Source organism: Metopolophium dirhodum, chromosome 9, assembly GCF_019925205.1.
Source record: "Metopolophium dirhodum isolate CAU chromosome 9, ASM1992520v1, whole genome shotgun sequence".
Taxonomy (NCBI): domain Eukaryota; kingdom Metazoa; phylum Arthropoda; class Insecta; order Hemiptera; family Aphididae; genus Metopolophium; species Metopolophium dirhodum.
Genome location: NC_083568.1, coordinates 5,315,127 through 5,387,215, shown reverse-complemented (window position 1 = coordinate 5,387,215; position 72,089 = coordinate 5,315,127). Strand labels below are relative to the sequence as shown.

Below are 72,089 nucleotides of genomic sequence, written 5' to 3'. Positions count from 1 at the left end.
CGATGCCGTGTGGGCGCGATAGCTTCCGGTACACAGCGTATAAGACTTGTTTTTCCGGTAAGGGTTTGACGTGTAACAAATCGAATAATATCTCGGTCCCTCGGCGACCACCCCCTAGAGATTCGCACTTTTCACGTGGACCGCTGACGACCGTTATTGACAATCGTCCGGACTAGAAATCTTCTCTCGAAACTTTCCACGCGCGACGACCGCGTATAGCCTCGGCCCGGATACAGCCCGAATTCCATGTATCTCGCCCCCATGACGATTTTCACGCACTAATTAATATAAAATATTATGATTATTTCGACTGTCGGCTGGTACGCGCACAACAGAATATTACTCGTCGTCACTCCATACCATCATAATATGGTATACGTGGTATACGTTTTCTTTACTTCTCCTCGTCCTCGTGACTATAAGATACTTAGTTTTCTTCGTCTCCGTCGTCGTGCTTAAATTCGATTTTGAACACCCTATATTGATATCTCATACGTGAACATGAAAAATCCATTAATGTATTCCGGTGTAAAATGTTTAGACACTATGTCATTCGCTCCGTGTTCTTATACAATTTGTTTTTTCGGTTACCTGCACATCACTGCGCCACACACAATTGTAGGTATATTTCAACAGAACAGTTTTTAAAATGTTGATATAATAATATTAAGGACAATTTTTAATATAAATGATTGCGATAAAATATATACAAAACAAACGCGTTGGTATATATGATTACAAGATCTGAAGTTCCAAATTTAACAACATAATGCAAAAACAATGATTTTTTTTAATATGAATTAGGTAAATAAAACTTTGTTCCAGCTTCTGTTTTTGGATAAATATAAAAATACTGAGTTCATATTTTTTTTATACAATATAATTTCAAACTTTTCCCTTGAAGCAGTGCGTCAAAAATAATTATTTTGTATTTTTTTTTTTTAAAAAATGTATTACCCATGAGATCAAATGTCAGTTAAAGAGATTGATAAACGCGAACAATCCGGTAAACTATATAGGTTAAATTAACTTATGAAGTTTTTAAATAAATTCTAACAGGAGTGAAATATTATTACTAACTTAAGTTCCTACTTCTTATATACTAAAAAAAACAAAAGCAAGCATGGAAATTCGTATATTTAAATTTATGTACATGTGATAATAATTTTAAAATCATTTTTCTCACCATCAAGTAGTTTAATACTATAATATACTGTTACTGTATTATTCATGCAAGAAAAATGTAATAAAAATAGTTCCTTCAATTGTTAAGAATTTATTTTATGGCATGCTTATATTTTAATTTTGTTAGCAAATTTAAATTTATAGAGTGATTTACTATAGGGATATTATGACTTCATAATATTATTATAAATATCGAGATTGAAAAATCAAAAAAGTGAAGCCTAAATTGCCTATCCAAAACGCCGTGTTACCATGGTTTAATTATTGAAACTTGGAATGAATTAAAATAATATTATATATTTTAGTTTTAGCTTAAAGTAACAGACAAGTACGGAACAATAATCGTAGAAAAAAATCATATAAAATTATGATATTTCGGGGACTGAGCTAAGTTGTGCAGTGTCCACGTGAATATAATTTTTTATATATACATTATTATATGAAATAATATTTTATGGCATTTAGTACCTATACGCGTAATTATAATCGTCGTGACTGAAAAACCAAAGCAAATTATGAGAATTCTGACCAACTGTCTTTCACGTTATGATTAGAATCGTTTGAAATTTTAATTTTAATCATAATTCAAAATTCTAGCGCAATGGACAATAATATAGTATACCACATTTTATTTCTCCGTCGATAATGTATTTTATTTTTTTTCCTTGAAGTAACCTATCTAGAAATGTTTAAGCTCTGACAATAATTTTCTAACGTCAAATATTAATAGGAATAATACTAATGTATCAATATAATCGTTTCTCCCGGTATACTGCAGCGTTTTATCGAACGAATCGCGATACACGCGTTTTAAATAACGCCACAATTGTAACAGTAATTGCTCTGTTCTGGAACACCTCAGGACACTTCTGGAACTCTACAGATCTATGGTGACAATACTGTCACAATCCGAAATCTCTTATTTGAAAAAAATAAACAAACACTCCGGAACGAAAAAATTTTCGCTAAGATCGCGTGGCCCCGAGATCCGCGCCGCGGAAACAACTGCAGTAAACGCACAAGACGACTTCGGCCTTATAACATATATATAATATATATATAGTGGTATTATAATATTATGTATGCTGTACAGCCGCCCTATCGCTCATTCGGCTTTGCACTAATCAAATCGTCTTTATCTCGCGGGCGTCCCTCGCACGTGGATATAGAAGAAGCAGTCGTCGACGCCATCCCTTCGCATTGTATTGTACATGACGTACGTACTTGTTATTCCGGTTTCTTGGCGTTTTTTTTCTTTTTATTACTATACTTTCGCCCTTTTTTCCCTCTCACCGACCGTTTGATGGATATAATTCGGTTTTGATACGAATTTGATAACGTAGTCGTACACCCGGTCCGCGTGTAAGTCGATTTCGCCCCCGCGGCCCTTTTTGGGGTCGAACCGTTCGAACTCCGCGGCGGTAACTGCAGCGGCACTGCAGCCCGGCTGGGGTGAATAATAATAACACGTTTAATTCTGGTGCCCGTAATTGCTTCGATTCGAAAACCGCCATAGAGAAGACCTCCCTTATCGCGTAGCTCAGAAACGATAAATTCCGGGTTTATCGTCCGCACGAAACCCTTGTACATTTGTGTCTGTTGCGTTAACACAATATACCTATGTATGTGTGTATATAGTATATATACACACATACATATACATATAAAGATGTACGGATAGATACAGACATATTATTATATAGTGTCTCCGCCGGAGTAATTTCGCCTGCGATATTTGAAAACCATAAACGACAAACGTATTTGTGGTGTGTGAAGTCCAATACAAACGTTTTTTTACGTTTTAGATTTTTGCTTCAAAATGCAACTGTATAATATATTTTAATAAACGCGCAGTATCGCTTCAATACTCGACTATTCTATAAAGTTTACCACCGAAAACAAAATTAATTAAGTCAAAATAAACTAATTAATAGTTTAATAACTTTTTCTCGAGGCAATAATAACTTATTATCCATACAGAGAAACACTCCTTAAATATTATTGATTTCAAAGTAAAATAATTTTATGAAATGTATTACAACAGTTCTCAATATTCTCTTTGAATATTGTATTCAACATTTGCAACCAATACTGTTTGTTTAAAAATCGTTCACAGAATAACTTCCCACTTGAAAACACGCGAGGCGCTTTTTGTAACAACTAGAGTTTACACTTCTCTAATTATTTTTTTTGCCAGACATGTAGAATGAGCCTGCGGGACCCTAGGGACTATTAACGACAGATTTATGGACTGTAAAATTTATTGGAAAGAAAATAGAGAAAGCGCATTAAATATCTACTGATACCAATATTTTAATGGCCGGAAATTTATTGAGAGTGAAAACAGACCTGGCCGGTACACAAAGTGCATAGAAAATACATTTATAATTTACCTGTTTCAAATGTTTTTATTAGGATTAGTACATTCACTTATATTATTATTTCGTCGGGCACCAAACACCCGGTTCTTAGATGTTAGATATACGCATAGCTCGTTTCCGCCAAAATCGAAAAAGGTTCGATTCCGTTTCAGTCAAACTGTACTTTTTGAAAAAAAAAACGTTTCGTCTCGATAATTTTGGGAACCGTGTAATGCACAAACATATCGTGTGTACACTACAGCAAAACAATATTATAATCATTATATAATATTGCATATCATAATTAACAAATAACAGTGCCTATAATGGTGTTAGTAAATAATGACTATGAAAAAATGCATATTATATCACACTAAATTAATTAACTCAATATTATTAATTATTTTAGTAATTAGAACGTGGTTATATGATTGCATTTCATACAAATATTATAAGTTATACAAGCAAACAATTTTTATTTCATTATTATTATTGTCAACTTACGGCTTCAACGCTTATAGGGTTATTATGTACAACATTATTATTACAGGTATTTTATGATAACATAATGGTAATATTTATTCAATGTTTGATTTGCTAATGTTCGCAATACTAAAGATTGTTAAATAAATGTGATAATTGTCCTGGCTTCGTCTTCGTTGAGGGCTTCTTTGCTTCTTTAATGCTGCGTGGGAGTTAAGTGTTATGCACTATAAGTACTTATGCGTGTCGATTCGTATCTTGGGCATTCATCGAAGATATTATGTTTAATTGTGATGCGAGTTGGTATATATACCTATGCAATTCATAGGTATATATAAGGTGCATATTGGTGAAAGATCTTTAGTAGTAAAAATTGTGTAAAAAAAAAAACCACGTTTAAATATTTTGAAGTGTAATGTAAAAAATCGATAAACTTGTCGGTCCACCAAAATCTGTAGTATACACAAATCAAATAAATATACAATTCAATTAAAGTTTTAAAAAATCACAAGAAGAAACTATGTTAACAAGGCGGTATACTTATTTAACTGATATTCTTAATTCCGTTTTCAGTTCCTTTCTAATCAATTTTGTATTATTTAACTTTTTAGGATATTATTATATGATTTTATTATTAGAACTATTCATTTCTATGCATTTAGCTGTACGTCTATATTGTATTTTTAAACAATATACAAATGGTTAGATTATGAATTCATGAATGTGCCTTATACACAATCTCGAAGAAATGCGAACAGAAATATTTGCAATAATATTAGGTATTTGTTGATAATTTTAATGTTGTTGCTGTATGCTTATATGTGAAACCCACATACTTTTTGGGAATTTAGAGTTTTCATCAATATAATTTTCAAAGATATAATCGACGTGCTGAAATATTTGTTGCGTAATCAGGAATGTCTGACACAAAATCAAATGAAAATATATTCATCGCTCCGCTCAGAATCTAAAAATCAGATACTCAAAAAGGGTCGAAAAATGTTTTTCTCAAAAGTGTGTAGCAACACATAATTACTACTGGAGCAATATAATGCATTACCCAAAAATTAAAATCCTAGTTTTCCAAGCCGAAAAAGGTATCACCCATGCAGGCGTCATAAAATTAAAATTTTTTTTTTGTTTATTATTATTTTTGACTAAGTTTTTAAACATTATATACACTTAAGGCTTTTTTTTAAACACTTTCGAGTTTAATTCGATACAAATTGCTTTTATTATACAAACATAAATCTGAAAATATAAATGCATATAGGTCAAACTTTATTCTGTATAACTTTTATTTCTTCGCGGAATTACCAGTTTTAATTATTAAATAAGTTTCGTCCGGTTCCGATAAACAAAATAAAACAATGTTATCACGCGAACCGGGATGCTGGCCGCAAATATTACCGCAAAAGGTTCGGACCATCATCAATATAAAGGCGCTTTGAGATTCTTTAGGTGACGCCTGAACTCGCCCCGCCTGGACGAGTGCCGCTAATGACTTCAGAGAATTCGTGATATTCCAATTCCTTTGGCTACCCGTTGTTTTTGGAAGCCAAAATTCAATTTTATCCTCTGCACACCGGAATGTCGGACCTTTCAAAAACAATGAACATACTTGTATAATCCTGTGCAAGAGTGAAAATGGTTGAGCGAAAATCTCGCAACAAATTTTTCTGTTCATCAGTTAAACAATACAAAAATATTGGCCACAAGACGCACGTGCAGGCCAAAGGGAACAATTTATGATTAAATTCAAAAACCGAGCACGAAAAAAAAAAAAGAAATATTACCTACTTAACAGTGGCACTAATTTGTAATCCGATAATTTAAAGTCCCGTGAAATCTAGGCGAAACGACAAGAACAACAACATTTTAAGCACATTATGTGCATAAGATATTATAGTAGGTAATCCTACATTTTTTATATCACATAGTTTATACTTAATACCTAAATATTTTTAATTCATTAACACGATTAATAAATTGCTTTTAACTTAAAAGAATAATATAAATTACACCAAATCAGATCCATTTGTTTCAGTTTCATGTTAAAAATCTCATACCATTACTTAAAAAGAATTGCTCTAAAATCAAAATTAAATTACTTCATTTCAAATTATTGAAAATAACTAATAAACATATACGAATGACAAACTAATTTTATGTAAACTTATGGTGTTATAGAATGGTTTATACTTTTTTATATTTTACTAATGATAACTAACTTCTATACGAATGAATATAATTTTCTTCAGGACATTTAAAAATGTTAAGGTAAAACAAAGTTTAGAGAGAATTAAATTTGGAAAATAAATATTATGACAATATTTATTTAACCCTTAAATTCCAAGAACATGTGCACCTATAACATATTTACAGAATTGTTTTCATTATTTAAATGCTCTAACGTAAATTAACAATATAACTAATACAATTCAACATAATATTAGGTACCTACATAACTATACTTGGTATGCATTCTATCCAGACGTACCTTTTAAGTAAATTGGAAAATAATTGGTAATATTATCAAGTAGGTTATATAATTTTGTCAGTCTATCAAAATATTCCATCGAATCATATTGTATTTAAAAAGAGCGTAAACATTCGTTTGTGAAATTTATTGTTATTAGGTACCTTAATATATATATATATATATAAAATATAAATATTAAAAAATCAATGCTACAATCGAGATATTCCTATACCACTACATAATATTATATTATAATATTATTCGGGTGTAAATGTGTAATGGGTGTATTATGCAGTTTAAGAAACTAAACTAATATAATAAATAAATTGTTAATAATAATACTTGTTTATAAACGTGTAATATATGATAAGAGTTATATAATAATGGCATAAAAAATTATTTATACTTTTTTATATTGTAGGTATATTTTTTATTTAATACAATTTAAACTGAAATATTAATAATGTATTTTGCATAGTAGGTAGTTAATACATTATTAAAACGTTCTATTATTCACGACACATACCTAATATTAAAATCTATTCATAAATTAACGATTTAAAACCACGAGGTTACAAAATGAATAAATTAATTTGATCTAGTTTAATGTCAAACTAAATTTAACACGTCTCATCAAAAGTGATGAGTGATGACCAAACTGACCTGATTTATTTATTTTAAGCGGACAGGTATTGCGAACCTCCCCAAATGCTGAGAAAATGATGAGAAGTGACGGGATGAAAAGGAAGGATGAAGTTACTGGCGAGGAGTGATAATTATACGAAACCGATTTTAAGTATTATTATTAGTATCGTATGGTATATATTATAGTATGAGCAAGCAAATTATAGCATATTTTAGGACTATTTTCATTCATATACCTAAATTTTAAATATATTTTTTTATAAGCTGTGAAATTAAATTGCATTGAAATAATTATCAAATCGGGACAAAACTGAGCGTTTAATTAAAGTCGGTACATTTTACTCTCCTAACTAGACATAAACATTAAGCAAAGCACCCACTAATATATGGGGACATCAAGTAATTATACTAGTGATGACCAATCATTCTACTTAATATTCCACAGAAGTAGTTTTACTGACCCAGTGAGGATCCTACTCCCTCGAGTATGGCTAAATTAATTATTAATATTTTAACCTGTTGATGTCGACAAAACAAATTTCGTTAAAATTGAAAGTTATTTTATTAAGTCAAAAAGGTTTATATTTAACTTGATTATATTTGGTATTAACACTTTCTCGAGGGGTTGTGATTTCGATAAGAAATTACATTTTAGTTTCCACTTTTTTCTTAGAAATTTAGAACAATGTAACAATGATCAATGGTTATTTTCCGATAGTTTAAATTTATTTCAACCGTTATATTATTTTAATCATTTATCCTTTAGCTGCCGTATTTGAAAACTATGCGACACTTAAATTCACAGTCAGTTGTTAAACAGTTATAATTTATAACTAAAAAAGTAGTGAGTAATATATACACACGATATAGAGGCACGTGATAACATGAAAAAATATTTTACATGTGAACTACTATAATATGATCAACAGCTTTGAGCTGTGTATGATATAATTCATTATGAAACAAGCTAAGCTCACAAACGTTGTGCAACGTAAGCACGTACTGCATAATTTACTCAATTGTGTGAATGCCTACATGAGATTTTTAGGATACTATTACGATAATTACCTAGGACTAATTTAAGACAATTTTTTTTTAGAAAATTAGATAAATTCATAGGTATATTTTCCATTAACAATGAAAACATAGGAATAACAATCTGTTTTAAATATATAGTAGAATTAAAACATAGACTGAAAGTAAATGATTATCCAATGTGGAAGAAAAGTTATTTCAGACAGAAGCTCACCGCAAATGATTATCCAATGAAAAAATAAAGTTATTTTCAAACAAAAGACTTAGTAGGATCGAGTTAATTTGCCGTCCTAAAAGATTTCAAATATACCGAGTTCAAAACCACTCGCCTCGCCCCAATATCTCTGGGTCCAAGCACATAAAAACGCTGGCTTCCAGAACAAATAATTACAAGGGAGAAGAATAGTTTTCTACCAGTCCCAGAAAACTTTTCACTTATCGCTAAAACTTCTTTTTTTTTTAAAGATCCTTCCACTTAATAAGTTCCCAACCAAGCAGTTATAATACTTGCATTCTGTTTCAACGTTGTTACAATATCCGTTTATTATTGCCGTAACAAATAACGAAAATACTGCAGTCGTGTCCTCCAAATTTCTTTATACTTCACTCATATTTATTATTATTTTTTATAGGTATATAACAATATTGTATTTGAGTATATTATACTGTCACTGAACAGTTTCGTTTAAATAAAATACGAGTTAATTATATTATAATATAATAATAATAACAATTAATTATATTATAACGTTATATTATAATAATATATTGAAAGCTTAGTTTTAATTAAACTTTACCCATCACTCATCCGGTATAATAATATTAAATACTGCAGGCTATTATTATTTATTACAATAGGGTAAATCAAAAGTACCAGTACCTGCAGAAAGTACTATTATAGGAGATCTGCGGAGATCGGTAAAAAATATTATACGTTGAGTATTAAAACGAGTATAGATAAACTTGGAGTACATTGATTAAATAAATACCTATATGTTTCTATCTTAATGATTAGTATTAGGTATTTCAGTAAATACTGAAGTTTGAATAGTTAAAACAAAATTAACAATCGAACACACAGTGTTAATATCGTATTTTACACAACTTTATAGCATCATGACTATAAAACAGATAACACGATACATAAAATTCACAATATTCCGAGGTTAAGCAGCGTGTATTAAAAGATTAGAGCACGTGAAATCCCTAAAGGATATTGCACATTTTTTAATTTGAAAAAAAAAGAATTACTAAAGGTATAGTGGTTGAAACATCTACGCAGTAGTTTATTAAGTTGATTATCAAAAAAAAAAAGTATAACAAATTCTCAAAACTGACTTATTACTCTCAAAAACATAAAAATAATATAGTTGTACCTACCTAGATAATAATATATTATAAACCTAATTGTTTGTTCATATCTAAAGACTATAAGGTAATCATTATGACCTATCCTAAACTCCATGAGGTACTGCAGCAGTGACTCCAAAAACCTTCAAAAACAACTCCTATAATGAATATTATGATATTATAATATATACATATATATTAACATTTAAATATATATAATATATATTATATACCTACTATACAACAGTTTCTTATAACTTTCTAGCCATCACTCACTGCAATATTCCACCAACATATTAAAAAATTGTTATATTTTATTATAAGATGACTGATGAGTAGATCGCACTAGAAGTATAATATTATTAATTATTAGGTACCTTCCAACCAATGGCATCTGTCTTAGAGAAAAAATTCAGATTTCGTAGGTATGAGACTATCGCTATAAAATATAATATATGCTAGAAAAAAAATCAAATACCTATTCAAATCTGCTGCACTGTACGTCAAAAGTAATTAATATATTAAATTGTTTTTAAATTATATATTTCAATAGAAAACGCGCGAGAATATAACTGCTGCAGCCTGCAGCAGTGGTAGGTACCTATAAACTGGTTGCAACAATCTGCGGTTGTACAATGATTTAGTGACTGCTACAAAATAATAACTCGTTTTTGTTTATGTATATAATATTATAATACATGGTAGTCTACATTTTATCACTTCCCATGTTTTTTTTTTCCGTACAAAACAAAAGATCATAACTGAAAGAATGCTGCACTTTACTTTATTTTTGTATTTTTATCTTTATACACCTACAATCTACATATTATAATGATGTAAGTTCAATATACATTAATGAATAACCATGCACAAAACATGGAATGAAATTTCACGCAATAAAATTGCGTCACCTAAAAACAAAAATCGTATTACCGAGCACCTAATTTAAAATAAACGAAAAAAAAATAATTTAGATTTTTTGGTTATAGACTATAGTTACAGTAAAAACTACTTATGAGGATCCTTGTATTCAATTTATCAAGCGTTTTATAAAAATGTAAAATTGTATACACTTTTAAGTAGTTTTAACGCAAAATATCTTGCAAATGTTTGTGATTTTGACGAATTTTGTCAACATTTGACATTTAAACATTAAATGCTTAGAAAAAAAACGTGCTTATAATATTATACCTTAAGGGGTATGCATACTGACCGTTTCTAAGGAGTTCAATATAAGCAATTTTCTATTTGTGTGCATGCGGTCGTGTAAATGTGTGCGTAGTAGGTGATCATTAGTGTGAGTGACTGTGTGTAAATAAATAGCGAAGCGCACCCGCACGTGCACGCACATGTCAGTAACACGGCATTTTACACGCTATATTACAAATGTGAATTTTAGTGAAACACTGAAACTTAGTTTCGTATTTCCAATAATATAGCTTACTGAGTGACATTACAGTATGAACACCTATTATACACATTGAAGAGAAGAAGTTTATCTAGGCTTGTATAGGAGTCGATTTTCGATATTTTATTTTCAAAGTCCAATATTCAACTCTAAAAACTTGTGATATTTTACTTTTTCAATTTGAATTATTGAGTTTAATAATTAAAATATTTAAAATTGACTTTTATACAGGCATAAATTAACTTCTCTTCTACAATATTGACAATAGGTGTATTTACTCTCAAACCGCTCAATAAACCATATTATTGGAAATACAAAAGTACATTTTCATGTTATTCATACCCCTTAAATGTAGTAAGTAAATTATTGCTATAATAACAACTTACAAGGGATCTTTTATTTATTTTCAAACTTTTTGATCTATAGTGAAAATTTAAAATCTTAAATGTCTACAAGTAAATAAAGCTCAAAAAGAGTCAAAATATTTTGAAAATTATACCATATAAAAAAAAGTGCTAACATTATCTTTTGGGGAAAATGTTAAGTATCTACGGTTATTTGTTTTTGAATTACATCAAAATATGAAACCTAAAGTACCAACTAGATTCACTTAGAAAAAATATTTATGTTGAAAATCGAAACATTTGTTCCATTGTATACAGCCGATTACAGACAACAGACACAAAACAAAAAAAAACACATCACTGTAAAATCAATACATTTATCGCTCCACTCAGAATCTAAAATTGGGCCCAGTTTATACTTCACATTTTTACTAGGTACCTATACCTGAAAAAAATAAACAGCTCTAATATAAATTAACATAATTTTAGCACACCCTTGACCCTAAATAGACATCACTTCATTTCTATAGATACACACACGCACCAATAGCGTCAAAACAATATAAACGTTTAATACTGTTATAATAGTTATTATATTGTATAAATCACGCCAATCACGGTTCATGCGAAATTGCATTTTCGCGTAGGTATATACCGCGGTCGAGAAGAACTGCAACACACTATAAGTATATAACATATTATCCGTATAATATATTGTACTTTATAGTATAATAACAACGTTTGTGTATTATACGTATATATACGGTCTGTGAGCGCATATTTGACGGTTTAAGTTATTATTATTATTTTTTTACAAACCAATCAGCACTACAATAATTTAAAATCATGTTCGGACCCACCGCATTAATAGCCTATACTATAGATTCTATAATATAGTGAGCGCATAATATCTATTGCATAACAAAATGTAGGTAGCATGGACACAGTACGCAATGCACTCGAAAGAATCGAAATGCCGTAAAGGAGCCGTATATAAGGTACGTGCACCATTAAAATCAATCTTTTCGTATGGGTTCTAAAAAAATATAAAGGTGAGTATAAATTGTTAAGATATGTATACACAAACGCGCATTTTCCGCGGACATTACCTACCTAAATATTACAAGTCAGTAGGTACCAGTAGTAATATCATACACTCAATATCATATATTATTATTAAACATGCACTGCACATTGTATAATATACCCACTGTGTAGAGGTTCAGTGGTATGCCTACCTGTTAATTATAATAAAAGATGTGTACACACCTATTTACCTGCCGTGCGGAAGATTGTAATTACGTATACCGTAAGCCGTAAATAATTTTAACCAACTGCGGTTAAAACTTAATTAAAACACATCAATCATTTTATTATGGTGGCTATACGTATATATTTATGAACAATGCCTACCTACCTATATACATATACGATATACCTGTACGTGACAATAAGCACCTACCTATGTCTTTATGTATTTTTTTTTTTAATAATAGTAATGCCTATTATAACAACTACCACTGCAGCGCGATTAGTGAAAAAATATAATTTAAACCGCCCTGCATTGACGAGCCTACGATAGTTAGAACTAACCGAGTTAGTTATAACTTATAACTAATATAACAAACGGCCGTTTTCCAGATTAGGACAACAATTAATGTCCAACAAAAAAAAAAAGGATCAAAATTAATAAATACAATATTTAATCGGTAAGTATATGTATTAATCATTAACGACCCGCGGGGAACTAGCTCTGCTCTTTGTAGTCTGTTTACTGTAAGTGTCGATTTGAGTAGGTCACTGTAATCCGAGTGTAATGGATGTGTTAAATTTGAATTCGGTGATAAATCATTTTGTGTACAAATAATATTATGCAATTTGTAAGAATATTTTATGTTTTATATTTTTCTATTAGAATTAATACGATACCTAAGTTGCATCGAATCGTGACATTAAAAAAAAAATAGATGAAAAATAAATATGTATTATTTATTGTACTTTAATAAACCAGTAAGATTCTCACGGAAATAAAAATAATATTCTATACTCTTGCGATTATATACAAGTAATATCATAGGCGTAAATTGGAGGGGGTTAGGAGGAACCATATTCCCGAATTGTATTTAAGTGCTCGAAATGGCAAATTTTCTGAACGGAAACGCATTTTTTTTCAAGTAGGAGTATAATGTATTAGTATATATTGTCATCCGTTTATACAATTTTAACCCTTTTTATACATACTTTAGTTGTACACTTGTACTGTTCTTATGGAACCCACTTCGTACTTTTTAGCCCTCTTTTAACATTTTCACCTTTAGTACTTACCTAGTTGTTTTTATCTAATGATATCGTAATGCGTACGTGACTGTGTGTGGGTGTGTGTGTGTGTCGTGTGAGTTGTTCGATGTTGTACAACGTTAAAGGTCTGTATAGTGTATGAACACTATTAAAGATAAAGGTATAATATAACCTTAACTGCACTTCTCCCAGCCAATGTGATTCTAACAACACCCTAAACAATAAAATCCGTTCTCCTGTTTCGGAAATCTGCTTTTTAAAGAAAAATTCAGCTTGAATTGACTATTTTTTTTTAAACGGTTGTTGTATACGCCGATCACATCCGACGCGTAGGTACCTAAACAATTAAACACACACAATTAAAATATAAATACAGAACATATTTTTATTGTTTTTTATTCTATCCAGTGCAACAATCGATCACTGCTAAAGAACCCCCATCCATGATATAATTAACAGTAGTTAATTATATCATGCCCCCATCATAAACTGTCCAGTCCTAGGTATCACTATCATATATTATTACTTAACTAGTTTTATTTTGCTACATCTAGGTAGTTTAATTTAATTAGAACCTACTGACTAACCTAAGACATCTTATTAAATGTTGTTACATATTGCATACCTACCAAAATGTTTTCTTAACCCAGTAATAAGTGTTAATATCAATAATTATATTTATGTTTATAAATTAAGCATGATACAATACACAATGTAACATAAAATATACCCTCGCGGTGCTTTAAAATTATTATTTCAGTTAGGAATGAAATTTAAACGATATGGATTTCATATATAAAAAGAAATCGAAGTTGATGTTGTTACGTGATCAACAAACATACTTATTGATGTTTATTGTTCTTCTCCTAAAGGAGTCGTCGTTGAGTATAAATTTAATAGTTTTCATTCAAAAATGCTGTTATTGTTGGATTGTTGGACCATCACATAGATGGTTGTAACTTTCGAGTGTGGAAATTCGACAATTTTTGTGTATAGGTGATGGACGATGGTGTAGGCATATACTAGCAATATTATAACCTAATTTATTTAAATCTTTCGTGTTCTGTTTGATCTATTATTTCGTCACAATCATGAAATCATATTAAAATTAATTACAACTCACTAGGTTAGAAAAAAAAGTTTACCTATGCAAATACACAAACATGATTGAAAATTTAATAACCAATATTTTTCAGTAGAAGTTCAATTTTGCAATATACTTGTAGGTATAGTAGGTATACAAATAATAATAATAAGTTGGAAAATATGGGACTAAGATGGAAAAGAAAGGCGTTAAATAACTTAAATTTACGCTATAGCCTATATATATTTACATCATTTTTATAAATGTGCAATCGTGAAAATTTGCTTATAAACCCACAATTTAACAATTAAACAATCGATGAATTAACAACAGTTTCATATTGAAAAAAAGAAAATATGTTGCAATAAAAAAATATACATATATAATATATACCAGATACCTAATGATAACAATATTAACAATGTTAATTAGGTTTTAAAATTACGATGGTATAAACATCAATAATGAAAACAACAAAAAACACAATGTATAGCAGTATATAATAAAAAATAACAATAATATGCAGTAATAACTAGGTTAGGTTACCTAATACTCAATAGAATTTATAGAAGTAACTATATATATAACTATAATTTCTCAATATTGATACGTACCAATACGGTATACGTTTTAATGATATAGGTAGGTAGGGACCTACCTATGGTCAAAATTGCGTTAGATAAAATATTCAGGTGAGCTAAATATAACTTATACATTTATAAAAATATATAATAATTTTTTAGACAGAAAGAAAATATAGCTGAACCAGGGATAAATGATAAAATATGTATATTGTACATTATTAAAGTATAGGCATAATACATATTAATATAAGATATACCTATGTTACACATTTTTTTTTCTCGACATGTTTAAGACAAAATTTACAATTTGCAAGCAATATTTGTTAATAGGTACCTACTTTAAATGGATATAATGAGATAGATATTGTTAAAATGTAAAAACAATTTGTTTAAAAAAAGAAAACTTAATTTCAGAAAATATTGCGTTTTTACGTTTACACACATTATACGCATAACTACAAGTGCACAACACTGTAGGTAGGTTCTTTACTGTCACGCACAGAGCCTATTTCGAATTTTGATTTACCTATTTGTTTTACGTATTTTAACGAGTTAAGAATGACGGTGAAATCAACGGTATATTTCTGTTTATTGGACACCTTTTTTTTCAATTTTGTTGTTTTAACAAAAGAAGTTAATCATGCTAAAAGCAATGGTGAAATCTGAATTTGGCAGTTGGACTTAGTTTTGAATTTTTAGCTATTTCAATATCCGAGCGAGCAGCAAGTGAGCAAGAACACAGCGTGCGTGTAGTGCCGTAGAAACCGAGGTGCGGGCGGTTTATTGCACCAGGCATTGGCGCTAATAGAATTATTATAGTTTAAAAGCATCATAGGAGTATCAAGTACAGACCTGAGCCCCCCCCCCCCCCCCAATTTCAAACACTATTTACGATTATAGCACTAGGGCCTCAGGCTCAAAGAGGCCTATACCTACTATAATCAGTAATAACAAAATATTTTTTAAAAATATCATGATACGGTGAGAATTTTACAAGATTTAGGTGCTATTTTATCTAGTATAAACTTGACGTAAGTAGTTGTTTTATATAAGTATCTACATTATGTTGTTTATACGGTGGAACATAATTATACAGGCGTATTTATTATAAAGGCACTCATTTGAAATAATGAAATGTCAAAATGTCAAATGTTATTAGTAGAATAATGATAATGCCGTTTGTTGTTATATGTGATGAGTGGCCTATAATAAGCCGGTTAACATTTTAAACTGGCAAACTGGCAGCTTGCTAAATGTCGATACTTGTTACAATTACACAATAAATTAACTGGTGAATATGTTTCAATTTTGTAATCTATCAAATCAAACATAATCAAGTATATAACTTTGTATTAAAATACAAATCTGGTATAAATTCTGACTTAACTAACCTTAGCTATAAAAATTAAAAGTTGATCATTTTATAAATTTTTAACAACAAAATAATTATTAATTTTTGTTAAAATATGAACTTTAAATGCTTCCCACATTTTGACCTCCCCAATGTACCAAATTCACTTTCCCATAGAACAAGATACTTAAGTTAAATCGAAGAATAATATAGACTACTTTTCGTGTACACACAAAAAAAAAATTAAAACACACATTTTAAAATCAATACATTCACACTTTGCTCAGAAACTAAAATAAAAAGTATAATACAGTCGATGTTCTCCTTTTATCATAGTGATAAATTATAAGCTTCTAAACTAGGATTATAAACTAATATCAGGTCTTGAGTTATTTCCAGCATGAAACATACCAATAATTTTAAATTTATGGACGTTACCTATATTACCATAAGTAATAATAAAATGTAGTGTATATTCCAATATTTGTTTAGCCTATAGGAATAAATTAGTATAAACTCAAAATAGTACAAACTGCTCAATTAGGTACCTATTTGGCCATAAATAACTATTAACACTTTACACTTAATAGTTAACAAATTATAATATTGTTATATATTATTACCTATATAGAATTGTAATTCTTGATAATATTTATATAAATTAGAGTTTTTATTTTTAATTTAATTGCGAACATTGTGCCATTTTAAATTAGAATTTATTAACATTCATTTAACATTAATAATTATTATCTACAGACAACTATACTACACTTAATATATGCCAAGGCTTTACTATCAAACAGCTGATAAATTACTGAAAAGAAAATAATGTCATTTAAATAATTTTCGTTACACAATTAGTTTTAACCCATTTGAACTTTTTATCTATTATTTTATAGATAATTTATCTGCTTCATTACTAACGTAATAATCATGTACAGCGGAATATGCCATTTTGTGTAGAGTAAAACATTCCTATTTAGTATACTTTATAAAATTAAATAATTTTTGATTTACTTCACACTTATATATGCCTTCTCTTATAAATGAATACATAAATATAAAACCCACATGAAACATAGTTTAAAATAAAAAACAAAATTATCTTTACAGCGTTTAATTATATAAAAAAATACTTAAAAAATAATTTTACATTAGTTATCACCAAAATAAATTGAATAAGAACAGTTTGTCAAATGTTAACTATTCATTATTTAAAAAAAAAAAAAAAAAACAAATATGAACTGAATAAACAATACTAATATCTACGATGGATTTCCAAATTCCTAATTTTGTATGAAGCATTTAAATATGCGACTAAAAAATAAATAATGAGCACTGAATTTTGAGAAAGGGTGCTCTATTTTTTAAATAAATAATCAGTAAAATATTTTTACAATTATATAGGTTTTTGAATTAAATTAAATAGCCCTATATATAAAAAAAATATTATATTTTTTATAATTTGATCAGATTATCAATGTTCACAAAGTATGGTAGGCACCTCCACGTCCCAAGTAGAAGAATCGGTATCCAACAAATCCGACTGCAACTATACCAAAAGCTAGGACCATGCCACCTGAAATTAATGAATAAAAACATATAATAAAAAGTTACTTTTATATTTATTTAAATATAAATTAATTTCTATCATACCTAAGAAACTTGGACCATCCCAACTTCTAGCCGGAGAAGGTGCTGGAGATGGTTCTGTAGTGGTTGGAGGAATAACAGTCGTAACATTTGGACTCAAAGTAGTTGTACTTGGTGAGAGTGTAGTTGTTGATGGTTTATTTGTAGTTGTTACATTTGGTGATGCAGTAGTAGTGGAGGTAGTTGTGGTAATTGGTAATGGAGTTGTGGTTGGTTTTGAAGTAGGCGTTACTGATGTAGTAGTACTGTTATTTGGTATAGCCGTTGTAGGTACTGTAGTAATTATTGTTGGTGGTTTCGTTGGTTCTAAAAAAAAAAAATACATAAAAATTATGATAAAATATAGTAACAAGTAAAATACTTTTTACAGAGGTTTTCATTATATCATTCTTAAAATATAAGTGACATGCTACTATAATATAGATATTTTTGTTCTGCAAAGAAGATTGAGGAATCATAGATATTTTAATTTTTGATTTGTGTTTCTATGGCAACTAACAGTGAGATACACAAAATTGGTTAGATTGTGTCCAGCCCAAAAATAAATCTATGTTAAAAAGATTTGCAAAGCAATAAATTCTAATAATTTGTTAAAAAATAAATAATTAAAATTTTGATTATATATTATTTTTCAGACTTATTATGAAAATTTAAGTCCAAAAAATGTGTTGTTGCGTAAAACTTCAAAAATGGAGAAATAGAAAATTTGTAGATAGACTGACCAATAATGATTAGAAATTTAACTAAATTGATGCTTAAAATAAATGTAACTTGTTTGTTATCACCACAATCGAGCTGTAAACAATATATCACCCAGCCACCAGGCCTGAAATTACGTCATTTACCTAATCTAAAGAGTAGATATTTCTCTATATTTCTATAATAGATATCTTTACTATTTTAATGAGTTATTTCCTATAATATTTTTTAACTGGTATTCAATTTATACAACAAAAATATACCATTAAGACAAATAAATAAAATGTGTGAAATACATTTAAGGATATTTGTAAAATTTGTCTTATTTTTTTTTTTTTGAGATTAGTTATATTATTAATCATGTTACTTTGTTAAAAATGTATAATTATTATTTACTTTTATTTGAAAGTTTTATAAAGGTATGTAAAAAATATCATAGTACAACGTTGGTTGACCCTGGAGTAAGGTTATCATTTTATATGATGCGGTGGCAGCACTGCAAATGAATTCAATCAGTCGCTTTTTATATTTAGATTACGGGTCTGGTATATAATATAATTTATATGTATATATTTTTAATTTTGTCTAATTACTATCACATTTAAAAATATCAATATTCCTCCATAGGCGTCATTTTAGGAGGGAAGAGGGGGGGGGGGATGCATTTTTACCCAACTTTTAAAAATGTCTTCCTTGGCCAGCAAAAAAATAAAATACATGTGCCTATATCAGATAGACCTACCAGTGTATCAAAATAGATATTAAAACAGTATCTTAAAAAAAAAATTTCGATTGTTTCATATTTTCAAAAACTTATTAAAGCAATTTTTCTAGAGCAAAGTTTTGTTTAAGATGTGTGAAAACTTTGATGTGTCCAGTGATATTTTTTTTCTCCTAACTGTCCTCAATTAATATTCTTTATAAGCCACTAATTATTTTCAATTTACCTAATAAGTCAAAAATTGTATTCAAATTTCTCTTCGCAAAATCCTAGATTATCCAAAAAAAAAAAAAACCAATCTTAATTTAGGTGAAATTATTTCCTTATTTTCCAGTAGCATTATTAATAATATCTTTAATTCTAACTTTACCTACTGGAAGTACAGCTTCAAATAAAAATTGTTCTCATGACTTAATCTTACATCACGTTAATTATGGAAGATGAACCCTTAAGTGACTAATTGGAGGGTAGATTAGAAAAATAAGAGGCTATAAATATAAACCCAAGCCATGCATTAGTTAAATTTTCAAAGTTGAAAAATCTAAGATATCCACTTGTATAAAATTGTTTTATGATACAAAGTAGGTAAATGTTTTTTTTCTTTTTATAACTTAATTAAATTGAATTTAACTTGTTAAATTTAAATAGGAAATGGAAAAATATATAAATATAAATTAAGTGGCCTGTATATATTGTGCTCAGAGTAAATTTCATATTTCGAGCACAGCGAAAAAAGTTTTATGAAAATTTTATTCATTTGATTATCAAGGTGTTTAAACCCATACATTTAATTAACAAGTGTACCCTACTAGGAGCCACAAAACAAATAGATACACAAATAAATACATTATTATTAAATGTACACATAATTAATTAGATAAAAATAGTAACAATGGTTATATTTTCATAGGTACTAATATAAGTGACAATATATTAAATAAATTGCACAAATATTCTACAGGCTACAGAGAGGTTATGTCCTCCCTCATTGGGTGCCTATGATTGTGACCCGATATTGATTTTACATGGCCTGCAAAAATGTTGGCACCAACTTTAAAAAAAACTGAAATTACGCCCCTGCATTCCTCATCACACTAAGAATCTAAAGTGATCAATTTCAAAAACAAAACTGAAATAGAATAAGACTCTATTGAAATAATAGATAAGATCAATTAGTCAATATTGTAAAATGTCAAAGCATGTATAACAAAGATCAAATTATTTTTTTCCAATTAAAATTGATAAACAATGTTACAAAGATTAAACAAAAATCTCGACAAAAATTGTCAAACAACTAGGCTATCTAAATCTAGTCAAGATAGGGCCTAAAAATTAACATAAAATAATAAAATATTATAAACAATTGTAATATTACAGATATAGGTTAATTTTAGTGCTTAAAAACAAGTACAATATAAATGTGATTTAACATGGACAAAACGGGCTGAATGTATTGGACCATTAATTGAAAAACAATAGTCAGTACAAATAATCAATTTATTTTATCAAAGGAAAATTGATTTAGATAATTATCATTATATTCAATATACACAGCCAAATATAAGACATACCTACAGTAAATATTTAATAATTACTTAATATGATACTTTAAATTTGACATTTTCTAGTTTGTTTTGATATTAAATGTCCTGTCTATTATATTCAAGGTAAATTACCAGTACACAATCGAGAAAAAAATACATATTTACAATAGGTACCCACAAACATCGAGATTTAAAAACACAAGGTAAAAATTAGACTGCAATAAAATGCCCCAACCCTGTATGAGACAATTAAATATAAAACAATAAGCAATAATGTAAGCTAAAAATCAAATGTAACAAATATTTACATTATTAACTATTTATTCACCAAAAAACATTACCTATTTTGTTAAAAGAATTAATGAAGAAACTTAAATGCAATTTTACTTGTGTAGATAATCAATGCTTATTTAAAATTAAATTGTTACATAATGTGTTTAAATACGATACTCCAGTCCAAATAAGAGTGCGTCAGGCGGTGACCTTTTTCCATACGGTGTCCACATAAAGGCATATATTATGGTGACTGATGGAAGGGGAAAAAGCGCGCATAACCGGTGCACTCCTATTTGGACCGGAGTATAGAAAACCATATTCATTTAACTCATTCAAGTTTAATAATAATATCAAAATCATATTTAACTACCCTACTAATTAAAACATAGTCAATACTCATAAATCATAATTTATTTTATTCCTAATAACCCTAGTCAATATTTAAACAAAATTATTAATACATTTATGGCTGTATCATTAGTTACTATATAGCTAGATATTTCATACTAACAAAATTAAATATTCTATAATTTGTAAGATAATTTACTTCAAACATGCAATAGATTGAAACTGTAAAGAAAGAACGAAGTCATAATATGATCAATTCATCAGTTTGTTTGTAAAAACAAGATAACATTTTTTTTAATTGACTTAACGTCAACACATCAAATGCGATAATAATTATTAATCCAATAAGTTGTTTAAAAGCAGAAAAATATAAAAGGCCATATATTCACTGTGATGCATTTATAATAAGAAATAATGGTAGCACAATGTAAAGTTATCAAAGACATGCTATTGTTAAATAACAATGAACCACCACATCTGTAATATAATTCAATCAGTCAGTTGTGATATATGAGAAATATTACATGTTGTTAAGGCAGTTTTGTTGTATCGGTTGTATTTCTATAAACAGAAATAACTCTTTAATCATCTAGTCGCAGTGACACAGGCAAAACCATTGTGGCCTAATTTCTCAACCTTGAACACAGTAAGCACTGAGCAGTGTTTAAAAACAGTGAACAAGAGAGAAAAACTGACGGGGGCGGATACCAATGTTAACGTAGAAAACAATCATTTGCGATAAATCAATAACTGACAATTAATAACCTAGCCTATAGATAGCAATGACAACTATGCGCTCACATTGCTCACAAGTCACAACACAAATTACGTGACGTCGGGAACGCAACTTGTAAACACCGCGGCCAAAGTCCAGTGGGTGGTGGGCAGAAGGAGTGAGGTGGACGGTACGTCGGCATGCGGAGTACAGAAGTCACAATCGAAACGCCACGGAATCGGTGGTTTCAATGCGTGGGTGGTGTGGGTGCAATCGCAAAAACCCCTCAGCTCGTTATCTATATAGTTTTTAATTTCCGGTAACGGATTTGCGCGTGCGACAGGCTCGTCGGACAATGGCGATCCGAGAGGAAAACCGATTGGGACTGGGAGACCAACAGCGAAGCGTACTGTGTGACGTCGCCGTTGACCTTGAACGGACGACTGTCGATATTGTTATTAATATTGCCGTCGTATAGATCTAGCGACCGGGGGCACAATGGCGGATACTCACCGGCATGGACGGACACATCGGGTTTATCCTGGTGGACATCATCGGCTAGCGGCGACTTGATGGCGGTCGAGTTGGCGGCGGCGGCGGACACGCACGCGACGGCCAGTAGGACGACAACGGTTGTTTTCAACAAGACCATTTTGTCGAGTGTACGATGGTGATGGTGACGGTGACAAATGTGGGCGTGTGGTATCGTGTGCGGACAGGCACGGACGTCGACAATGCAAAGAACCGTCGGGGAGTCGGTGGACGCAGACACGAGACTAGTGACAACTCGACAACAGCACACAAAGCGATCGACTGCGATCAATTGCCACACGTAACGTTACAGTCCACGGTGCAGCAGTGCTGTTGCGGCTACAACAAATAAAACGAGCGCAGAATATTATTATTAAAGACGACCGTCGTGTGACGTGTGTGTTGTGCAAGCACGACGTATATAGATATAATATTATACAATAATAATAATATCATATATATATATGTGTGTGTTGTATACTTACGCGTGATTCGTGGGATTGTGTTCGTGTGCGTGTGTGTGTGTAAAATCGGAATAAAGACTTCTGGACAGTGTTTATGATGTTGTACACTGACTTCGTCGACACAGCTTCGTTATTGCGACTGAACAAACGTCGGAATCAGCTGTGCGCGCACTGCGCGACCCGCGCCGAGCGACCGATAATATAATTATATTATTTTTTCTAATGACACAATGACGGTCATGGAAGAGTCGATCAGCGGCGGCAACGACGACACGTCCGTGGAAGAAAAGAAAAAATAGTTCTATGGTTTGGCGTGTCCGGTCCCGCAAAGCAATATTATTGTTGAATCATTGTCCATTATGATTTATGAATGATAGTCGGCGGACGCGCGGACATCGGTCCGATGACTCCGATGGCTGATTACGCTCGTGATCGCGAAACCGTAAAGTGAGCGGTAATGAATAACAACCGTAACAGGGGGAAGTGGGAACGCGATATTGTGCCCAAGCTGTAGGCTCGGAGAAAGCGGTTTCTTCGGTCGGGACCCCGGGCAAACGACGTCGAAACCGATGATATCCCTCAAGAAAATTATCTTTGGGGATCACGAATTTCGCAAACGCCAAACACCCTTTTTGCGCATTGATAACGCCACACTGATAACGGTGACTGTCCGTGCATCTGGGTCCCGCGGTGGTCATCTTCCCGACCGTCCGCTCCGCTTTTTCACGACACTCGCCCCGCAGCCCGTTAAAATATCGATTTTATCGCCGCAAGACACGTCCTAGCGTACCGTTGTTTTTGTTGTTGTTTTGATCGTTCGTCTGCGTGTCAACACCGCAATGTCCGTAAACATGACCGAAGAAGTCCAGAGCGACGAGGTGTTCAAAAAACTCGACGCGTTGAAAGACATCAGGTGAGACACGAGATCGTACGTGCCCATCTCGGCCGAGTAGAGTTAGGTCCAGTCCCATCCCGGCCAGAGCGTTCGGGCCGTTAATCATTTGTCCCGTCGATACCCGGCTGATTGCTCATCGTTCACCTATCGTTTTCGTGCCCTCAACCCTTAATGCCGCCCTTATTCGAGTTTTCGGACGTCCACCCGTCTTGTGTGTATGATCTTGTGATAGACTTTTCACGGTCTTAGACAACGGTGGAGATCGACAGGGTAATCATCTTGACGATTGACGAACCATATTGCGCTCAAACTAACAATTATTTTGATAAATTACCGAGTACCTTCCTATGAATATGTCATGATATTCTTATTGGTTTCTGTCCTAAGCAGTAGGTTATCTATAACCGACTATAACTGTTTGTTGTAAGTAGGTATAGGTCTATCTATCTTCAATCTTGGTGGGATAAATCTTTATATTTTTTTAAATAAATAACTGACTGGTTACACTTGGATTGTTTTGTTTGTTGAAATGTATTGTTTTTCATATATAATGTACAATATTATTGTTTTAGAGACAAAACTGAAAAATTGGAAACTCTAAAAATGAACATTTTGAAAGAAATTGAAGCAAGTGATCAAGAAGATAAATGTCTTATTGAGTATCGCAAAGAATTGGAACTGCTACTACAAGAAAAAATGGCACATGTAGAAGAACTTAGACAAATACATGCTGATATAAATGCGGTTTGTTTAAATATTTTCAATTTTAGAATTATAGATGTATGATTTTATATATCATGACCTATTTGTAGATGGAAAGTGTGATAAAAAAAGCTGAAGAATCTAGAAATCGATCTATGGAGCGTGCTAAACAAGTCCACGATGAATATAAACCTCTTAAGACAGATATTGACCTTATGCGTAGGGATTTACTTGGACTTGAACGGTTACCAGAACTTCATGAAGAAGAAAGTGATCTTCTGCGACCAGAGTAAGCATTTAATTTTAAATTTAGTAGAAAATTGTTGTATGGCTATGTTATACAATTGGTATTAGTTATGTGATTATCTTGCAGTTTAAAATATAAAATCTAATTCAAAAGGTAATTTGTAAGTTGTAATAATGTAAATTTAAAAAATGATTTGAATAAAACTATAAATATGAGTTTACAAAAGAAAATATAAATATAAATTAATTTGATGCATTTAATGGAAACTATTTTAATTATCAATAGTGGCTTAAATTTGTTTAATTTGTAGTTTTATACTTTGATCTAATGTTAACTTCATGATAGGATTTCATAATTTTGTATTGCTCGTGTACATGGTAGTTATATTTGACATACCAATAATAGTATAATATAACTGAACATTTAAGAATAATATGGCTTTCAAAATATATTTTAAAAAAAATCCTTTTTAATTTTTTTTCCTAATTATCTTAGATTTTTTTGTAATTAATTTGAACTATTTTTGTTACAGTTTATTTGTCCAAACCTATTTTGAAAAACAAATTAAACCTGCTGTGTCAACACCTCCAAATTCAGATTGGCACAATGGCGATAGTGTGCAGAACTTAACTCAAGCACATCAGCATGCTCAAGCAGCTGTAGCAGCTTTTCTTGGATCTCAAGCAGCTCCACTTCAACAACTTGCAACTAGTAGCAAAATGGTTAATGGTGGACCTGTAGATACTAGACCAATACCTCCAATTCCTGGACCGCCAGCATTCAGGTACTTATAATGTAACATTATACAGGGTGATTCATTAAGCGCAAAACTCTCATTATCTTAAAAAGTATTAATGTTTTTGAAATAATTTTTTACATAGTTTCAAGTTGTTGAAAAAACAACGTTTCTATTAATAAAAAATATATTTTTAAATATTTTTTATCCTTATAATATTTTCAAAAACATTAATACTTTTTGAGATAATGACTGTTTTACACTTAATGAATCATCCTGTATATGTATTCTATGTATTGTTATATAGAATGTTTTTATTGCTTTTGTGGAACATGCAATTCTTAATCTTTATTATGTATTTTTTTATTATTCATAGTTTAAACTTTTTTAGGCATGATATTAATAAAATATATAATATAATAGTTATTATCAGTGGCGTAGAGTAAAATTTGGTGGCCCTATTGGGGGTAAATTCCCTTAAACACAAAAATTATTAAATAGTGAAGATGAAAGCTAATAAAAAAAAATTATAATAATTTATACTATAACTGTTTTACTACTTATAAATTTATTTAAAAGAATAACATTGTATAGGTACCCAAAAATAAAATGTTTGAGCCTTCGTTTTTAGCCAACTTGTCCAAAGACCAAGGCTTCCTCTAAATTAATTTTCAATGGAAATAATTAATCAACCAAAGGCTGCCATCGTACCTCGTAAATAATTTTTTATTATTTTCAGTTTTGAGAATGATCATTCTGCTGCTGCAACCGTGATGGGTAATGTCAAGTTTAAATTAAAAGCAGTGCTTACATCAGGGTATGTTGTAAGAGGAGAATATTCAATTAATAACATTTCTACAATTTCTTACATTGTTTTGAATTTAGTCGATATGATATCCTTAAAACATGATCGAAACAATATAGTTTCTGGTGTACAAAATCTGAAAAAATATCTTGGTTATACTTTTTTGTAGTATTTTCTGCCTTGTATTAAAATTCCTAATAGTATAGTACAATTATTATAATTGGCTTTAAACAGGTAAGAATCATTACAAAATGTTCGTTCTATTTCGTTAATACTGTGCTCAAGGTAACATTTATAATCTCTAATTTTTTCCTAGTTACACTAAGTTTTGGTCTTCACGTATAAAAAATTTTTTAGTTTTGTTTTATTTTTAACATAAATATTCTTAAACTAATAAAATTATTTTTTATTTTTTTTAAATGCATGATAAAAATTGAGTATTGTGACCTCCCAATTTGAAGCCCTGCCCTAAATACGCCACTGGTTATTATTATATTATTTCATTTTACAGTAATTAAAATCAACAAGTATTTTAGTCATGAAATTAATTTGTTGGTTTAATATTTTACAATATAATACATAAATATTTTAAAAACGTAATATTAAATCATTAATCATAATACAGTAGTCTCAAAACTAGAATCTCCAGGGATTAAAAATAAATTTGACTATTTATTTTTCAAGTTGTATATCTCACACATAACTTAAAAACACACTTCAAGGGGCAAGAAAAAAATTTGAGTTATCGATACTCAATTTTATTTAAAAGCGTATACTTAATTAATTGTTTTTTTTAGCTAATTAATATGGGCTTTTCAAACACCAGGGATTATATTTAATAGTTAATGGAAATCTTTTTTTATTTCAACTTTTATATTATTTAGAATAAATAAAATTTGGTATTCAGCATAGATTATACATAGATAATATACTAGTTATATGGTATATTTAAATTGTTGCATAAACCTATAAACTATAGTTTATGGCATTTAGGTTTTTTCAGTTTTTAGGTTATGTTTGTATCATAAATTGAAGATTATTCAAAATCCCTACTATAGTACTAGCTGCCTAGTCTCGAATGCTACAATTCAAGTCTAAAAAAAAAACAAATAATCAAAAATGTACAAATTTAGTTTTTTAATTATTATCATTATTAACATGTGTACTGTTTGTTTTTTTAGACAACAACCACCTCCAATGAAATCATGCTTATCGTGTCATCAACAAATTCATCGTAATGCTCCAATTTGTCCATTATGCAAAGCTAAATCCAGGAGTCGTAATCCGAAAAAACCAAAGAAAAAAGATTAACTAGCAATGACTCAAAGTGAAAAATCTGAATTAAAACTTTTAATCAGAATTCAAAGTATATGATAATTTAAATAAGTCTACTTTGCTGACACTAAACTGGCTTTTAAAAATTAGACATTTTAGAATTATGGAAATGTCTTTTTTCTTTGTGTTATACAAAATAAGATCTTTATTAGATGCTTAAATAACTCAAAATGGGCTGAAAAAGCTAAGTATGAGATTTAAACATAAACAGTATTTTTATTTTTAAATTATCTTAAGGATCATGTATATAGTATATTATATATTATATATACTTATTATATTTTAAAACAGACAGTATTAAAATTTAATGTTTTCAAAATTGTGATTATCTTTAATCCACATTCCTAAAATAAGTATTAAATTTAAAAAAAAAAAAAAAAATGTTTTTCTTTGCGTTGAATTTTTTTTTAATAGAGTATTTATAATTTTGTATATTCCACTCAAATTAATATTTTCTCAGTTAATTATAACAAATATTATCTTAAGTGATTTGTGTTTGTAAATAAATGATTTTTATAAACATATGATTTTGTATAATGCCATTTTATATTAGAAGCAATAATGAGTGTATAAATGTTTTATAATTTACTAGTTTAATTGAAGTGTATTTTTGCAATTATGGTGAATAATGAATTCTACCTTTGATCTTTATCAATTTTAATAAGTATCAATACACAATAGGTATACAATATACCTTTATCAATTTATAGTACATTTAAATTAATTATTATAATAGTTAATATTTAATATCTAGTTCTAATCATGTACTATGTTCTTGAATTTATTGTTGAGTTTAGGTTAGATTATCCAAAGTTATCTTCTTTAAAGTGCAGTTATCCAAGCGATTTACCATTTTTGTAAAGTTATAGCTTAAGTTCTATTAACGGATCCTCCTTTATAATATATTCCATACCTTTAAATCTCCTTCATATGATAGCAATTATCAATCTTGCAGAGAATAGAAAAATATGGCAGTCGATTGAATATTTAACCTCCTTATTTATACTTTAAGCTGCCACAAAATCATTAGTTTAATAACACTGAATGAAACGACGCATAGTGGTAACTTGTAGTGAAGAACCAATTTAGGATACTAACAAAAAATCTTTTTTTCCTTATGATATTTGTGTATATATTTTGAAGACATTGGTCTGATAGTGCATTGTTTTCTCAAACTTTACCTTTGAAGAATTCACTTAAGTTTTTGATAATTTAATTTATTGTATATTATATGAGTATTTTTCACATGTTAATGACCATTGTAATATTTTCATTAAAATGTGAATTTATAATACAAACTGCAAAAATTGTTTTTTAAGTATTATTTTACAATTAATCAATATAATACTATGAACTATAAATTTAAATTTTAAGTAACTAATTATTTAAATTTTCATGATAAAAATAATTTATTTTTAGTTGATTTAGAAATGTTATACCAGGAAAGTAATAACAATTTTCAAATATTTAACAATAATTTATTTTAAACTAGAATTGCTAAAATATGAGATTATATTATACTAATCATTTATAAATATAGTATCTATAATTTTTTTTATGCAATTTATAAATATGATAATTTCAAAGACAACAAATACAATTTTATAAAATTATTACTAGGTAACACGTTCATTATTCCTGGTCTTCTGATTTTTTCTTCTCTTGTTGTTTAATACGATAATCAGATAATGCTGCTTTAATAGCATCCTCAGCCAACACTATAAAAGAAAAAATATTAAATTATTAAAATATATCACAATATCTATAACAAAAAAAGAAATAAGTATATTGGCAAGTTATCTGTTATTAGAATGAAGAAATTATAACTAAAAGTCCAATCTTATATATTTTAACTTATGCAATCTATTGTTATTACATATAAAAATTCAACAATTACTTGAACAGTGAAGCTTTACTGGAGGCAAAGATAGTTCTTTAGCGATGTCCGTGTTCTTTAAGGAAAGTGCTTCATCAACCTTATAATACATTAGGTATTTAAATAAATATATATATGTATAGATATATTATAGGTCATAGAATACAATAAATATTTATATAAACTAACAGTTTTTCCCATAACCCATTCTGTAGCTAGTGAACTAGAAGCAATAGCAGATCCGCAGCCAAAAGTTTTAAACTTGGCATCAACAATTCTACCACTATCATTAACTTTAATTTGTAACTTCATAACATCACCACATGCCGGTGCGCCAACCAATCCAGTTCCAACATTCTTGTCATTTTTATTCAACGTCCCAACATTACGGGGATTTTCATAATGGTCAATCACCTGTGGGAAATGTTAATTAATATGAATACAATAAAGCATAATATATGTCATGTTGTTACTTGTCAAATAGTATTTACATCTGACATTGTAACTATACAGACTAAATGGATAATACTATATAAGGGGTCGGCCATTTGTATTTGTCCAATTGACATTTACAATTTACTATTAAGACAATAATGATGAGAAAAAATTGCATCAAATGATTATATAATTGTATACAACAAGAGTAATTTGATTATTATTACTCTACTCCACCCCCCCCCCCCCCTTGAGGTAAATACACTAATATTATAGTAATGATCTGATCTGAATTTTAACGCTTACATTTTTATGATAGAAAAGACACGGGACGCTGTTAGCCTTCGTCGTCAGACACTTGGGTATTTTGTTCAAAAACATGATCACGGAAGTTCGTATTTGGATAGAATGAATGACGATCGTCGAATGCAAGTTGCAACTGCAGTCTGCAATGAACAAAGGACGTCGATAATCGAGATGGGGATCAAAACAAGTTGCACAATATTGCAGCCAGCAGGGCTAGACTACTATATGGAAATAGTTGAATTAAGTAATAACAAATTGCAATTCAAAATGAAAAGCAAAATGCGCGACCGTCAGGTTGCCGGACCCACGACTGATGCCTGTAATCACTTATCGGTATCAGACTGACATCACTATCAGTTAAGAGAAAAGTTTTATATTTTATTATTTATATAACTAAATATTTGGTAATGATAAGAAAAAGAAGAAAATAAAAATAATGTTATACACATTGCACAATAAGTACACAGAGGCGTAATTAAGGGGGGGATGAGGCCATGAGGGGGATAGTTCCCCCCCAGAGCCTTCATAATATTATATATTATATTATATACTCACCAACGTACTTGAAAATTTAATATTTTGTGTGTAAAAAAATATATATCCCTCCCCCAGGACAAATTCCTAATTACGCCACTGTAAGTACAATACCTTTACAACCTGCTATACAACTACAGTTCATTACCTATATTGTGATGTTGCCGACGTCCATTCCAATACGGTATACGGAACAATAATAAAATGCTTACTAGCAGCGTTTCAGCTGCTGAAGAAGCTAAAAAGTACAATCATTGATTATAAATACTAGTATTTATTCAATGGTACAACATACAAATCAATCAATCAAGGTCATGGTCGCGTATGAAAATTGAAAGTAAAGACGTAGAGTACTATTTACATTATGACTTTTATCAGCTGCTCGTGGTTTCATTAAACTTTTGAGTTTTGGGTATATATACTATTGGGCATTGCCGCATTGGCATGGGCTCGGTAAGATGTTCTGTTTTTGCCAATAGATAAATACATTTTTTAAAATTTTGTCAAGACTAACATTGTTTTGCTTCCCCAACCCATGGGATCGACCTGAAGACGCCGCCGCATGGGCTCCGTAAACCATTCCTTAATCCTTTACAGGTTGTGTCGCTTGTATTTGTTGTAAGGTCTAAGGAATAAGGATAATACCTACAAATCGCTTAATCGAATTTATTTATATAATTTAATTGTTTTGTGTAAATTGTGTTTAGTGTATTGAACCATTCATATTATACACCGAGGTCCTTGTGCCCTTGTACATAACACATTAAGTAGCCAAGTAGGAGAGGTAATCCTTCAGAATAACAGTTACATGTTTGCTAGATCGTTTAATTTTTCAATATTGTTTTTAATTTATCCAATTTTGTTAGTGATTCTGTATAAATATGTTCAATTATGTTTCAAATTTTTGATTGATTTATTTTATTACTCAATGTCTTGAAGATTATAATACTACAGAAATTAAAGATCATAAAAGGGTCATGCCACCATGGAATTCTGAGGTTACCTGCTAAGTAGATTTTAATATTTATCTATTGTACGTCGTTTGAATGTTTAACTATGATAAATTATGTATACTTTAAAAAAAATTAGTGTACTTGTTAAACAGTAATACCATTGGGCATCGACATTAAATACCTACTAATCTATTTGAATTGAGATTTATATTTTTCCCGCCAAAATTAAATCTTTGCAAAGATAATCTAAAGTTATTAGTTAATAATTTTTGTTTTTCAATAAATTAATTTTTATTATATTTTTTCTTTTTTGGATGACATTATAATTAATAGGGTAAGTAGGTACTCAATTTAACCTTGAACGTATAAATAACCATTTCCAATACAAATTCGTATGAAGGTATTATACTCTATTTGAAAAAAGAACATACCGGCCGGCGACCAATTTATGTCCGGCGGCGCGCATCCCCCACCAATTTCCCATTGTTAGCGTGATCACGTGGTTCTCGACGCACCAATCGAATCATTCGACATGCGCGAAATCTGTATTTTCTCTTTTGAAAAGGATATCAAATTGTTTCAATCACAGTCACAGATTTCTAAGCTCTGTGGTTTCAATTTATCGAGGTAATAAACAGTTGTACCTACCTACAAAAGTGTCTGGTGGCGGCGGCATAAAATTCTATCGTCTTGGCCTTACCGCCGTGGTGAGCAGTGAAATGTGTCCTGCAGGAATTCACCGCCACCGCTACGGTGTGTGGAGGAGACCTCAAACCATAGAACCAGCGTGTTTGAATTGGAAAACAAAATAAAAATGGGATGCAAAAATATGGAAAAAATTTGCCTACTCGAATATTAAAATGTCCAAAAGGAGGATATACGCTAAGACAATAATATTCTATTTGAGAAGAATGGGTTCTCGGCCCTCCCCCCAATTTTTGCACTGTTGATAACAAAGCACAGTGTACTCCAACTGCACTGTTGTAGGTAATCATTTCATGTACATTGTTAAGGAAAGCGTCTATCGTGGTATCGTGAAACGTCTATAGTTTGTTTTTGTCTCAAAGCGTTTACTGTTTAGTAATTTTGCTGGTCCCGTCACCTGTCATATATATATATTATCGCCATTCTGGACGCCATTTTTAGTCGATTAAACCTTATTGGATTTGAATTTCAATTGTCTTCAAATTTTCATAGACATATTATAATTAAGAAAATCCTGACTGGGCGTAATTTAATTTTAAATCTCAAACACCATAATCGTAAGTAGAATATCTTTTAAGTATTTTTCTATTTTCACCTAGACATATTACTTACCTATATTGATTGTAATTGTATTATAGAAAAATGTCTGGCGATGAAGAAGCATCCAAATCATTGCCATCCACATCTGAAACCAACAACATTGCAGAGTCATCTGAACAGAATACAGAAGTTGATGGCAATACTAATGCCGGTGCATTAGAAGTTACTGATGATAAAGCTGCAGCTGCTGATGAATACATTCGTCTACGCGTAATAACTAGTGATATGACCAATGAGGTGCACTTCCGTGTGAAGGCTGCCACAGCCTTGGTTCGCCTGAAACGCTCGTACTGCAGCAAGTTGGGTTTTCAGGTGGGCGAGTTGCGTTTTGTGTTTGATGGTCATCGGATCACTGATGATGATACCCCAAAAAAGCTAGGTATGATCAATGACGATGTCATAGAAATTTACCAAGAAAGAACTGGTGGTGGCATGTAATGTTTGTAAACATAAGTTAATTGTTCTAACCAACAATTATTTGTTTTTTATCTTAATTCTTTAAGTATTGTAAATGAAAATTAAAGGTTTTTAATTGATTCTCCTTTATCTATATCTGTAGTTAATTTAAATGACCATCGGTTATTAAACAGTTTCATGTTTAACTAAAGTTTAAAAAAATTTCCAATTATTAAATTAAAGAATGTAAATAAAACAAATGTCAAAAACCACATTTTATTTTTCATTATTTTTTATGTATTTAACATTTTTATGATTAATATACCTGAATTAATAATTTGTTATAAATACATACAATAAAAATCAATTATAATATGTTTAAATAAATTGTCCAGAACATAATTTCTGTATCTAAAACACTAGTAACCTTCAAATAATGATCTATCAATTTTAGAGGTAGGTAATACAATTTAAGTTCCTTTTCCTATATTTTTTTTTTTTCAATAGTTAAGCCAATATTGGATAATAATTAATAATATTTTGTATTTAATGTAGATATATTTACCTATTAACTTACTCGTGTAATTTTTACTTTGTTGTACTCTATTACATTAATGTAAGATGTGGCAGAAGCAAATTTAAACTACCTAATGAGGCAGTACGTGCTAAGGATCATGATTTACCTACTTACTAGTTAAACTTAAATCTGAATGTTTTTTTATATTTGTTAAGATAATATAAATATTTTATTAGTTAGCATATTTAATAACTTTTAACTGTAGGTATTTATAACTGTAAAGAATACATTTTTACTGCTAAAATATGAATTAATTATCAGATGCATAATTTATGTCTACAGTTTAACTACCATGATTCTGTTTAATAAACATTTAAAATAAATACATATATTAATAAATTTAATTAATTATACTCATCAAATAAAAATAAAATCAATAAGTTCAATTAATTCTTGCATTTTTATTATTTATTGTAAATTGGTTTTTACATATTATAAATGTACCGACTTTTAAATATGTGCATTATTTTATTTTATTTTACTTAAATATCATTTTTTATACATTAAAATATAATATTGGTAAAAAACCTTATAAAATATATAACAAAAACTACTCAAACTGATAATCATTATGAAATAATATTTATTTTGATGTATCCATATAAGCGGTATATACGGCGTTAAACCATAAAGCTACACCATAAGCTCCAGCATCCATTTTACCAACAGAGGTAACACTTTCTACATAAGAAGCTTTACCAAATCTATAACATTAACAATAATATTAAATTTATATCATTTAGGTACACAAAAACTTAAAACATATTTTTTTCAAACTAACTCTGCTTTCATTTGTTTTACATCATTGCAAACATCATGTACTCGGTGTAATGCTTTTTCTAAAACTGCTACATAGTCTCTAGCATTTAAGTTTCCATATTCTTGAAATACTTGATGTATCGCAATTATTGGATCAAACTGAAAAATTATACCAGTAAATTAAAATAAATACTTCATACTCTGCCTCATATAAGAGTATCCTCAGTTGGCGGGCTGCTACACATGGTGGCTACAATGGGTGTGACCTATGTTCACCGAGTCTCACGCTCTCGAGAGCTATACTTTATTATATCAACAATCGCTTACCTTGCATTTTTCTAGTATAAGCATATTTAAAGCAATTTTTTGGCCTCAGCTGATGGTTGGAAACGAAAACTGACAACGAGAGTTGACAAAAACCAATTTATCAATAGGTGCAGTGGTCGGGACGCTACTAGTTTTTTGTAGCACGCTAACGCTACAGCTACTCTCCCAAAAAATATAGCTTGCTATTGCTATTGCTACTTTTTTTTTAAATGTCCTAATTGAAAATTACTGATGTACTGATTTAACATTTGGTCACTGGACGGGTTTTAACAATGCGAGTTAATCATGGATTAAACCCGAAAAATTAATTTATATTCTCATCATTATATTATATAAATAAAAAAATATAATAGTTATCATACTATTTTAACTATCACCAAATAGCGATAAAATAATGGTAATCTACGCTAACTGAAAATTAGGGTTGCTCTAAAGTATATCACTAAATTAGGTGTATTGTAATGACGCTAAGTTAATCACATCTATTAAAGTAGCGTCGCTACAATTAGCACGCTACTCCCGACCACTGAATAGATGTGATACTGTGGTACGTCCAAACCTGATGAAAATTGGTCAAGGTTTGAAGTCACTCTTATATGAGACAGTTATAGGTGCGACGTACAAACAACATAATAAATTTATATTTAAATGTAATAGGCACCATGGTTTTATCTCCTTTTCTTGCGCTTGAATATTTCATAGATGTATCTAGTGCATTCTTTAACGCTCCGGTCCAGTCTAAATAGTTCATTGAAGCTAAATGTCCAGCAGCTCCAGTCAACAACAAACTATAAAGAGCTCCAGATGCACCACCCATCTTGTCTTCACAGATGAATGCCAAAGAATACAAAACACTGGCTGGGTAGTTTAATGGAAGGTCGTTTAGATTGGTAAGCAAGTCTAAATTATAATTCAATTTTTATTTTAAAGATTTAAAAAAATTAATATTTGTAGTAATTTACCTGAAGCAAACCGCGAAATAGTTGAACCATTGTCGCCATCTCCGATTTCCTGATCCAGTCTGTTTAAGACATCAACATTTTTTAAAAGATCTTCTCCAATTTGTTTCAATATACTTTTTAATATTAAACTTCCTTTTTCTGATATACATATCCCTAACTAAATACATTAATTATAAAACATAAATATATCTTTATAAATCTTAGCACCAAACATATAATCCATTTATTTTTAAATTGAGTTTGTGTATGCTGACTTTACTAATATAAGTAAATAAGTAATATGAGTATTAAATTTCCTATTATTACATAAAATTTAAATTAATAAATAAAAAAATATTAAATAAATTCTGATTTTGTTAGTTACTAATAATTATAACGGAAATTATTGAACATAAAGTACATAAGTATTGTATTATAGCAAAATAAATGACAATATTTTTATAAAATATAAAATTATAATTTTTTGAATATTGAAACTTAAAAGAAAAAATGTAAATTTCATTATTTATTCATTACAAAAATTATTTTTGTTTTATTATATGAATTAACTTCAAAGACAGTTTCTGAAACATTTTAAAGTCAAATATAATTTGTTTTTAAGAGTTCTTCAAATTTAAAACTTAGTTTGTATATATTATAATAGAACGAGCTCTTTTCTGGTTGTATTTATACTTTAAATACTAAAGAGTAAATATAATAGTTTAATACATAACCACAGGCCTACGCCAAGGTGAATTATTACATAATTATTACTTATCTAAATAAGTCTGTATTCAGTTTTTATTTTAAACATTATATACCTACTTAACAGAAAAATTATATCTTTTTTTATCTATTTAGGTTTAAGCTTTAATTCGTACATAATTATTTGATTATTAAACTTAGTTACTACTTAATATTTACTTTAGGATCTATATCGTCAATTTTTGGAATTTTTATATTTTCAGATTTCTGTTTTTCGATTGGTTTTATGCTCATATGATTTCCCGGCCAAGCAAAAGCTGATGTTTCTTCATCTATATAATTAATCCATTCTTGATTGTCACTTACATCAATAACGCTTAATTGAAATCCATACATATTTAGAGACACGATAAATGTTCCCACAAACATACGGCTAACGTCTATTTTAAGTTCATCTATAAATTGTTGTTAAAATTATTATTTATAGTGTTACACGCCTATATTCAAGAAAAGATTAAAGGACCACAACATATTTATCTCATTCATACCAATGTTATCAACTAATAAGTATACCATATTAATTATTATATTTTAGTTAAAAGTAAAAGATGCAGATAATTTCATAAATAATAGTTACAAAAACAATATATTATTGTATACATACCAAAATATTCTTTAGCGTATTTAGCCAATGCACCTAATTCTATGTGTGAAACTAATCCAAGATTATTCACGATCAAACAAATTACACTGAGTTCTTTCAAACCTAGGGTGCTACATATCTTATCTACTGCTAAACGAATCAAATCTTTCACATCACATGCCTATAATTATATTCATTATTTTTAGTTTGATAAATTATATATAAGTTAATTAACTAACAACTAATCATATAACAAGACATTGGTACCTAAGTGAAGTTTGAATATGCATCAGGCCGTAAGTAACGTTTAGTTACATTTTACATGTTAAATTAAATATTTTCCTAGAATGTAATAGAAAAATATGTGAATATCCCTACTTTAAAAAAAGAGAATTAGTGTTTATGATGTAAAAAAAAATTTATTAGATCTAGAATCTAAAGACAAAAATGTCCATGGGACATTGAAGGTTTTAAGTTACTATAGAATTGATGCAAAGGGGTTCCCTTTTTTGGCTTGCGGCGCCCTATTTGAACCAAGGATTTCTCAGCGTGTCCTTCCCCAAATCATAACATGACTAATCATAAAAAATTAAACAAAAACCACTAAACATTTTAACGGGGATTACGAAAATATTTATTTAATTTAAATTATACATAGTTTATACATTTTTATTTACATAATCGTAATCGTTTCCGTCACTGCAATCGTTAGGTTTTCAAATGTATTTTTAATATAGAATATAAAATTGTACGGCAGCACAGCGCCCATGTAAAGACACCAGGGCACTGTGGCGCACACTTTGGGAACCGCTGAATTAATGTATATATTATTTCATAAGAAAAACTGGAAAATCAAATCTCTTCAGCATGATGTTAAATAATTTATATTTTAACATCATATACTAAGGATGAAAATGTAGAAAAAGTTTTTCCTAATTTTGAATGAATATTTAGAATAAATATCTATGCTAGACTAATAGACTATGCATATAGAAAATTAAACTGGTGAACACTTTTACTATAATAAAAACTAAAAAGGGCTAAAAACTATAAAACAAAATCAATGAAATAAGACTGTTTAAATGTGATAGTTTCATTAAATATTGAAGCAAAACTGCAAAACTTCTAGTCACTTAATATGTATGACATCATAAATTATTTTGACAGTGCATAAGCTTAAAAAAATGTATTTAATCAATTATTAAAGAACTAAACTTGCCAAGAGTAATATTTTGTTTTAATCTGGGCCTGTATGCAATATATGGGTAGTATTATTATTGGCTATTGCCTTGTTATTAATTATTTCTTATTTGTTAGTTAGTTATACTTTTGTATAATATAATATATACTATGTTATACTTTTGTATAATATAATATATATTATTTTTATTATGATATGTATTTGATTATACTTTAACTCTTGAAGTCCCTGCTTCTCCGTGTAATCCGACTCCAAATTCAAATTCTCCTTTTTGTAGTAAAAATGATGGTTCTTCACCCGGAATATTACATGAAGTTGCGCTTATTCCAAGTGAAGCCAGCTTTTCATTGATATTTTTACCCAGGGACAATAAATCTTCAATACTACTACCTCGTTTAGCCAACACACCTAATATCTAACAACGATAAGTAAATATACATATAATTATTATATTTTTAATTATTTTTAAAGTACTATTTAAAGTACATTTTTCAAATATCTAATGAGTAATATTTTTAATATTTAGTTTAACAATATATAATTCAAATAGGTACCTTAAAATTAATTCAACATCAATGACAAGAGTTGATTGTATAGATTAGGTATAGATTATTAAATGAAAATAAATTAATACTATAATATACCTATTACCTATACTAAAAAATAATATGAACATGGTCTGGATTTTGAGAATCTTACATATCAATATTACTAAACAATGAGCATATATTGTAACTTGTAAGAGTAAAAAATTTGAACAATATTTGTTCAATGCAGGGTTTATAGGAAAAAGTTTTTATGAATTTATGTTCTATTGACTATTTGTGTATCTCAATATATCTATTCATTATTTGTATTTCATTTTCATCCTATAATAATAATAACAATTTGTATATTTTTTTTTTTATATTTATGAAGTTTCATCAATGGATGGCCTGTGTCAGTGGCGTAGACATGATTTCTGAAAGGGGGGATCAAAAAAAAAATTACATAATATCTATAGGGAGGGGAAAATTGGAAAATCCCCCACCCTTTCAAAACTTTTTACTAAAGTAATAAAAAGCCAATTTGGGGAGGGTCTGACCCCTCCCTCCTCCCTTTGTATACGCCCCTGGTAGACACTTCACCCTGTATGAAATGAGGTAAATTTAATTAAATTAATTTTATTCTATTTTTTCTTATATTCCTTATAAATTCACAAAATCACTTGTGCTTATTGTAAAAATAATACTTTACACTTTACAGATTGAACAATAAATTACTAAATTAAAAAAAAAATTAAAATTGTACCTATATTATGTTGATGTTCATTGATTATTTTGCGGAAAAATGTATTTTTCCAATTTCTATGAGAGTACCTTTAGGAGAATATTTCTATGTTTTTTAGAGAATATTATTATGATAAAATTGTTTTGAACTTAAAAATCCAAGTATTGGTTATGAGAAGCTACATAAAATTATAAAATATTATTTAGAACAAAAATGATTTAAGCCTTAAGGGTTATTCGATACCGTGATTTTCTGTTTTTGTCCAACACGCGCGTGACCTAGGATTTTAGACGGGTTCTTTGTCAAACATACCAATTGATCTAATGAAGCGATAAGAATTCTGAAAACAGATTTGAATTTGTCGTCAAGTCTACTTAAAATCGACTTTCCCACATTTTTAATATTATCCCCCAAATTCTTAAAAATTTCATATTCAAATAGAGTATTTAAAAATTCTGGTATTTCAATTTTTGGAGAAGTTAAAATCAAAAAATCAAAAATATGAGAAAGTCGATTTCAAGTAGACTTGGTGACAAATTCAGATCTGTTTTCAGAAATTTTATCACTTCAATAGATTAATTGGAATGTTTGGCAAAAAACACGTCTAAAATACTATGTCGTGCGTGTGCTCGACAAAAACAGAAAATCACAGTATCAAACCCCCTTAAAATTAGAACTGAATAAAATAAAAATTTGTTTTATTTCACTGAACACCCAAGACTTAACAAGTATAACTTGTAAGTTCAGTTATATATTTGTACTCTGTGTCAATTTAAACCATGGCTATTGGCTAAACAACATATTATGTATACCTACTCAACCTTAAGAGTTAGGTAAGTAATAAATTGTAATTTACAATCAGGTATTCAGCATTCAGGCAATTATAGGTATACCTACTACGGAGTGGTTGAACAGTGTGGTAGGTACCAAGTGACAAACTGTGTGGCATGTACCAATTATAAAATTACATTGGGTAATACAAAATATTATTTTAAAAATCATATAAATTACCTTTATAACATACAATAAACCACACATGCCTCTTTTGCCTACTTTTCCTCCTGGCCTTGAACAATCATCACTCACTATTAACTCGGCCACCTGAAATTAAAAACATGGTTATTTTTTATATATAAATAAGGTTCTATTCTTAAGCAATCAACAATATCTAAAAAATTCACATTAATGTTGTCGATTTTTTTCGCTTTTTCACAGGCCAATCCAAAGTTAAATACGTCACCAGTATAATTCGCCACAATAAGTAAAACTCCTCCATTACCTATAAGTATAGTACATTAAAACACTTTACATTTTTGCATAAATACACGAAAAAAGAACATTGAAGAATCCAAAATAACAATAATATTGTAGGTACTAACAGTTATAATTATTTAAATACTTGATTGCCTGGTAAATATTCAGTGATGAACAACAAGTAAACACATAACCACTAACGGACGCAGATAACATCCCATCACCAATATATCCTGTAAACACAATATAAAATATAAATAAATAGGTTCATAAGTTAGAAACTATTATAATAAGGCTATAAGTTAAATTTCAAAACCACACTTCCATCCAAAAATCACACACACTTATTATTTCTATTGAAAAAGGTGATAGGTATGAAAAAACCACACGTCCAAACATAATATTTATAGGTAGAGCTTTATTACTTAAACTTTGATTAAATTAAGATATTTCCCTTAAAGTAAAATGTTAAAATAATGTAGGTACCTTTTTTGATATACCTACTTGACTATTTAATATTTATAATTTATAAATTTATAATTAATAATTATTATCGTAATGTATAATACTATAATGTATACTATAATAACTTGTTATAATGCCTTGTCTATAAACAACGCGTCGGTAAATCGTTCTTGACGTATAGATTATTGAAAATTATAAATTCGATCTTTCTGTATAAGCTTATAAAAATATCTATCTATAGATATGCATCTATAGGTACCTACCGGGTGATTCATTTAACGTAAGACACTCATTATTTCAAAAAATATTAATGTTTTTGAAAGTATTTTTTTTTACATGCGGTTTCAAGTCGTTGCAAAACAACGTATTTAGAAAAAAATATTTTTTATCCTTAAAATGTTTTACTTTTTTGAATGACAATATATAGTAAAGTCATAATTTCACCTTTGAAAGCAGATTATACAGCTGATATATTCCGCTAATCTTAACTTTAAATAAACTTATTATAACTCAAAAACTACTTGTCCAAAATTCGATTTTTATGTACGCCGATATCGAAATACTCAAACAAATATTTTGCTTTAGAATATGAAAATATGAAATTAAAACTGTATGTTGTTATTCAAAAAGGCAAAAATTAAAAAATCATAAGAATAAACAATATTTTAATATATATATATATATATTTTTTAAATAGGTATGTTGTTTTTTAATGACCAGAAATCATGTGAAATTTTTTTTTTCAAAAACATTATTACTTTTTAAATAATGAGTTAATTATGGTTACAGAATCACCTGCATATTATATAATTAAATGGAAAATGCTGTATATTCAAAGAACGAGTTACTTTCAAATATGATATACCTAATATTATATACACCTATAGTTATATGAATCACACATTTTTCAATAAATGTACAGGTTAAAAATCTATTTTTAAAAAGTTTACCGGGAATTCAATCACATTGTTTATGGTTGCTTTAAGTTCGACGTTGGAAATTCACCCTTAAATTAACGATTTCTCATCAAATGATTTTTTATTTTGTTGTAGCTGGTAATTCAAAAACAAATAAACAAAAAATAGAAGATAATTTAAATTTTCACTGAATGTTTATATTAGCATTTGCTTTACGGCATACGCCATATAATTTTTAAAATATTTTGACTGACCTATATAATTTATAGGTGTAATGGGAAATTTTGATTTTTATTAGGTTTTTTTTAAATTATTGTCGATAAAAAATTGTACGCTCTGTCAGAAACTTTGTAAGGTTCCTTATAACTATTTAATATTTTTATACACCATTTAAAAAATATCGAAAAAATCTATACATAGTCCCAATATTTTTTTATAATCGTTTAAACAATCGTCAAAATAATAATAATAAGCAAATTATGCATATTGTACCTGGTTAAAAAATTATAAAACATACAATTTGTATAGCTAAGCATTTACAAGTTTAAATAATGTTTCTCATAAGTATAGTTCATACTGTAACCATGAAATCTAAAAACCATATAAATATACCTAGCTATAATCTTTTACGATTTTAGTTACTTTTGTAATATCCAGAAATATCCAATACTATATAGACTGTTTTCGCTCAGAATCTTTTATCGTACCTTAGGATTTTATGTTCAAAAACTAATTGGTGACATTTTAAAACATTAATACTTTATATACCTACTTTTTATCATGATGAAATGATTAATATTTTTATTCTTTATCAATACCTACCGTACAGATATAAAAACAAAAATAATAAATGAATATAAAATAACGTTATACCTACCGTGTATCCGTGAAAACTGGGTAGATACACTCTATAACTCATTTAGGTACCTACATTGCTCAGTACATTACTCTGCAGTACACTATACATATTTTAGAATTCTGTCTGCGGGAGATTGCGATGATCCAATGGACGATTGGACACACGGTGTCACGGCATATAGGCATATATTTTATAATATTAAATATTAAAATGTACAGGTAGGTAATAGAATCGTAGTTAAAACCGTTTCATATCTGATATTTACTACTTTTAATAAAATTATAACATTCTAATAATAATTTAGGAATTTAACAAATAGCCAATAGGTATATTGGTTTCCATTATAATAGTATATGTTGGGTTATAGGCCGTTAGGGTATACTTTATACTTACCAAATGGATATGGTTCATGTCCAGATCCACCGCCACCAAGTAAACAAACACGTTTTTCTGATTTCTAAAAATATTAAATATTTTTATTCAATTTGTATAGCAAATATATAGCAATAAAGTTATAATAAATATGTTATATGATAAAGACTAACCAATTTTAATCCAACTATTCTACTCTCTGGATATACATCAAATACTGGATAAGTGTAAGCTAACCCGTCAAACATTTCTTTTAGTAAGACTCGGCCATTTTTCAACAAGTATTTTTCATCTGCTTTTGAATTTTCATTAGCCATTGTGTTATACCTAAAGGCTATAATCAATTTTGACTGAAAAATATTTGTCCTTGGATAAATCATTTTTGTATTTTTTACAAATGTACTTGTGCTTACATATAACTTATAAATACTTTAAGTAGGTTCTTACTTACGTGTTATTATAGTAAAACTAACTAAATAAATTTTTATCCAAGAATTAAATATTGAAATACGTAAAAATTAATATTGTAGGTATTATTTTTATTAATAATATTTATAATGCATGTTACATGTCCTATACATACTATTGACAGTTGGCGTTAAATTATAAATACGACCACCTGAATGTATTAAAATGTTTTTACTATATTATAATAGTCTTTGAATTAAACTATAACTATGAACTTGGTATATACAAATTAACCACAATAAACTGCAGTTCAAGAATTTTATTGTTCTATTAAAAATGTAGCATACACAGATATATAGCGATGACTGGGGAATAAGACGTGGCCAGTGCCCAGTAAGATATATTAGGTATGTAATAGGTACCAACTATTAGTATATTTATGCTATATAATTTATTAGGTATATCATTATTAATTTAAGCAATAACTAATTATAACAGAAAAAGCAACTGTAATAGTGACCTACATAACTATAAACGATATTCGAGATAATATAACGGTAGGAATAAGTAGGATTTTAATAAAAGTATTCATAATCAGTGGTTATAGTATAGATATATTTTTATTGATCCACCGACCACCTTGTTAGCCATCGGTGCGTCACGGTTACGCGTATCTACGATTCTACAAACTTTAATAATGTAAATAAAAATATGTGCCTATATGATACGCCGCACCCCATATACAGCATTTGAGAAATGATAATATTTTGTGAATATTTTTAAGTGCTTGAATATTGAATAATATTTTGTACCATATGATTGCATAAAGAATGTCGACTTAATGTTTTTATAAAGTTTCCGTAAAAATGTTTTTTGAAAATATATTATGGTTAAAATGTTTTGTAAATGTTTTTTATAAAATATTTTCAAAAATATGAACTTCTTGGCCAAAGATTACTAGTAAAAAATGTTCTAATTATTTACTCAACTTTTTTAAATATTTTGACAACTATATATTATTTTCCTGAAAATATTTTTACCATACTTAGGAAATATTTTTATGCTGCGTGGGACCTCTCAAACTCCTGTGTAGGAGTTTAAGACAAACGCTGACAATTTGTTTTGTGAATATGTCGACATGGCGTGTTCGGTTTTTGTATGCATCAATTTTTGTTTTTAAAAATATAATATCACAATAAAGAATATTATGTAACACACCTGCTACTGCTCAAGCCTGTTGCCCCTCCCACGTCTCGGTCACACCCTATCTGCAGGTTATCATTATTTTTGTTTAGTATCATCTTTATTGTAGAATATAGAGTATAGACCATATTTTAAGTACACAGTCATAGTGTATTAGTGTCACACAAGCGCTTCTATACTTTATATAGTAGGTACTAATGAACTATATAATAATATATAAACGTTTTAGTAATATACGAGTACTGAGTAGTGTATAGAAGTCTGTGAATTAGATACAAATATTGAAATCTACAATGATTGAATAATGTATGATATTCCTACCTACCTACTTATATTATAATATATAATACGATAGGTACTTAATATACTATATACATGTATTATGTGTATTATATTGTATAATATGCATTAATAATACTATAATATGTATAGCCGTATAGGTACTTACTTACCTGGTTTATATATAGATCTGTGCTAGGCACAATCAATTAATTTAAGCTTGTGTCCAATATATTTTGAATGTGTGATATGTCAACTTAAAGTACTATGATTGTCTAACTTTATATGTCTATATATTAGTTTAACAGTATTGTATACAGTGTACTATATTACTATATAATAATAATATAATACAAGCTTATGAAAAAATAAAAATATTCCGAAAAAGAATTTATTAAACCTTTATCACACTCGTGAACTTCACAATAGTCCAATGACAATTACCTACAAATCACATCACATCACATCACATACTAAATATATTTAATAATAATTCAAGAAACGAGAAGATAAAATATACATTACAATGTACAATGTAGTATGTACAACTGATCAATCTTTTGTAGATTAATCTTCTCGAATTTATTTACATACTTCAGATAACTGATAAGTATATAGATTATAGGTAGTATTAGGTACTATACATATATATTTTTATATACCCATATGTGGTTATTCATTAGTATCATAGTATCATAGTTGTATATTATGATGCACTTTAAATGGAGAGTTTTTGTGATGGCAGCAATGGCACTTAATGGGCCGATAAGCTGAAAATGGAAAGATATTATGATTTATGACGTATATAACTTACCTTATATTATATAATATGTATGGACATATAATATGGTCAATGGGTATCAACTACAATATGACCATTGTTAATTTATTAATTATCCTAAATTATACTGATTAGATGGGTAACGTTTAAAGGTCTGTACTCTGTATAATATAAAAAGTAGTTAAAGTTAGATTATATATTTTTATAAGTCATAAATTGAATAGTTACAAAACACATACATTATACAATATAAGTTGTATACTATTACAATAGTAATATATATATATATGTAAGTTTACATTTGGGGGAAAATAGCTTATCCCACCCCACAAAAAAAAAATATTGAACATTTTTCAAAGCCCCCCCCACCCCCCACTTATTATTTTTTAAAGAAAGACTTAAGCAGTTAAGCCACCTCTAAAATGCAGTCAAATCTCCCCTTTACAGTGCACAATTTCACATTGATTGCAATCTGCCCTGAAATCATTCAGAAGGTGAACTATTCCGTAATTCAAATCAAAAATTGAACGAAAAATTTCCGCGCAAAACTAATGGGCTCGTAAGGACGTTACCATGGTAACCATAATGTCAGCGGACACTATACCAAGGTATAAAACCATAACTACACAGTTGAAGCGATTTTAACCACGGTTACATATCATTAGAATATGTTGAAAAATATACGAGTCAACATATTATTATTTACTGTGGTCGTCTCTGGGGACGCGGAAATTGGAAGCTGAAATATTTTTGTTGTAAATTTGTAACTATTTTAATTTGTATATAAGTACAACACAACATAACGATTTACGATATGTTTCATACTTGTTTCGTTTGTCCATAATTGTACACGACTTAAATAAAATCATTGCATCGCGATGTTTTTAATCTCCCTGCCGTGTTAAAGTATTATGTCATATCGATTGAATAACAAAACCGACAACAAAAAATAATGTTTGTTGACATTGATGTCAGCCATCTTTTACTTTGATAATAATATAAAATTCAACACTTATCAGGTAAACTATAATACCATGTGTTGTTACCGTTATTACGCCAATACCGAATAGTGAATGCATTTAATATCTATTCCGTGAGTGAATGGCATTCGTTTAAGTTGTTAACTTGTCAGTTGTCACTTGTGTAGTAGAAATAGAACTCTCTTGTAGAACTGAGTATAGTCGACGTATGTAGATTATCGCCTGTTCGACGTCGCGCTAAACGAATTGTCGGGCTGCAAATAGCATTACGGCTCAATCTGTCCGGTCGGCAGTCGCAGGGTGTTACGCAGAGACGACGACAACACCCGAGTTCGGAGGAACGTCATCGAAACCTTAGCGGTGAGTATTAAAAGGACTAATTTTCGAGGAACACGTGCGTATAATACCTATAAACTAAATTGAAATTAGTGTGTTATAGTTTATATGACTATGGGCACTATAGGCATTAGGTGCGGCCGTATGTCGTTGTGGAATGACGAATAATAACGTGTCTTTGTTGGGGGACTTTTAGAGAATAATGAGCGACGAAGAAACGCCAAATACAGAACCGTCTACCTCGGAGACGACAAACGAAGCTGGCAGCTCCACAACCGGAGTCGCTGATGATGACCATCAAGGCCAAAGCACGTCTGTGGCCAATCCAAATGCCGGTGCCCTGGAGGTGGCCGAAGACAAGACTGCGGCCAATGACGAGTACATCCGCTTGCGTGTCATCACTAGTGACATGACCAATGAGGTGCACTTCCGTGTAAAAGCCGCCACAGCCTTGGTTCGCCTGAAACGCTCGTACTGCAGCAAGCTGGGTTTTCAGGTGGGCGAGTTGCGTTTTGTGTTTGATGGTCATAGAATCACTGACGAAGATACCCCTAAATCATTGGGCATGATAAACGATGATGTTATTGAAATATACCAAGAAAGGACCGGTGGTATGTGATGCAAACGTGTAAAGTTAATTTAATTTTTAATTTAAAATCTAGGTTTTTTTTACTGAAGTGTCTTAAAATTAATGATTATCACAAAATAAATATGTGTTTGTTGCAAACAATATAGTATGTTAATGGTGGTATTTCAATAACAGCATTTTTTAATTCCACAAATAGGGAAAAAAAGTATTCTTTAACAGAATTAGTTTAATATATTCATTCCAAAGTAAATGTCAGAATCATACAAAATTCAAAATTGTTAACAAAGTTCAGGCTTTACTTACATAAAAAAAATGTTTAGCTCTTAATTGTTTATTAAATAAAATCTAATACACAGAATGATCCAGGGTTTCCTCATTTGTTGTGTTTTCCTTGTAGCTTGTGGGAACTGTATATTATTCTGTTTTTATACCAATTTTATTTTGGTGAATTGTTGAAATATTGTACCAATAATAGAGTAATATAAATTTATTGGTATACAGTGCATAATCCTATTTATGTTTTGGTATCAAAAACTGGTTACAAAAATTTTAAGTTCTTTTTGATGTACCACTGCAAATATACATATATTTATAATTTTCTTAACAGACCTTTCTATATTTTAGATGCAATACCTGTATTCTACAATTCTATACCAAATAATAAATAAATGCTTTCCAAATTTATTTTCCTTATTTTTATTATTATGTACGCTATAGTGAACAATTTAATGTTATTTATTTTAAAAAAAAATGTGATTTAAATTTTTTTTTTTTTGATTATGACAATATTTTTTATACAAATATAAAAAAAAAACCAAATAAAACTTGTTTTAATTTATATTACTTATGTATTATATCCTGCGTGGTTTATTAACTATAAATCACTTCAAATAATTATTAACTTTGAATTCTGATCCAGAATTTCTGGAATCAAGTTCAGGAAATAGTATGAAATATGTTTACTATAATGTTATGTTTACAGAAATGTAGTTTACCCAAAATTGTGTAATTACACCAGATTGAAAATGATTAAGATTATTATTATATTGGAGAACTAAATAAAAATGTTTATATTATTACTAATAATTAATATGTAATCATGTTTGCATTATTTTTTATTGTAGATCACATTGTACTTGTTACTTGTAATATAATTGTGGTAAATTGCTTATAGAATCATCAGTTTCATCTTGAAATAAAGAAAATATCACCACAGACAAGGTGTAGTTTAGTTAAACAACTTACCAAGCTAATTGAAAAATTTTGAAATAAGGTTTTTTTTCAGTAAACTGATATGATGTTTCAGTACTCAGGGTTTAATACCGACCGTTTCTAAGGAGTTCAGCATAGGCAATTTTCTATTTGTCTGCATACAGGTCGTGTAAATGCAGGCATAAGGATCATTAGTGTGAATGACTAAGGGCCAGTTGTACCTTCTCCGATTTAAGTTAATCCGCCGAATTTGCCTGGTTAAATATCTGTTATCAGCTGGTTAAGCGTAACCGAAGTTTAACCGTGGACGGTAGAACTGGCCCTAAAGAGTATAAAATAAATAGTGAAACGCACTCGCACGCACGTAAAGCAACAATTTACACACTAATTATAAATGTGAATTTTAGTGAAACACTGAAACTTAGTTTCATATTTCAAATAATTTAGCTTACTGAGTAATATATATTACAGTATAAACACCCAAACTGAAAAGAAATTTATCTAGGATTGTATAGGAGTCGATTTTCGATATTTTAGTATTAATATCCAATATTCAGCTCTAAAACTTGTGATATTTTATTTTTATAATTTAAAATATGGAAAATTGACTTTAATACAGGCATAGATTAACTTCTCTTCTACAATATTGATAATAGGTGTATAGTATCTTAAACCGCTCAATAAACCATATTTGAAATACAAATATACATTTTCATAGATTTTCAAATACTATTCATACCTTTTAAATAGAAGAAACAAGAAACTTAATACTTGTCAGCAGATGTCAGTGGTGTTTTGGTATTTGTGACAGTAGTCAATGAATTCAATTTATCATAGAATATAAATACTAATAATAAATTTAAATTATTTAATTGCATTATAAATTAAATATAATGTTAGTCTAAATATTAAAATTAATATAAAGAAACTAAAATCATAATTTTACAGAAAAATTAAATAATTAAAAAAAACCATTTAATATTATATCAACATTAAAAAAAAAAAAATATTTTGAATTAACACAAACAATTGAGTTGGTATACATAATAATTAATGTAAGATGGCAAACAAAAATGAAAGTTGTATAAATATATAGGTATTTTAGGGGTATACACATACAAAAACAATTTTATGTATACAAATATATAGAATAATTAATTTTGGATGGGTTGACAAAAATGTAAGTAATATAAATTGAAAAAAAATTATTATCAACATATAGGCTGTTTAGTACCTCATAGTATCAAATAACAATAATCTGAATCTACAAAAAAGTTAAAAAAAAAAAATACAAATACATCATAATATGAATACATATTAATTTAAATAATAAATCATATTAAATTAGAATTAGACAATTTCAAAAAAGATGGATAATCAATAAAAAAAAAAACCAAAATAAGTCAATAAGGATTTAAAAAAAAAAATTGTTAGATGAGCACAAATTAAACTTCAACAATGGATTTTCTCAACATTTGAAAGAGAAAATACATTCAAAAATACGAATGTAACTGTAACATAAGTTAATAATGAATAATTCTCTAAGTAGAGAAATTCAACAACTTAAAAGCCAACATAAAACTATTAATTTAATTAACGTCATTAAAATTTAATAAATATAGTCCAATTTTAGGAACAGAAAAATTGAAAAATTATCTTTAACAAGAATACAATTGCAAAAATGATTTATATATAAGTTACAATAACAACAAATTTTGAAAATCTTTCAATTTTTCATAGTTAATTTTTAATTTTTTTTTAGAATTATAGCCAAATGTTATCTATTATTAGTTATAATTTTTTCTTGATCCATGTTGAGCATTTTCTTTCTTACTTTCCAACACAAGTTTTGATACATCGGATACACATGAATTGCAGTCCTTTTCTGTAGAACTTTCATTCAAAAGAGAATCATCAGTAATATATGGTTCATATTTCCTTAACCGTTCAATTACGTGCTTCAACTCTTTTTCAAGACGAATGGTTTTTGTTTGGTATTGTTCACACCAAATGCGAAGATTTTTAAGTTCAATTGTTTCAGGCCGAGAAGAACTTAATTTATCTCGAATATATCTTTAATGCAATAAAATTATATTTTAATTATTTATTTGATTTTACTTATTTTGATATAATTAAATCACTTACCCCAAAGGATCATTAGGTCGAAAAGGATCTTGGTACATATCAGATAATATATTAGTGAAAGTAGACAAAATACCCACTTCTTCCAAGTATTTTCTGAATTCTTCATGTCGTGTATCAAACTAACAATAAACATTTAAAAAATAATTTTAGTTAATCATGAATAGGTATATTATTACGAGTTAGTTATTACACGTGTATTGAGAAAGGTCCTATGCATAACACCGTAAAATATATAAATGGCCAACCAACATTAAGACTAAAAACGTTTTGCCAATGTGGTCAATTGATTCCATCCATTATAAATTCATATGCCACAAAAGGAATGAAAAAATATATTCAATTCAATTAAAAAAGTTAAAAAAGAAAATCACTTTTACTCCATAGTCTCCCTACTTTAGTAACCTGGGACAATAAAATATGTTATTAAAAAAAAAAATTAAAAATCCTAATTGGGCCCAGGTACAATGACGATGCATTCTATGATTCTCCTAAAGTGTTCTTAGTAATTAAATAACTGGTCCTCTTCCCACAACTAAATTCCCTCATCGCCACAGAATTTAAAGTTCTTGCCATGCTGTATCCGAGTAATAGATGTCAGGAGAGGACTGGCACACTGTCCTGCTATGCTGTAAGATGGTAGGCCCTTGTACTATGGGAGCACGGGGCACGGTGCATGCGCCAAAGGTACCATAATTAAGGATAGCACGTCCTTAATATATTTAATATCTTCAACTGTGATTTCTGAATTTAATAATAATTTCTAAATTTATAGAATACCATAAATCGATATTCCTCGATAATATATTATTGGTGCAATTTAAGTTGGAATTACCTATGTTATTTTTATAGTAAAAATACTAGTTACAATTCGAAATTTTCCTTAAGTCGAGCTTTCAATAATTGGAGGCTAATAGGCTTTTACAAGCCCAGTTCGCCCCTCCAGCCAAAAAATAGATATACACAAATTAATATAAAATTGTCGACCCCCCCTAACACGACCGGATCCGATGGTGGTGTTTACCTTATTGGATACATTGCGCGAGTACAACTGCCGGTTCTGAGTGTTCTGACGCTGGGGAGACTGCAATTCCGAATCAATTTGCAAGTTGTCTGCGGAACTGATATTTTTGTTGCTGCTGTAGTTGTTGTTGTTGTTATTGTTGAACACGAGCTGCTGCACGTCGTAGTCGTCGTCCACCTCTGTGTGATCCGGGGCCGGTTGCTGCGGCGTCAGAGGCGGCGGCGGCGGATACTGATGGACTGGCGACCACGCCATGGGCGGATATCCAAATTGCGGCGTCGGCGGCGGCATTGGGAAGATCGGTTGCCCCGGCGGCATTGGGAACGCGTTCGGCGGCGGAGGCGGCTGTGTCAGCGGCGGCTGCGGGCGATAGATGGGCACAACTTGGGGCATTAACTGAAACTGAGGACAATCGGCCATGGCACGTCTCTCTTTGTCTTATGGACGAGAAGACCGACCACCACTGATCGGAAACGTAAATAACAGTTAATTTTAAGAGAATAGCGACAACCGGACGCCGCGCGAAAAACGGTTTGACGAGCACGCAACTGTGAACTGGGCACACTATTGTGTGATTATTGCCTATTGGCTATTGTTTAATTGTACAACAAGTAACACGCGAACAACCGACTGTTGATGGTTGTGTGTCGAAGACCGGTTTGTGTCATTTTTATTTTTGACCGGGAAAACCACAATTTTTCAGTGCATTAAGTACTAACCGCGGTTCAAGTTGCTTATCAAATGGTTAACCGGCTATCAAATCTGTTATCAGTTTTCTTATCGACAACAAAATATGTATTCGAAAATAAACAGTATAATATTTATTATTTTGCTGTTTAGTAATGCAACTAAAAATATATTATGTAGCTTAATTTATTACTTAAGTTTTTCTATAAAATAGCTGTATCTTTTCTATCGCCTAAATACAATGGAGTTGCTTGTAGCAGGCTTTGACGACATCAAGTTCAATGTCGAAATAGCTTTAGACGAACAACATGGGGCTTTACCTCTGCCGTTCAATGGAATGGACAGTAAGTCACTATTATTATTTATTTACTCAAACATTTTATGCAGGGTCTGTGTTTGTTATTGCTGTATAATTATTATGTGCAAACTATTCATTACTAAAAAAAGGTTCTTGTTTAATTAATTCTGTATCCTGAAAAAGTAACTGTAAATTGGAACGGCTTAAATATTTCTTGAAATTTGGACTACATTTTTAAAACAGAATTTAAAATTTAAGTTGTGTGACGAAATCAAAGTACACAATATATTTTCTAAACACTATATTTAAATATTTTTATGTTTACAATATTCTAACAATTTTTAATACCCAGTATAAGTTTTTGTATCAGATCAATTCACAATAAGCTATTTTTATGATTCTATTTTTACTTTTTATTTTTTGTTTTAAATTATCTTAGCTTGTAGTTTAAACTTTTTACTTACAGATATGGTGCTATAATTTTTATCAGGATTCTAGGTTAGAACTTAATGATTCAACCTAAAAAAAGTATAGAAACCATATAATTTAAAAATTTACCTATAGGTAATATAAATAATATACATTTAGAAGTAAATATTTCTATAATATCAGTTACAATTACTTATTAATAGACTTTATGAAACTTATTTTGTACAAGTTCATATTTTCATGTTTGGAACTACCTATAGGTTATGTTTGTTTTTTATTAATACTTTTTGTTACTTAGAAAAATATTTAATTGAATTCGAACTTCAAAATTTTATAATTTTTTGTTTAGAATCTATCGCTGCAGTTTGTTCATTTTATCCAAAAGGTTCCTGTTCTAAAGGAGCATTATGTCCAATGAGACATGTACGAGGCGATCGAACCGTTGTTTGTAAACATTGGTTACGTGGTTTGTGCAAAAAAGGGGATCAGTGTGAATTCTTACACGAATATGACATGACTAAAATGCCTGAATGTTATTTCTATGCTCGATTTAGTAAGAAATAATACCTATTTTTAATAAATTATATTTATGTATTTGTAGATGTATTTATAATTTATATATTATAATTTATTTAGATGCTTGTCATAACAAAGAATGTCCATTTTTACATATTGATCCTGAAAGTAAATTAAAAGACTGTCCATGGTATGATCGAGGATTTTGTCGCCATGGCCCACATTGTAAACATAAACATGTTCGCCGTGTGCTTTGTATGAATTATGTTTCTGGATTTTGTCCAGATGGTCCAAACTGTAAATTTGTTCAGTATGTATTATTACTACCTAGTATATCTTTTTATTTTATTATATAACCATTGTCCACAATCTAATACTTAATACAAATAATAAGTTTTAATTTTGCAAAGATAATTTGATATTTTCCTTATTTTGTTGATGGATAAAATAAAAATGTATTTCAATACTTTGTTAATGGTTGATTAAATTGCAGGAAAAAAACTTGTGTTCATTTATTACAAAACGTGTATTTTATTTAAAATGTAAAACTGGCCACATTATCCACTTATCCTAGAAATGTAATTATGTAAATAAATAAAAAAAAGTATACAATTCTTTAAAATTAATATCAACTTATTGAACAATTATGAGTAAATCATTTAATATAATTGTAATTATTGCAAAATAAAACAAAAATTAGAAATGAATACAATGTCCTAACTTAGACTTTATCACCAAATAATAAACAATTTCTTTTAAATGTATATTTGACACCTAATTGTAAACAATGTATTAAAATAATTCACAAAAATTGAATTTTGTTTTTGTGTCTAAATTAAATTAATATATTATTTTCATTTTAGTCCTCGATTTGAACTTCCGGCATATCAACAATATGATGCTAATCAGAAAGATTCAAAAAAACTTGTAGTAATATGTCATTTTTGTGGTGACACTGGGCATAAAGCTATGTACTGTCATAAAATGGTATCAGATCTTGTAAAAATTAAACCAGAGCTGGAGGTCAACAATGAACCATTGCCAACAAATGCTCAAGCAGGATTTGCTAGAAAATTGAAACCATTAGAAGAAGTCACATGCTATAAAGTAATAATGTTTTATTCAATAGGTACCTAAAAAAAAATATTTTGATCAACATTTTTAGGTTTCAGATTCAAATACATCCCCTAGTAACTATGTAATATTAAATTGCAAACAATTTGTTATACATTTTATTCATGTAATATTCATGTATTTATAAATATGAATTATGATATAGTTACATAAGCGGTGAATAATGTCTACTTAGATAACGGTTAAAAAATTATAAATAAATGATTTTATAGGTATATAGTGTATACTATAGGGGGACGAGGTGGCCGAGCGGTTTAACGCGACGGATTCGGCACAGCCGGTCCGAGTTCGATCCTCGACCACCGGGCGGCATTTTTCTCCGGTGTCCGGAGAACAAGTGCCGCCATCCCCCACCCGGGCATGGCAGATACCTACGGGTGCCCAATCAAAAATTCTGCCAAACCCAACACACGTGTTCCTTCCCCTCCCGACACTAACAACCCACAAACAAACCACTACAGCTAATGGCCATAGTTGCTGAAGCTTAAGATCAATAAAAAAAAAAAAAGTGTATACTATATTCAATAACTTTAATTTTCATTTATACTATAAACATATTATGTTTTTCACCAAATCATTAAATCTATTAATTATTTAATTTTATTCAAAAAAGTATTTGTTTATTCATAAAATTACATGTTATGTTGTAATTATATGTAAGTGCTTAATTATTAACGTTATTATAGTACTAGGTAATAATAAACATTTTGTTTTTTGTCAGGAATGATTTTATTGTTAAAACAGTTGAACATCTATTTGATAAATAATATTTATTTTTTTCAGTGTGGATTTAAGGGTCATTATGCAAATAAGTGTCCAAAGGGGCATTTAGCTTTTTTATCTTTGCAACAAAACCAGGCACTCCAGAACAACCAAGGTGCATGATACAAGAAGTGAACCTTAAAATTTTAATTAAATGGTAATTAATGTGATTATGTATTATTTGTGTATATTTTTATTTTTTAAGGGATTGATATGTTGATCTATGTACAATTTTAGGAATTAAGATAATTTAATTTTGATCCCTATTATTTGTATAAGAAGATTCTAACACAAAAAGAAAAATATAAAGATGTTTTTAAAAAAAAAAAATACTTTTTATAAATTTTAAACCCTCCTCGAGATATTAAAGTTTGATAACTTAATGAAATAACAAGATGATTGCACAATTCATTAATTTTAAAACTGATATTTTTATTCCATAAAATCTAAAATTATGATTAATCATATTGATTTTTAGTTTAATAATTCTTTATTATATAATTTATTTATATTTACTGACGAAAAAAAAAATTATATTTATAATATTATACATATTTTATAAATCTTATAATATTCTATTATAATAGATTCTAACATTCTATTAATATAGTTTGATTAATAATTTTAAATGGTCAGATTATCTATAAAATAACAATTATTGTAATACAAATCATCATTAAACTTACTTAGAATCAGTTTTAAATGAATACAGTTTATCTGATATAACTTGAAAGTGTATAATATAATAATATAACACTCGCTTGCACCGAGTAATAGTATAAATGAAATATTATATTTAAGATAATTTTTTAATAAATATATGTAAATATAACTCTATAAGGTACTTTGAACAGTATAATTGGATTAAGGTATTCATGTGTTGTGTCAAGTTTAAGATAGCCAATTTACATATCAGATTCTTATTACAGTTAATATTAGAGCAAATTTACTTAATATCTAAATTATAGTGGAGAATATAAACTCGAAACTAAGTTTTTTTTCCATATTTTTATTTAAAATGAGTTTTAAATACTTAGATAACTCAGTTTTCCAAATTTGTAACAGATACTCGTTTTAAAATAAATATAAAAAATAAATATTTTTTGCACGAATAGTTTTTCCTAACAAATTAGATAATATGTAAATTTGCTTTGATATTAACTATAAATAAACTATAGTAAGAATCTGATAAGCAGATAAGCTATGTTAAACACATGTTAGTCAAAGAAACACGTCTGGTTATAGGTATTGAACTATTAAATACTATATAGGTATTTGTACAAAATTGTTTTATTAAAGTCAATCCTAAGATTATTACGAGAATTGATCGTAGTTTTAAGCATTTTTAAATGCGTAACATAAATCTCTATCCCAGGCGGATATTCCACACCTACGTAAAAACTAACTAAAAGTGCACTGAAAAATCATCCTCATTGTGTTAGGAAATAAAATATTGTTTAGACTGAGTTTTAAATTTATTGAACATACTTGATAGGTACCTACTTCTAATTTTTTGAACTCTTATTCCAATGTAAATATTTCTGCATCGTATCTAGGAATATTACCTACTCTTAAAGCCTTAGCCCTTAGGTATCATTTTACAGAGTCTACATACTTACATACATATTACAAATAGTTACATTAGTTATATTATAATTATAATTAAAAGTTTTCAATATTAAAAAATTGAAAATCGTCCTTTTACCTTAAAACTTTTAACTTTAGAAATTGAAAAGGAACACACAACATGTTTTATTAAAATTGATTTCTAGAGAATTATCACTAAATAACTAACCATTTATTTAGGTACGTGACGCTGGTATCCGCAAGTTTGAAATTCAACTCTAAAACAACTTCAGTACCTAATTGTTATATAATTTGTACAAATTTGTAACCACAATTCCAAAATGATACTTTCAGAATTATTAAAATATGATGAAATTGTTGTTATTTTATACCGATTGAATAAAAAAAAGAAAAAGAAAAGCTAAAACGATAAGGCGTTTTTGGGTATATCCTTCAAATATAAAGAGACCACAAGAAGGCACTTTCAGGTTAATTTTCTAACTTTGAGCCCGTGAGGGTATACCAGGAACATTTTTTAAATAGTATCACATAAGAATTACTACGTTTGATGAACTAGAAAGAGACTTTAAATTAAATATATGTACCTACATGCAAAATTTGTTTTTTTTTACAATTTTTGTAACAATAAATGTTTACTTCATATAATTGGTCTTGAAGTACATATTTATCTATAATTATGTGAAGTTATTATAATTAGTTAATGTAAAATCAACTATTATTGGTTCAGTGTTTAATTAGCTATCACTGATAGTTAGACATCACTCACCGGACTATACTTGAAAAAGAAGAAAATATTTTGCATATGGCCATTGGCCATCTCGCCTGAAGATTCCACCATTTAATTATTATTGTATTATAACGCACGTTATTGTACATCATTCATTAAAACAATAAACATAATATAATAAATATGCAAGAAAAGCTTTTTTTAATTTATTTTAATTTATTTGTTTTGTGAATGATTCATTATGATAATCAAAATGTATATGTATTAAAGTTATTATATAATGATGGCATTAAAAATATACATATAGGTAATAAGGTAATGATTTTTTTTATTAAATGCAAACTACATATTATAGTGTGGTATAATAACTGGTATAGTTAAAATCTTCAAATAAAAATAAATTTCTATCTATCTAATATTTTTTTTTTAATTTTAGGTAGGTAATATTCATATAAATTTGTTCTCTGTCTGTCACCTAATGATGCGCTGGTAAAATTGTCCCCCAAACTCGAAAATGGAAGTATATAGGAACGCTAATGTAAACATTCAGTGAAAATTTAATTTATCTATGGTAATTTTTTTTAGATTTGCGCCATCATTTTTTTTTCTTTTCCCCGTTAAAACTGCAGGACATTTTAAATGTTGACCCCCAGAATTCACCTACTAGATTTATTTTCCAATAGGAAAAATACCGAATTTAGACTACTTATCGTGTACAAAGACACAATATAAAATAAAAAATAATATCCCTTATTGATTTTAGACATAGGCACCTTATAGGTTATTTTAAGTTAATAGTTTTGTTAATAGAGGCATAGAGCTGTAGCCCTCCCAGAATTTTAACCCTATATATAGTTGCGCCTAAATATAGTAGGTAGGTACTCCTTTCCGTTAACGTATCCAACAGATGAGTTATTTAAGCAAACAAATACATACTTTGTGTATTTATTAAATGTAGGTACATGAAATACATTCTAATAAAATCCATATAAAGACACACAAGTAGGTACTTCAGTTACTTGACACTACAGAAATAATAGACAGAAGAACGGTAAAGTGCATAAAAATGCCTCTTATAGGTTTTGGAAAATGATATAAACTGTAAAGATTCTAATAAAAGGTTAATGCGAAACTCATTACTCTAATATAGGTACCAATGATATAATTAATAAAACGCATGTAAAAAAAGTGGGCGAGTGGATGTCGCTCTGTTGTACAGTAAGTTACAAGTGAGTCACTGTAATGGATGGTCCGATGGTATTACATTTAAATTCAATGATGTAATATCATTATATACGGAAAACGATTCTGATTGAACGACCGTCGTCAGTCTATAAATTAGAAAATAATTAATATTATTGACTTTTAACCATCCAAAGTACCAATACTATATATTCACTTTCCTACCAAAAAAGTTGCTGAAGTTGAAAATCAGAGCGTTTTTACTAACCCTAATTCCTGAAGGCGATGAGTCATCCGAAAGTCATAACCGAATGGTTTCAAAAACACGAAAATAAATTATTGTTCTTGACTGATTATGGGGCGCCGTATATGGTAAGACCCACAGTTGCCATCGATGTATTTTACTCAAAGATGATACACTTGACACGTTTGGCACATGGACTTCATCGAATTGGAGAAACCATTAGTAGGTACTATTAGAACTATTTAAACTATTGGAATCGCTGAACTGCTAGAGTAAACACAATATTTTTAAAAGCCCAGTCACGTAGAAAATATGAAAGAAATGTTTCGTAATTTGAGCTTTCCGCCAGAACCAATATAATTACAAGGTTAATAGGTACTATATTATTGCGACAACTTTGATAAAATAATAAAAGAGATCGTGACAATGTTTGATCCCACTTCAGCAGTTTCTATTCAAAAAACGATTAAACTATATATTTCAGCAAAGATGGTATAAAAAATAATTTAATATTTACCTGTCAATTTTGGATTTTTTGGGGGGGATACGCAATGAAACAACTACAGAAACACGGGAAATGACTTTAGTTCAAAGTTTAGGACTCGTAGAAGAAGCTGTACAGAGAACATACAACAAGTAGGTACAAAGACCCTTGGGAGTGACTGTTAAAGAAAAAATGTACAGTGTATTAAATAAAAAACGCTGGTTTAAATTCCGTAAAATTTATCACAGATGTCCATTGTGGAATAAATGGGACATTATTGCAGACTGAACTGGACACTGCAAAAATAAAATTTGCACCAATTACATCAGCTGAGGCTGGGCGTTCCTTTAGTCGGTATACATTTTGGTTTCGGACCAATCGTAGATCATTTAGCTTCGTAAATTTGAGTATGTATTAATAGTATTATGGTATCTCGTATAGCAATCAAGAATAAGGTTGCAGAATTATATAAATATGACTTATTTTTAAAACAAATTTTTTTTTATAATCTTCAATGTATTAATTTTGTTGTGACATGTAAATCAATTTTTTATGACACATATATTTATATATTATAATTTTATTAATACCTATATATAAATCCGAGCCCTAATGATGACAGACACACAAAAAAACACACACCATTGTAAAATCAATACACTCATCGCTCCGCTCAGAATCTAAAAATCAATCAGTAAAATAATTAATGACCTCGTTGAGAATGTGTGTATCGGTAAAAATATAAAACGTCGATTTTATGTGTAAATTCTAAATATACTTATAAATATTTCCTACTTAATTATAAAATTGATGTAGATTTAAGATACGTACCTAGCCGTAGGTTGTCGGTAATACATAATGTATAATACTAGAATCTGAATACACCTGTACATTTATAAATCGTGTAATAATTTAAATTGTATAATGATTTCATTGTAAAACAAATTATACATATCGAGGAACTCCGTGTCTTCGTACCTATAATATCAAGTTGGTACGAGCTTAGCTCAGTGCCTCAGTTGGCATGGGTGCGTTACGTAGGCATTAGCTCGTGTATTACTGTAATTTACTCTAAAGTCTAAGTTGATATTGAATTATGTTGAAATAATTAATAAATAAAATAAATACATACAAGTAATCATCTATCATCTTATAATACATATATTACAAACATTTTTGTCCGAACTCGTTGAACATTAGGTACCTATAGGTACCTTACCTAATTGTACAGTTGAGATGTTTAAAAATAAAAATAAATTAAATATTTGAATTATAATAAATAAAAAATAGATTTTTTTTTTTGTAAGTACAGCTGTGTACTTACACATTAATTGTGCATAAGAAATTACACGGTTTGTTTTAAACTCGATAAAATCATGGTTTAAACATGTTTAGAACGTTTAAAAATATAATTTAAAACAAAAAGACGTTTATTATGAAAAACATGTTTTTTTTATCAACTCTGCCGGAATAATTGTAATTAGCAATAATTGCGCGGTATACCTACTCGTCCAACGTGTATACCTAACGGTTAATAATATTAAAATAATAATTATAATAACAGTTCCAGTGGCGGATCTAGGATTTTGTTGAGGGGGTGGGGGCCAATATTTTTTTACATTAGTACATATTTTTATAAAAACTCTTATAGTATAATGGTATTTTAAAATATATTATTAATTATAATGTAAAAGTGTGCGCACATAAAAAAATTTATTAAAATTAAAAATATTTGTAAACAAATATAATTAAATTAGTGTTTCATAAACGAAATTGTAAACGTCTCGAATGTTGTCTTGCAAACAAATCTTCTTCTGGTTTTATATCAATTTGATGATGAATATTTAATAATGATGACCCATTCAAACGATTTTCTCCCATTGTCAATACGATTTGATTCTTTTTAAGCTAGAAAATTCCCAATGTAACTGCCATATCATGATTTCAGCTATAAAAATGTGGGCAAGTGGGTCACTGTAACAGATGGTATTGAATTTGAATTCAATGTTATAATATCATTGTATAAAAAAAACGATTCTGAGCGAAAACGGAGTCATCCTATCATATTACTAATTATATTTCATGATATTATTGTCAATAAAGTAATTTATATATAACCTATTTACGTGGAACCTTGTTTTAAATTTTCAATCCTTAGATATAAAAGTTGAACATTTTATACATTTTTAACCACAAAATAATTATTAAATTTTTAAATTTGACAAATGTTGTCAAAATTCGAAATTTAAATACTTATAAAAAAAAATTGTGCTTAAGTATTTTTAATATTTTTTAACTGGTATTGTTAACAATATGTCAGAAGCCTTGTATTATATTTTCACGCATTTTTACCCAACAAATAAAATTTTATTGTCAATTATAGACAAAAAAACTAAAAGAATTGAAAACTGACAATGTCCGTAAACAGATCAAAAAGAGTTAAAATATTTTCAAAATGTTATGGTGTTAGGAAATGAAAATGTTAACATTCAGTGAAATTTGTATGTATCTAAAGTTATTCGTTTTTAATTACAACAAAATAATGTAATCCATACATGAGAAATCGAGTGAATATCCTTTTTTGTATAAATATGAACTTCAAACGCTCATAAAAATGAAATTTGATTTGCTTGTAGACATATTTTTGTTGATGAAGATAGACAATCTTGTGAGGAATCTTGTATTACTTTTTCTAATCTTTGATTTAAATAAAACATTTTTTATGAATTTCTAACTCAAAATAATTTGCACATTTCCGTGAACTTTACGTATTTTGTCAATATTTGAATGTTAAATGTTTATAAAAAAAAATTGTGACTATGGATTTTTAATTTTCAAACTTTTTTAACCAACAAATAAAATATTATTGATTTTATGGAAAAAAAATAAAAAAAATGGAAACTGAAAATGTCCGTAAACAACTCAAAATAAGTCAAAATATTTGGAAAATGTTATGGTGTATAGAAAATGCTAATATAAACATTCAGTCAAAATTTCATGTACTTACATTGGACCAAAAACCAAAATCGATTTTCTCGAAAACAGATTTTATTTAAAAATTTGCGTTTTTCTTAATTTTTCTTATGTTTTTCACGGCGCTTTTGAAAACTACTAGGAAATTTTTACCTTTGACCCCCCAAAGTACCTACTAAATTCACGTTATTATCAGAAAAGATACTGTGAAGAAAATCTAAGCATTTTTTCTGTCCTAAAAGGCAATGACAGACACGAAAATAAAAATTAAAAAAAAAACACACATCATTGTAAAATCAATATACATCTCATCGCTCCGCTCAGAATCTAAAATGCAATAGAAATTTTTATTTAGTTATTTAAAACTATTTCGTTAACATAATAGGTAGATATATTTATTATTTTATCTTTTAATTCGTTAAGTGTTCCTGGTAAATCTGATTCATAGAAAGATGCACCTTTTAAAATACTCTCTTAAGATTGAGCATTTAAGTAATTTGGTATAAGTTGTTGTATTTTGATTGTTCAAAAACATAGTTTGAATAGACGTTTGTTAAATTATCCAAAATTGTGAAATAAACTGTAATTTTAAATTAATATTCTTCCGTACTTGAAGTAGTTAAATTTGATCGGTGAGCTTTTCTTTTACATATCCGTGGAGTTTTTAATTAACTTCATTACGGAGTCCTCGCAAAGGAATATTATAACAGCCATAAAAAATAATAATTTTAATCATGGGAATCAATTTTTTTTTATTTTCTTCAATTGTTTTATTTAATTGGTCATCAAGTCGAACTTCAATGGTTTGTTGTTTACCTTCGAATAATTTAATAAATTCAAATGATGAATTTGATGAAAACCTGAATTTTTCATGATTATAAGTTTTCGTCGCAGTTATATTCTTACACATCTTATGAGCCATGGGGGTGGGTCAGGCCCCTCTGGGCCCCTTCTTAAATCCACCACTGCTAATGGTTAATAATACTAAAACACCTAATTATTAATATAATAACAATTCTATAATTATTATATTTTATATTCGTCCTCCGAAAATGTATAAAAGTCAATTTCCGACATATAATATTATGTATAATAAGGTTTCTTATTTTTCGGTCAGTTTACGGAACAAAATACTTTGCGAATTAAATTTGTCTACTTGTCAGCAGTGATCGTCAAGTTCAATCGTACACCGTGATATGTTATTATTATCTTTTAAAGTAAGAAACTTATTAGTTATTACTATTAGCAAAGGGTGGGCATTAGCTTGTTAAAAAGTTAAAGTTATTTTTTTTAACTTTTTAACTTAACTACCTACTTAATTATTTTTGTTTTTAACTTATTAACTTATTCAGTTAAAATTGTTATTGTTGTAACTTAACTTTTTATAGTTAATTATCATTGTCGTGCAGTTAAGTTAATTTTCTTTTCGTGTAATGAATAATCAACTAAATAATACTGAATCGTGGACTCTTTTTTAAATTTTAGACACTTATTTTTGAATTATATACTATATTTTACACAGTGTTGAACGTCTTGGTTAATGTTTGTGTATAACAAAACACTAGGGCAGTTTATGGCTTAAAAATATTGTAACTTGAAAAATAATTAACTTTTTTTTTAACTGAGTTAAGTTTATTTTATTTTTTATCTTAACTTTAAGCTTATCTAGTTAAATTTCTTTTTCTTACCATTTAACTTAATTGAGGGCAATTTAATTTAATTAACATAACTTGTCACAGTTAATGATTTTCATTAACTTGCCCACCCTTGCTTATTAGTTATTAGCAGTTATGGGTAGTAATACGTAACGAAAGTAACGCGTTATTACTGCAACGGCTTTACTTTGTTTGTAGTGAGTAATTTTATTAGAATTATTACCATGTAACAAAAATGTAATGAAAATTAGTTTTAATAAATAATTTCTAATGTATAATGTGTTACAGTTTTGACGTGCTTAGTATCTATTGCGAATTGAAAAATGATAAGAATATTATAAAATATGTCTATAATTATGTCTAATGTGAGTATTAAAAATGTAAAATACTTATATAATAAGTTAATATGTATATATTTAATTTTAACTCGCCACAATTCAGTTTTCATTGAGTTTTACATGTCTACTTGTATCGTAAATTACGAGTAAAGTTAATTAAATCAAACACTATTATTTATAGTAGCATTGATTATAGTATTAAAGTATTTATAATTAATGATAGTAATCACATAAATATTAAATATAGTATATTATACAATTAATTTTTCTTTATAAATGTTATTTATTTTTTATATTGTTAAGAATTTAGAGCTGTTCAACAAAAGCTATTCAATTTTATAATATTTATAACTATAATATTTACAATTTACATTAGAATACAATATTATTTTTCTGATAGGTAGGTGTATAATATTATGTAGGTACCTACTAATGAATGATAAATCAAAATATTTACATTGCTGCGTTATAAATTATTATAGCCATTTTCCCCTTTATAAAAAGTCGTTTATTTTTATTTATGAATAATTATTATGATTTTATTTTTATATACCCAATAGCCATATATAGGTAGGTAATATTTTACTGTATTCGGTGTCGGTCCACGAGAAAGTAACATAGTTATTTTTCTATTTGAAGAGTAAATTAATTTCATTTACATTTTATTAGAGTAACGAGTAAAGTAACTTTATTACTTTTTAAAAGTAATTTACCCAACACTGCTTATTATATATTTTAGTATGTGTTTATACGGAAAAGCCAAAGTCTAAATATAAGTAAGTATGTATATCTATATATGGCCGTATAAATAAAAACAAGGTAGGTTAGGTAGGTACATAATTTAATAGAAATAATTTGTAATCCCAATTTTAGATTTGTTGTAATAATAGTAGGTACTCAAGTCTTGCTAATGGTCAAACACGAAAAGTTATTTACAACGATTAACTTATTTTTTTACCGTTTCGGATTTTGGCGTAATTAGGAGAGATACATCCGTTATCGTGTACGAGGTATCTATGTATTCTTCGTATGAGACGCTTTACAAATATCTGTACGTACAATATATAAGTGCCATACCCACTACCCAGTTAATATGTTACATTTCAAATAATAAAAGGAGTATTGAATATCAATAATAATTGATTAGGTAAATCGATCAGATAACAATTTTTGATGGCGTGGAAGCAAGTTTTTTTAAAAAATATTTTAACATAAATATATTTTTTTTTTTATTTTTAACAAGATATATACAATCTGTACCTTTGGGCACAATGAGAATATGTGATATAATATTTTGTACATGAAAACGTGAGGGAAGAAGCCATCCAGTGAAAGTACTACCTAATTGTTTATTTATATATTTTTTTTTAAAAATATTATTTTGATTATTCGTTTAGTAAATCACGACACCAATTTCTTTTCAGTCGTCGTGTGGGGTTGCCTGGAATCGTGCGAGAAGCTAAATTGGATATAAGGGGATTAGGATGATATGGAAGTCTGTTATGGAATCTTTTGTAATATGTTACTGCTTCAGCGTGAACTGTTTTTATGTTTAAATCTGTGTGCAGAGTGTAGTTGGAGACATATGGTGGGGCATTAGTGATTAATCTTAAAATTTTATTTTGAACGGTTTGGATTTTATTTACATTAGTTACTTTTGCATTGCCCCAAAGTTGTAGGCCATAAGTCCACATGGGCTTGATCAACGATTTATATATAAGAAGTTTGGTGTTTAGTTTAGGGTGCTTGTTAGATATTAGTGGTTTAACTGAGCGTAGTCGTTCGTTTAGGGCGAGTTTTTTAGTTTTGATATGAAGTCCCCAGGTAAGGCGACGGTCAAAGGTTAGGCCTAAGTACTTAACCGATTGGGATGAAGGGATTGGTATGTTACTAAGAGAGACTTCTGGGCAGGGAGGGAGACGAAGAGTGAATGTAGTTTGAATGGATTTCGATTGGTTGACTTGAACTCGCCATTTATCCTACCAGACAGACATTAGGTCAAGGTGGTTTTGAAGGTTTAAAGAAGCAATGTGAGGGTCTTCATGTACTGATATAATTGCCTTATCATCCGAAAATTCAGCTACAGATGTTGTTGGACAGGTAGGTTGGTCTGCTGCATATACATTGTATAGTATAGGTGAAAGAATGCCACCTTGGGGGACTCCTGCACTAATTTTTTCGATATTTGAAAAGGAAGAGCCAAACTTGACTAGGAAGTGACGATCCGTAAGGTAAGATTTAATGAGTGAGAAATATGTTGAGGGAAGAAAAGCTTTTAGTTTAAATAGTAGCCCTTCATGCCAAACCCTGTCAAAGGCTTGTGAGACATCAAGGAACACGCACGAGCAGTATTTTTTCTTTTCAAGAGAGAACGAAATGGCGTCGACTAGTCTATGCAGTTGATGAGTTGTGGAATGAGAGGCATGAAAGCCAACTTGCGTGTTCGGAATTATGTTGCTTGAAAAAATGTATGGCAAAATTCTTTTAAGAATAAGCCTTTCAAAATGTTTTGCAAAAAAGGGCAAAATACTTATAGGTCGATATGAAGAGAGAATATCAGGTGGTTTTTTTGGTCTTGGAAATACAATTATTATTGAAAATTTCCAAAGTTGTGGGAAGTAAGCTAATCTTAGGGAAACTGTTAGCAGGACAATTGCTCTTTTTGGGAGGCATTTGGCAACTTCCGCAGTTATTAGATCATAACCAGGGGATTTCTTAAGGCTGTATTTTTAATATCGTTGGGAGTAAAATATTTCGATGGAAGAGTAGGTGGAAGTGGGCTGTCGAGAAATCTGTTAACTAAAGCTGTGTGTTGAGGAATTTGTATATCAGAATGTGGCGTGAAAATTTTTGCTAGGTGATTTTTTAACAATTCAGCTTTGTCAGCGTCTGTAGATGCTAATCCACCGGACGGGTTTATTAGCGGAGTATTCGGAGCTTGATGTTGCAGGGACTTTTTTGTGGCTAGCCAAAGGCTACCGTCTTTCGATGACAAATTTGTAAGGTAGTTGACTTGTGCTTGGTTTTTGTGACTAGAAAGAATTTTTTTTAGAGAGTTAGCCAGGTTGTTGAAGTTACACTTGAGGGATGGGAGGCGATATCGTTGATATAGGGCCCTTGCTCTGCGTTTGTTAGCTATTAATACACGAATATATTCAGGGATCGAAGGGGCGTGATTAAAGTGCTGCCTGTGTGTAGTGCTAGCATCCCATGCTGCAGTTTGAATAACATTCGTGAAATTATTAATGGCATCATCAATTTCTTGGGTGGTTTTAAGACTAATTTTAAGGTTAATGTTTCGATTAACCAAGTCATGGAATTTTTGCTTATCAGTGGTCGAGTGGAAAAGCTTTGGTGGACAGGAACGAATTGGAGGGGCAGCACTAACAGTTAGAAGGACAGCGGAATGGTCCGAGCTAGGTTCAAGCAGGTTACTAGTCGTATAGTGAATGTTGCTCGGTGTGTTGGAAACAAAAATGTCAAGTATATCTGGTTTTTTGCGAAGTGAGGTTGGCCAATAAGTTGGTCCAAGGGGAGCAAGAACCTTGTAGCCTTTCTGAGTTATGAACTTGTGAAGTACATTACCTCTAGGGTTGTTTGTGCGGCAGCCCCAGCTGTGATGCTTGGCGTTATAGTCACCGCCTATAATAAAATTATGGCTAAGAGTGCTAAAGTAATCTGCGTAATTTTGAAAGTTCATATTATGTCGTGGTGGAGAATATATTGCAGATATCGTGGTCGGTATGTTGTTGAGGTACATTAATATGGCACAAGACTGTAAATTTGGTTGACAGAAGTTAGGAAGGGTTTGGTATACCAGGGAGGTTTTGATATAAATTGCAGCACCTCCATGCGCAGTATTATCTGGGTGGTTGGTTTTTAGAAGATTATACCCAGTTATGGGAATATGGGAATACTTTGTGAAGTGCGTTTCTGATGCTAGAGCAATATCAATACGTTTTTCCTGTAGTACTACTTGTAATTCATTTTGGTGATTTTTGAGACCATTAGCATTAAATAGGAGAATTAGAAGTGAGTTGCTTGTAGGAGATGACATATTTTTAATCTAGAAGTTTTGTGATTACTTAAGTTAGTAGGGCGATTAAAGGATTAATTAATTGTTTAAACTCGCCAATGAAGGTTGACATTATTTTGTTTATGTCTGGAGCAGGTGAAGGTACCGTATGATTGGAATGAGAATTGGAAGTAGCTTGGGCGTAGGTAGGAGTCGACTCTGAAGGGTGCGTTGTGGAGGCTTTCACTGTGTGGGTATCTTGTACATAGGTATTTTTATAGCTAAAATTATTAGATAAGTGGTTACTTGATTTTGGATTTTTTCTTCGTTGTAGATCTTTATAGATGGTGCAGCCTTTGTAATTTGATGGATGATCGCCAGAGCAGAGAGCGCACTTGGGTGGGGCATCACGGGTGTTCGGACAGTCTGCTGATAAAATGATGACCACCGCAGCGAACGCATCGAGCTGGATAGCCGCAATACGATTTAGTATGTCCGTATACTTGGCAATTAGTGCGTTGACTAATAGTTTTAGGCTTATAAGGTTCCTCCACCTTAATTTTTGTGTGGAGAAGTGACGAGAGTTGGAAGATGTCGTTGGATTGGCTGGTTGGTTCAAGGTCCACTAGTGGTAGTGGATTTTTATTTACTTTATGCAGGACGGCTGAGACCTGCCTGACTTCAAAAAGACGTTGTTCGAGCTCGGATTTGATTAACTCCGGTGAAGTAGTTGGGTGAAGATTTCGAATGACAACTCGAGTTGGTTTATCTTCTTTGAGCTGGTAGGTGTGAAATTCGGCTTTTTCTTCTCTAAAGAAGCGAACCAGCGTTCTGTATGAGTCTGGATTGGTTGTTATTATTTTGAGGCGGTCTGCCAGCGCTTTGCAGTGAAAATTGTCGACACCAATTATCTCAATGAGCTTAGTGCACAGATCAGTAAAAGTAACATGTAGTAGTCTTAAGAATATTGGTGGGGGTAAAGCGGTCTTAGGTTCAACGTTAAGGGATGCCTCAGGTTTTTTAATATTATTATTAGTTGTATCAGTCGTTGGGAGTATTGGCTCGTGATCATTTGGTGATAGTACTTCGTAACGATTTGCGGAAAAAAAAACTTTTTATTTTTATTTTTACTCCCCGGTGTTCGCGGAGAGTTTTGTTCGGAAGAGCTAGAATGATTTCGTTTACCATCCTTTGATGATTGGACCAAAGTCCAATTATTCGAATCGGAGTCCATATTTTCGAAAACGTCTTCATGATCATTAGTTGTGTTTAAATGAGTAGATTGTGTATTATTATTATTTTTATTTTTCTGTTTCGATAGTAAATTAGGAGGCCGCGACATATTATCTTGAGAGTAAAGGTCGTCGTGCACGTTGCAGCGATACGCGACGACTGTTGTTGCGTATAAACGGTAATTGATTGGTATTAAACGCACAATTTTTTTTTTAACATTTTGAAAACGACGCGCATTGAGCGCACTCGCACTTATATAAGTTATATATTATTATAAGCTAGGCGATTTTGAAATTTTTGGTAGTAAACTTGTCACATTCGAACACGAAATGATAACGGGATCACAACAATTTATTATAGGAGCGTACGATATACGTGTGTAACAGGGAAGGCGCAATTCGCAACTAAACATAAATATAAAACAATTTCTGGTACAACATAGTCAATAACTATAGCCAGTAGTCAATTTACTGCTAACATTTTTCGATTTTTTTAAA

At 29.4% G+C, this 72,089-nt stretch overlaps 8 protein-coding genes across 14 annotated transcripts; 4 read left to right on the top strand and 4 right to left on the bottom strand.

The window, feature by feature from the left end:
• Positions 1–17,710: 17,710 nt before the first annotated feature.
• LOC132952169 (uncharacterized) lies at positions 17,711–23,721 on the bottom strand. Its single transcript, XM_061024362.1, has 4 exons — positions 23,582–23,721; positions 23,079–23,435; positions 18,266–18,568; positions 17,711–18,188 (listed from the first exon to the last, which is right to left on the bottom strand). Exons 2-4 carry the CDS (start codon positions 23,215–23,217, stop codon positions 18,094–18,096), a joined length of 537 nt encoding a protein of 178 aa, XP_060880345.1. The 5' UTR covers positions 23,218–23,435; positions 23,582–23,721; the 3' UTR covers positions 17,711–18,093.
• Positions 23,722–23,874: 153 nt separating this feature from the next.
• On the top strand, positions 23,875–28,804 carry LOC132952167 (zinc finger C4H2 domain-containing protein). Of its 2 annotated transcripts, XM_061024357.1 has the most exons (6): positions 23,875–24,473; positions 25,028–25,199; positions 25,268–25,446; positions 25,937–26,188; positions 26,880–26,957; positions 28,127–28,804. In XM_061024357.1, exons 1-6 carry the CDS (start codon positions 24,400–24,402, stop codon positions 28,254–28,256), a joined length of 885 nt encoding a protein of 294 aa, XP_060880340.1. In that variant the 5' UTR covers positions 23,875–24,399; the 3' UTR covers positions 28,257–28,804. The 2 variants fall into 2 exon arrangements, with proteins under 2 accessions (XP_060880340.1, XP_060880341.1); XM_061024358.1 differs by lacking the exon at positions 26,880–26,957.
• A 940-nt stretch (positions 28,805–29,744) lies between these two features.
• On the bottom strand, positions 29,745–33,789 carry LOC132952168 (iron-sulfur cluster assembly scaffold protein IscU). Of its 3 annotated transcripts, none has more exons than XM_061024359.1 (6): positions 33,702–33,789; positions 31,580–31,669; positions 30,898–31,037; positions 30,346–30,570; positions 30,178–30,256; positions 29,745–29,998 (listed from the first exon to the last, which is right to left on the bottom strand). In XM_061024359.1, exons 1-6 carry the CDS (start codon positions 33,772–33,774, stop codon positions 29,913–29,915), a joined length of 693 nt encoding a protein of 230 aa, XP_060880342.1. In that variant the 5' UTR covers positions 33,775–33,789; the 3' UTR covers positions 29,745–29,912. The 3 variants fall into 3 exon arrangements, with proteins under 3 accessions (XP_060880342.1, XP_060880343.1, XP_060880344.1); XM_061024360.1 differs by lacking the exon at positions 33,702–33,789 and adding an exon at positions 33,033–33,216; XM_061024361.1 differs by lacking the exon at positions 31,580–31,669.
• On the top strand, positions 33,251–34,472 carry LOC132952170 (small ubiquitin-related modifier-like). The gene is made up of 2 exons (XM_061024363.1): positions 33,251–33,646; positions 33,728–34,472. The coding sequence occupies exon 2, from the start codon at positions 33,732–33,734 to the stop codon at positions 34,125–34,127; it is 396 nt and encodes a 131-aa protein (XP_060880346.1). The 5' UTR covers positions 33,251–33,646; positions 33,728–33,731; the 3' UTR covers positions 34,128–34,472.
• A 571-nt stretch (positions 34,473–35,043) lies between these two features.
• LOC132952166 (PTS-dependent dihydroxyacetone kinase 1, dihydroxyacetone-binding subunit DhaK-like) lies at positions 35,044–46,821 on the bottom strand. 3 transcript variants are annotated; one of them, XM_061024354.1, is made up of 13 exons: positions 46,438–46,821; positions 44,548–44,724; positions 44,396–44,459; positions 41,887–41,994; positions 41,689–41,786; positions 41,519–41,608; positions 39,450–39,653; positions 38,059–38,218; positions 37,614–37,849; positions 36,711–36,867; positions 36,410–36,648; positions 35,444–35,580; positions 35,044–35,366 (listed from the first exon to the last, which is right to left on the bottom strand). In XM_061024354.1, the coding sequence occupies exons 2-13, from the start codon at positions 44,689–44,691 to the stop codon at positions 35,246–35,248; spliced, it is 1,758 nt and encodes a 585-aa protein (XP_060880337.1). In that variant the 5' UTR covers positions 44,692–44,724; positions 46,438–46,821; the 3' UTR covers positions 35,044–35,245. The 3 variants fall into 3 exon arrangements, with proteins under 3 accessions (XP_060880337.1, XP_060880339.1, XP_060880338.1); XM_061024356.1 differs by having other exon boundaries at positions 44,548–44,708; XM_061024355.1 differs by lacking the exon at positions 46,438–46,821 and adding an exon at positions 44,826–45,194.
• Positions 46,822–47,756: 935 nt separating this feature from the next.
• On the top strand, positions 47,757–49,788 carry LOC132952002 (small ubiquitin-related modifier-like). The gene is made up of 2 exons (XM_061024106.1): positions 47,757–48,385; positions 48,558–49,788. The coding sequence occupies exon 2, from the start codon at positions 48,564–48,566 to the stop codon at positions 48,978–48,980; it is 417 nt and encodes a 138-aa protein (XP_060880089.1). The 5' UTR covers positions 47,757–48,385; positions 48,558–48,563; the 3' UTR covers positions 48,981–49,788.
• Positions 49,789–51,476: 1,688 nt separating this feature from the next.
• LOC132952001 (formin-1-like) lies at positions 51,477–54,001 on the bottom strand. The gene is made up of 3 exons (XM_061024105.1): positions 53,329–54,001; positions 52,308–52,426; positions 51,477–52,235 (listed from the first exon to the last, which is right to left on the bottom strand). The coding sequence occupies exons 1-3, from the start codon at positions 53,746–53,748 to the stop codon at positions 51,950–51,952; spliced, it is 825 nt and encodes a 274-aa protein (XP_060880088.1). The 5' UTR covers positions 53,749–54,001; the 3' UTR covers positions 51,477–51,949.
• A 131-nt stretch (positions 54,002–54,132) lies between these two features.
• LOC132952000 (cleavage and polyadenylation specificity factor subunit 4) lies at positions 54,133–59,745 on the top strand. Of its 2 annotated transcripts, XM_061024104.1 has the most exons (6): positions 54,133–54,359; positions 55,092–55,295; positions 55,379–55,568; positions 56,122–56,365; positions 57,176–57,311; positions 58,961–59,745. In XM_061024104.1, the coding sequence occupies exons 1-5, from the start codon at positions 54,257–54,259 to the stop codon at positions 57,275–57,277; spliced, it is 843 nt and encodes a 280-aa protein (XP_060880087.1). In that variant the 5' UTR covers positions 54,133–54,256; the 3' UTR covers positions 57,278–57,311; positions 58,961–59,745. The 2 variants fall into 2 exon arrangements, with proteins under 2 accessions (XP_060880087.1, XP_060880086.1); XM_061024103.1 differs by lacking the exon at positions 58,961–59,745 and having other exon boundaries at positions 57,176–57,363.
• The last annotated feature ends 12,344 nt before the right edge of the window (positions 59,746–72,089 follow it).

Coding starts and splice junctions, on each gene's coding strand:
- LOC132952166 (XM_061024354.1), bottom strand. CDS start 44,691: ATGGCTAATGAAAATTCAAAAGCAGATGAAAAATACTTGTTGAAAAAT. Junction 41,995..44,395: donor ACATGAACCATATCCATTTG/GTAAGTATAAAG, acceptor TTGTGTTTACAG/GATATATTGGTGATGGGATG. Junction 36,868..37,613: donor TTGACGATATAGATCCTAAA/GTAAATATTAAG, acceptor TAATGTATTTAG/TTAGGGATATGTATATCAGA.
- LOC132952169 (XM_061024362.1), bottom strand. CDS start 23,217: ATGGTCTTGTTGAAAACAACCGTTGTCGTCCTACTGGCCGTCGCGTGC. Junction 18,569..23,078: donor CGATGTGTCCGTCCATGCCG/GTGAGTATCCGC, acceptor TTTTTTTTTTAG/AACCAACGAAACCACCAACA. Junction 18,189..18,265: donor GGATGGTCCAAGTTTCTTAG/GTATGATAGAAA, acceptor CATTAATTTCAG/GTGGCATGGTCCTAGCTTTT.
- LOC132952000 (XM_061024104.1), top strand. CDS start 54,257: ATGGAGTTGCTTGTAGCAGGCTTTGACGACATCAAGTTCAATGTCGAA. Junction 54,360..55,091: donor GCCGTTCAATGGAATGGACA/GTAAGTCACTAT, acceptor TTTTTTGTTTAG/AATCTATCGCTGCAGTTTGT. Junction 56,366..57,175: donor AAGAAGTCACATGCTATAAA/GTAATAATGTTT, acceptor TATTTTTTTCAG/TGTGGATTTAAGGGTCATTA.
- LOC132952168 (XM_061024359.1), bottom strand. CDS start 33,774: ATGTGGATGGCAATGATTTGGATGCTTCTTCATCGCCAGACATTTTTC. Junction 30,571..30,897: donor GTCTTTTCTATCATAAAAAT/GTAAGCGTTAAA, acceptor CATTTCCCACAG/GTGATTGACCATTATGAAAA. Junction 29,999..30,177: donor AGTAAAGCTTCACTGTTCAA/GTAATTGTTGAA, acceptor TTTCTTTTATAG/TGTTGGCTGAGGATGCTATT.
- LOC132952002 (XM_061024106.1), top strand. CDS start 48,564: ATGAGCGACGAAGAAACGCCAAATACAGAACCGTCTACCTCGGAGACG.
- LOC132952170 (XM_061024363.1), top strand. CDS start 33,732: ATGTCTGGCGATGAAGAAGCATCCAAATCATTGCCATCCACATCTGAA.
- LOC132952001 (XM_061024105.1), bottom strand. CDS start 53,748: ATGGCCGATTGTCCTCAGTTTCAGTTAATGCCCCAAGTTGTGCCCATC. Junction 52,427..53,328: donor CGCGCAATGTATCCAATAAG/GTAAACACCACC, acceptor GTTTATTGTTAG/TTTGATACACGACATGAAGA. Junction 52,236..52,307: donor CGACCTAATGATCCTTTGGG/GTAAGTGATTTA, acceptor ATTGCATTAAAG/ATATATTCGAGATAAATTAA.
- LOC132952167 (XM_061024357.1), top strand. CDS start 24,400: ATGTCCGTAAACATGACCGAAGAAGTCCAGAGCGACGAGGTGTTCAAA. Junction 24,474..25,027: donor GACGCGTTGAAAGACATCAG/GTGAGACACGAG, acceptor TTATTGTTTTAG/AGACAAAACTGAAAAATTGG. Junction 25,447..25,936: donor AGTGATCTTCTGCGACCAGA/GTAAGCATTTAA, acceptor TTTTTGTTACAG/TTTATTTGTCCAAACCTATT.